Source organism: Pogoniulus pusillus, chromosome 34 (genome assembly GCF_015220805.1).
Source record: "Pogoniulus pusillus isolate bPogPus1 chromosome 34, bPogPus1.pri, whole genome shotgun sequence".
In the NCBI taxonomy this organism is placed as follows: domain Eukaryota; kingdom Metazoa; phylum Chordata; class Aves; order Piciformes; family Lybiidae; genus Pogoniulus; species Pogoniulus pusillus.
In genome coordinates this window covers 10,736,805-10,793,039 of record NC_087297.1, presented here as the reverse complement: position 1 = coordinate 10,793,039, position 56,235 = coordinate 10,736,805, and the positions used below count along the sequence as shown (strand labels likewise).

At 46.0% G+C, this 56,235-nt stretch overlaps 2 protein-coding genes across 2 annotated transcripts; both read left to right on the top strand.

The window, feature by feature from the left end:
* The first annotated feature begins 13,983 nt into the window (after positions 1-13,983).
* LOC135189889 (DGAT1/2-independent enzyme synthesizing storage lipids-like) lies at positions 13,984-28,477 on the top strand. Its single transcript, XM_064170657.1, has 7 exons — positions 13,984-13,997; positions 19,722-20,052; positions 21,241-21,405; positions 22,255-22,448; positions 22,849-22,909; positions 23,898-24,037; positions 26,869-28,477. Exons 2-7 carry the CDS (start codon positions 19,725-19,727, stop codon positions 26,971-26,973), a joined length of 993 nt encoding a protein of 330 aa, XP_064026727.1. The 5' UTR covers positions 13,984-13,997; positions 19,722-19,724; the 3' UTR covers positions 26,974-28,477.
* Positions 28,478-30,756: 2,279 nt separating this feature from the next.
* LOC135189952 (DGAT1/2-independent enzyme synthesizing storage lipids-like) lies at positions 30,757-51,274 on the top strand. The gene is made up of 7 exons (XM_064170755.1): positions 30,757-30,845; positions 35,147-35,477; positions 38,589-38,753; positions 44,127-44,320; positions 47,269-47,329; positions 48,880-49,019; positions 49,117-51,274. Exons 2-7 carry the CDS (start codon positions 35,150-35,152, stop codon positions 49,219-49,221), a joined length of 993 nt encoding a protein of 330 aa, XP_064026825.1. The 5' UTR covers positions 30,757-30,845; positions 35,147-35,149; the 3' UTR covers positions 49,222-51,274.
* Positions 51,275-56,235: the final 4,961 nt, after the last annotated feature.

Genomic DNA, 56,235 nt, shown 5'->3' with positions numbered 1-56,235 from the left:
AGAAATAGACAAGATAAAAAGGTAATACAGAAACACAACAGCCTTCCCAGGAACCAGAGTCCCCAGGAGGGGCTCCCAACCACCCTTCCACCTGCTTTCCACCCCTCTGCCTTATCCCAGACTTTGCCTTACGTTCAAGGTGAGTTTGGAGAATTTGCATGGGGGGTTAGGAAGCAGAAAGATTAGTTAGACAGCAAGTTAGGGAGAGAAGTGCATGCAGCCAGAGCCAGAGTGAGCAACTCTGTTATCTGTGTTTGTGTTCTTGTTCTTACCCATCTCAGCAAGCCTATGAGTGCAGCAGACATCACCATTGTTTCCTTTTCACAGCCTAGCATCTAATTCTTCTCACTAAAATATCCCAGCTACGCTCAAACTATCACACTGATACAGTTTAAGCCAGAGGAAACAGTTTGAAGATGTGCAGCTTTCATTCTTCCTTACCATAAAGCAGATTTCTCTTTGGAGTGGGTTAGTTTGCATAGGTAACAGCCTTCTGTGGTGTGCTGGTTGGAGACTGCTTGAAATATTTCACTGAGAGAAATTAAATCCATAGTTGTGAGAAGAAAGAGAACAATACGTACCTTATATCACTCATTCTTCTGCTGAGAAATGCAACTACTCAAAATATAGGTAAGACATTCACTTCTCACACACTGCTCAGCTCTCACTTCTGGCTGTACCTGCTTTCTGATGGTTTGGTCTCTGTGGCTTGCCTCTGCCTTAACTCTAATCTCATCTAACCCTTTTTCCTCTAACCTCCTGAGCTAGTTTGGAGGTGGAAGGGTGGTTGGGAGCCCCTCCTGGGAAGGGGCTGTTAAATTGGTACCAGTTGCATGTGTATTTCTTCCAAGGTACATTCCTATTACATGTGTTACATTTAGCTCTGCTGGGTTTCACCACCAGTAAAATTCATGGAGGGATACACTGTTCCTCTGGAACTAACCCCTGACTCATCTTGCTTCTCAGTTTGTATCTGAGGATCCAAAAGCTTTAGCTGCATTTTTCTTTTCCAAGTTTTATTACTGAACAGGAAACTTCTGTTTCATTCTGCTCATTCTGCACTCTCTTAGCTCAAGCATTTTTAACTTTCGCGCTTACAGCACATGGCTATGAGAAACTATAGACAATTATCTGAGAGGTATTTCCCCAGATTTAGCATCTCAGCTGCAGATAACACTGAAATGTGTGATTAGAGGCTACCTACTGAAATAGAATGTACAGATAAGGAAGTTCCTTTATTACAAGCTCTCATTAAAGAGTGACTGCATATAGATGCACCAAGCCAGCAGCTTTCTTTAAGCTGAAGACCAATATAATTAGTGAATCAGAAGAAGCTTGTTAGTTTTCAACTACATTTATGCTATCAACCATCAGAGTTAAAGAGCTATTCTAACTACACTGTGATTCAGGGGTACTTAAGCTAATTGTTTACTGTTGTTTTAATAGCATACAGATTTTTTTTCCACACAAGGGAGTGTGGCAGGGAGACCTGCTCTGCTTATGTAGTTTAACCCAAATTGGGCTCAAAGTGCTTTACTGATTTATTACTGACATGTAATTAGCCATCAGTCAATGAACTTCACCTTCTGGATCAATATCAGCAGAGTACAAACCATGTGCAAGAAGAGGCTTGACCTTGATGATCCCTCAGCTTGATCCTGAAGATGCTGTCCATGGGATGCAATCCCTCGTTGGGGAGTTGAGGGTCACCTGTCGGGTCCGCTCCTTTCCACAAGTGCCACTTCTGACCTACTGCACCCCAAGGTGGTGCACAAGCTGTGGCAGTGTCCTTGGTCTGCACAGGGACAAGTCTAAGCCAGAAACTTTCTGCTGTGCAGCCCTTGGCAGGAACTCTCCCCATCAGCTTTGCCCTGCTAGAAGCAGCCACAGACTGAGAAAATACACTGTTAACTTCAGAACGTGATGTTACTTAGAGACACTGAGCTGAAAATGATAATCAATGAAGAGAATTAGTTCTTTTATAACTCAGACCAGGCTAAACAAAAAAGTATGGTCACACTTTTTATCATTGGGACACTCTTGTGCTCAGCCATGGGATGAGTTCATATTCTAACTCAGACCAGGCTAAACGAAAAGTGTGATCACACTTTTTATCATTAGGACACTCTCTTGTGCTCAGTCATGGGATGATTTCATATTCATCTTTGTCAGTTTCCTAGCTTGAGAATAATTCTTCATGCACTCATTCACTTTGGTGCTATTTTTGTGCGTGAATGCGAGTTGCAAAAGCTAACACAGTACATCTATTCATGCACTCCTAACTTATACAGACTGGTGCTAAAAAAGCTGTTATTGAATTGGCTTGTAATAGCTACACGAGTGTCATAGAAGCAATATAATCACAACAAATGTTAGACCTCTGCAATCAAATGAACACTACACCAGCCAAACATGCCATATGCTCTGCTCTGGGTTTGTCTCGCAGTGTTTTGACCGTACTGGCATTCTGAAATGTTTGACTGCCAAGATTCAATGAGAATTGCTGAAATGTTTAATTCTTGACTGCTCACTGAATATTGACTAATGTGTGCTTTCATTTACTGCGTCCTCAGCATGTTGTAAGGAGTTACACCATAGGATGCCTTGCCTGGAGCTGTTATTGGAAGTGCTCCATCCTGAGCACCCGATGGGTTATGAGCAGCGTGATGCAGATGCCACACTGGAAGGACCTTTGCTTATTGCTTATTATCACAATGCTGTTCTTATGGATTACAGCTGATTTCTGCATTAACACAGGCTGGCTTTGCCACTCAGCAACTAATCACTTTATCAGCAGGATACCAGGTAAATACTTCTGTGGTAAATAAGAGGTTTAGAGCCTAAATTTGTAATCTAAATGCAGCCACCAGCCTCCATACCACCACGATACACAGAATGGATTTTCCATTTTACTGTTCAGTATTTCACGTGTGCTTGGCTCAGGCACAGCTACTGTCAGCTGGAGGAATTAATTACCTAATTATTTTTACAATCATTTGATATCAGAGTTGCAAGCAAAAGTATGAACCCTTTTAAATAACCTTTCACATCAGCATAACAAATGGATTTTATAGAGAGTAATTACATGGTGCCACACTGCTGTGTACAAGTAGAAAAGGCAAACACAGGTTTTAGGAAAGGGGGTAGAACATCTCTGGCAGAAGCAACAGGAGTCCATGGCAAGCTTCCTCCAAATGTGACCTAGAGGTCACTTCAGGACTTTGTGACCCAGAGCCCACTTTGGTGCATCACATCTGTGGCTTAGAACATTGAGAAGATAGTTTCTGAGCTGTGAGGCAGCACCTGAGCTATAGCCATATAGGAGAAGTAATAGCACAGTCAAAACACAATTCTTGAAGGGGTAAAACTGAAAGAGAGAAAACAGCAAGAGAGAAAATAAAGAGCTGGGGAGCAATGGTGAGCATACTAATGCTTAGTTTATTTGCATGTTAGTCCCAGATATGTATGCTTTGCCTTAGCCAATTTAGTCATTGCTAAGTGCTCTTGAGCTGCATATATACTGCTTGTAAAATCTCCCTGTGAATGAAGAAATACGACCAGACCTGTAGAGTGAGAGTTATTGAGGGTCTCTGTAATCAACTGTAGATATCTGAGACAGTCTGACATCCCCCCAAGTGGCTGGATCAGTTAGGAAGCTGTGTGGATTCTGTCTCCTGCCTTGTATTCCTTGAGAGAGCAAAGTAGGTCTTCTCTTTACCAGCATGAATATACATCTGTGTGACAAATACATCTGCCCTTTGGAAACAGCTGCCACCTTAGAACTGTGGCATGCTTCTTCATGAAATAACCTCTGAGTTTAAGATCCTGTGAGCCTACTTTTCTGTAGAATCACAGGCACATTATATTTTTTTGCAGGTGACTTTGCTAAAAGTCCTTTCATTTTTAACCCCACTGTTGTTATTCTAAAGCCTTATTGTTAAATAGGGGAATTTACAAACTTCTTTTGAGAAAAAGAACAAAACCCAAAAGCTCAGTCTGTGTCTAGACATATATAGTATAGATAAAGAAAAATATTGATGCACAGAAGACTCTATAGAATGTCAACTGTTATGCAACATCATTTACAGGCAGTGCTCTACCCAAGATTTCCACATCTGGGTGGTGTTAATGGAAGAATTAATTATTTGTTATAACTTTGATTAAACTGTTTACCAAGTATGACTTTATTATCAGCTTTATGACTTGAAGTGGTTTAGTAAATGACACTCCTATTGGTTTCAGATATTGGTTTCAGAGATGGTCTAGACCCAGAGATGTGAAATCAATTAATGGTTTGTTCTCTCACTTTTACTTTAATGATCCTGATAAGTTCTGACCGGGAGACAAAAGGAGCTTGAATCTTGAAGAAGTCCCTGACTTCAAACAGATTCTCATAGTGGTCACATCTATGATGGTCAGGAGATGCTTTTTCACTGAGGTATCATTGCAAGGAGCACATCACTGGGGCAAGAAAACAAAACTCTACTCCAATATTTACCTTCTAGTTTTTCTTAGTAGCTACACTCAGCTGCACATTTAGCAGAACTGTCTCAATGGGTGAATGATTCAGACAAAGACACTGTTCTGATGACCCTACAGGTATGGTTTGTTAGGGGTCTTTGGACTACATTACTATAAAGCAGAAGTGAAACTCCTATTGGCTGAGCAGACTATCTAGCAACCTACCTACATAGCCCATGATGATGTAGAAAACAGCATTCTAATGACAGCTGCCCTTAACTGTACACACTTCTTAGCAACTACATTATATTTTTAAGAGTATCTTAAGAAATATACATTAAGAATAGAAAGAAGATGAATAAAAGAAAACAAAAAATGTGCAGGAAAATTTATGTTGAGTGTATTTGCTCTGATTCAGGAAATTCAAAAAGGACATCTGTTTTTTTTTTCAGGTACTCTTTGGTTCATTCAATTCAGCTGCATGTTCTCAAATATAAACACTAAAAATGTCAGCAGCTTCCTGTCTGAGGATGACATAGATAAGGATGTCCTACCAGGAGCAATGGAATTTGGTATGCAGTTTCAGCTGTTAGGCTTGGAGCTATGTGGACAATCAGTAGCCTTGATAGCTGACAAGAAGAATGGTCTGAGTCATGGCCCTGAGCAGCAGCTGAAAGGGGACATTCATTCCAGATGGAATCTGGAATACCACGACCAGCTCATCAGGGTGTGCACTCTTTCACCTGACAATTACAGGTAATAACAGAGCACTTAAAAACATATCAATATTTTTATACTCTTCCACCAGAATTATTTAACTCCTTAGGGATTAACAAACTTCTCCTTGTCCATCCAAGGTAAGTCAGGGCTGTTTGTTGCATGAGACATTCCTGAGCCCGGGGGTCCTACATCGAAACTGCTACTGTGTGAAGTCCTAGCTGATTTAAGCCAACTGTTAGGTGCTCTCAGCAGCAAAGTAACTGGAGTCATGAAGGTCTGTAACCCATGTGCAGGTCTGCATGCTGGTGTGCCTGGTCTTTGTTTGAAGAGTTTTCATTCTTACAGTGAATATGTAGATCATGATCCCTCCTGCTCCCTTCATGCCCACCACAGGAATGTGTGAGACTGAAGAAGTCTGTCATCAACCAGACTCTCCTGGTCCCAAAATCCCAGAATCCGTGGGCTGCTCAGGGAGGTGGTGAAGTCTTCACCCCTGAAGGTGTTGAAGCAAAGCCTGGATGGGGCACTTAGTGCCATGGTCTGGTTGATTGGCTAGGGCTGGCTGCTAGACTGGACTGAATGAGCTTGGAAGTCTCTTCCAACCTGCTTGATTCTAAGATTCTATTTTCAACAGAGAATTCAGGAAGATTTTTCAAAAGTGGAGCAGATGGGAACATCCATGGACACATTCAACTGATAAACTGGTTTTGCCAGATATGTTTCATGGATCCATGTTTATAGTTAGTGAGCAGTTCCTTCACAAGGAAAGAACAGGCATTCTATGAATGTAGCTGCACAGCTGTTTGAGCATCCATGAGTTGGGATGGGAAAACACCACAGAGTTCTGTGCTAGTAATCCAGGGAGGAAAAGGCAGACTGCAATTTCTCATTTAAAAAGACAGTGAAGTTTCATAGGAAAACCACTTACATAATTCTTCTTCCTGTTTCAGCCAGAGTAAAACCTCTGGGAACATGCATGCTAAATTATCAAATGGAGCCTTAATCATGTCAGGCAAGAATGTATCAGCTTGACCAAGGCTCCATCCCTTTCTCAAAGGAAAGCTGCCAATCCATAATGAGAATACTTCTGGCCAGTATTTGTTATCTCTGTGGGGAGACACCAGAGATCATTGTCACTGCCCTTCTGTGGTTAAGGCCATCAGATGTGGTTGAATCCAGTTCTTTGCGTTATGAGGACTAGAGAAAGAAAAGTCTGACCTACCAATGCTGGTAAAACCTCATCTCAAGTACATGAACATGCAAAATAATCCAAATGGTTTGGCATTATTTGGAGACTTTCCAAACATGCTTGGATGCATTTATGTGATCCTGTTTTGGAAGGGGAGTTGGGCTTGATGATGTCTGGAGGTCCCTTCCAACCCCTAACACTGTGTGATGCTGTGATTATCACTGTGTGAGAGGCTGGCTTGCTGAACAAATGGTTCAAATGTCTTACTGACACTGCACCAAGCACATTATGCAGGCATCAATCTGTTGTGCTTTAATACCATACAAAAACCCTGACTAAGAAACTCGACTGCAGCTTCGGACTTTTCAGCAACCCTCAAGTGAGGTTTGCCACATTTCTGGCTCTAAGTAAGAGTGAAACACTCATACAATCTGAAATGAAGTGACACTCATTTTTCACTTGTCTTCAAATCAATCCCCTGATGAAAAGAAGTGTGTTCTCTAGCATCCAGGTGCTCAAAAAGCTCCACCAGGCTTTAGCTTTTCTGTCAGCTGGGGTTTCGTCAAGGTTATAATTCACACAGTTTTCTTCTTAATCATAGAATCATAGAAGAATCACAGAAGCAACTGGGTTGGAAGAGACCTCCAAGATCATCCAGTCCAACCTAGCACCCAGCCCTATCCAATCAACCAGACCATGGCACTAAGTGCCTCATCCAGGCTTTGCTTCAACACCTCCAGGGATGGCGACTCCACCACCTCCCTGGGCAGCCCATTCCAGTGCCAATCACTCTCTGTGGCAACAACTTCACAGTATTAATGATGCAGAAGAAAATACTTACAAATTTTCATTTTAGGCAGAGTGGTTTAAATTACACTTTCCTAAATGTCCAAATGAAAATTGCTTGATAATACACAAGAAGATGTTGGGGCTGTTCAGTCTGGAGGAGAGAAGGCTCCGAGATGACTTTCTTGTGACCTTCCACTATCTGAAGAGGGCTACAAAAAAGCTGGGGAGAGACTTTTTAGGCTATCAGGGAATGACAGGACTGGGGAGAATGGAGCAAAGCTGGAGATGGGGAGATTCAACCTGGACGTGAGGAGGAAGTTGTTGAGCATGAGAGTCATGAGAGGCTGGAATGGGTCGCTCAGGGAGGTAGTTGAGGCCCCATGGCTGGAGGTATTTAAGGCCAGGCTGGCTGAGGCTGTGTGCAGCCTGCTCTAGGGTAGGGTGTCCCTGGGCATGGCAGGGGATTGGAACTAGCTGATCCTTGTGGCCCCTTCCAACCCTGACTGATTCTACGATTCTATGTTAGGAAGAAAACTCTCAGCAAATCCAAAGAAGGTCTCGTTCAGCACTTTTCAATCCCTGAAGCATGAAACATCTTGGACAGATTAATTCTGCAGAACACATGCTCCTGTCAGGTTTGATGACCTTTCAGAGGGCTGCCTTGCTTGATGTATACATCCTGTGTGGGCAAGGTGAAAGGGTGTATAAAGGAGGCACTCCACCCACACTTGATATTACAGCTCATCTACTTCATTTTCATCTGTGCAAATTCTACCCACTTAGGCAGTTGCTCCATAGACACCCACTCATCTGCTTGCAATAGAAAGAATGCTGTTATTACAGTATTTACCTGTAATAGCTAGAGCAAGGCTGCCTGACCTCTTGATAATCAGGACCTGAATTATATTACACTGTTTATTTTGAGATTCCACGGTGACTTTGGTTCCTAACACTTGAAGTGCTGCAAAATCACTCAGAACCATCAGTTTGACTGCTCTGAAGTGGAGACCTCTGTCCTGATTGTAGTCCAGGCATGCTATGAGCTGTACAACTCTGTGTAAAGGAAGGTGTCTATTAGGGTAAGGTCATATTTTACTGTGGATGAGTTTAGCCATGTGTTAAGGCACACAGAACAGTTAATAGCCATGCAATTTGTATGTGTCTGTCAGTAACAGCACCACAGGGCAGGTAGATTAAATATACTTCAGTCCTGCTAGATGTACACTTATGATCATCACCAGTATTCAGACTGGTCACACCAGCACTGGGCTTGCTTCATTCTGCCCACAGTGGTGCTGAGAAAATGTGTGTGGTTTTGCTGGGGTATCACACAAAGGTTCCAAGCCACAAAACAGTGTGTAACTGTTCTAAATGTTTCCAAGGCTCTGTATGTGGAACTAATTGGGTTCTCCCTCCCTTTGTTTTGAACTTTCTGATCATCACACTCTAGAGGCAAAACTTAAGCACTTGGTGCCATGGTCTAGCCTTGAGCTCTGTGGTTGATGTTCAGAAAGTGTCTCCTTTGAGTCATAGAATCATAGAATCAGTCAGGGCTGGAAGGGACCACAAGGAGCAGCCAGTTCCAACGCCCCCTGCCATGCCCAGGGACACTCTACCCTAGAGCAGGCTGCACACAGCCTCAGCCAGCCTGGCCTGAAACACCTTCAGGGATGGAGCCTCAACCACATCCCTGGGCAACCCATTCCAGCCTCTCACCACTCTCAACACTGAACAACTTCCTCCTCACGTCCAGGTTGAATCTCCCCACCTCCAGCTTTGCTCCATTCCCCCCCAGTCCTGGCACTCCCTGACAGCCTAAAACGTCTCTCCCCAGCTTTTTTGTAGGCCCTCTTCAGATACAGAAAGGCCACAGTAAGGTCACCTGGGAGCCTCCTCTTCTCCAGACTGAACAGCCCCAACTCTTTCAGTCTGTGCTCACAGCAGAGCTGCTGCAGCCCTCTGCTCATCCTCATGGCACTTCTCTGATGTGCTCCAGCATCTCCACATCCTTCTTGTAATAGGGGCTCCAGAGCTGGATACAGTACTCCAGGTGGGTTCTCACCAGAATATCTAAATATACACTACAATCATAGAATCACAGGATAGTTTGGGTTGGAAAGGTCCTCCAGAGATCACTTAGTCTCACAATCCATAGGTGTCCTGGGTTTGGCTAGGATAAGGTTAAGGGTTTGGGTTGAATTTTTTTTTCCCTTTGCAAAAAGCTGGAATCAACTAAGCAGAACAACTCATCCAATTTTCCTTACCTCAAGGCACAAAAATAGTGCAAAGGTACCAGTGCAGGCAAATGGGATTTTATGGGAACTGCTAAATTCCAGGAGACTGGAAGAAGAGAGAAGTGCAAGGTAGAGGTTAAAAAAACAACCACAATCTTCTCTCTTATCCTCTTAATCCTCCCTAAACAAGCTTCTACATCTCTCTCATCCTTTGGACTCTTCTATTCTTGTTTCAGTCTGAATGAATCTGTGTTAATATAGAATTAAATACAATATCTCAAAGCAGATCTCACCAATGCCTTCTGCACCCACTGTAACACTTCACTAATCCGACCAGGAATTCTCATCAGATAAACCCTAAGGTTATACTTAGCCCTTCCGTAGCTTCATCCCAGTGGCAGGAGTTAGAAGTACAAAACAAACCGAGTTTACCACTTCTCCACACCTTGAACTACTGCTTTCTTAACATGTATTGGTCTGGAACACATTGTGCAGTGCGGGATATGGGAGGCTGCTGATTGCTTTTACTTTCTTAAAGCTAGGTGCTGAATTTGCTGGTTTCCTAGTTATCTGACAGTCTTAACTTCACAAAGTACTCAAAAGTCCTTCGTCCTGAGCCTGCCATTGCATCTGTCAGACTTTGCTCTTGCACAGAAGGAGAAAAATCACCTGTTCTACCTTTACAATTGCTGAGCCCAGATGTGCCATTCCAGCTTTGTCATTTCCGCTCCTTCATCTTCATTAGCAATCTGCCAAAACTTCATCTCATTGCCCTTACTCAAAATTAAAGCAAAAGACTTTTTCAGCCCAATCAATTTTGTTTTCTTGCTGTCTCCCCTTCACTGTTTTTTATTTGAAGGTAGGAAATCTTGACTGCTGTTTTCCCTCCATTTAACATATGCTCCTGATTCAGAAGACACAAAGTTTACTACACCCATCGGTGCCTCTGGCTCCATTGCTCACAGAATCTTTACACTGATGATCACACACATTGTACAAGAGGCATTTGCAAAGTTATTTTGGAACCTCTTTTCTAAAATGTCTGCCCATTATTTCACCTAAAAGCTCCAGACTTCTGAAGCTCTGCATCACCTTGATATCTTTTCCCTGCTCCATGAGATTCAAATGCCTCAACTCTGATTTCATGCAATGACATGAATTCTTCAGAGGACTTTTATCCATCATTGGAAAGCTCCCTTCATAACCAATTCTGCTGCTGCAAGCTCATGTTACATTCCTAAAAATACTCCGGAAAAGCCTCATAGAATCATAGAATCAACTAGGTTGGAAGAGACCTCTGAGATCATCCAGTACAACCTAGCACCCAGCCCTAGCCAGTCAACTAGACCATGACACTAAGTGCCCCAGCCAGGCTTTGCCTGAACACCTCCCTGGGCAGCCCATTCCAATGCCAATCACTCTCTCTGCCAACAACTTCCTCCTGACATCCAGCCTAGACCTCCTCTGGCTACAACCTCCCTTCAGGTAGTTGTAGACAACAATGAGGTCTGCCCTGAGCCTCCTCTGCTGCAGGCTGCACACCCCCAGCTCCCTCAGTCTCTCCTCACAGGGCTGTGCTCCAGGCCCCTCACCAGCCTTGCTGCTCTTCTCTAGGCACGTTCCAGTACCTCAACATCTCTCTTGAATTGAGGAGCCCAGAACTGGACACAGCACTCAAGGTGTGGCCTGAGCAGTGATGACTACAGGAGAAAAATAACCTCCCTTGTCCTGCTGGCCACACTGCTCCTGAGCCAGCCCAGGATGCCATTGGCTCTGCTGCCCACCTGGCACACTGCTGCCTCATCTTCAGCTACTCTCTACCAGCACCCCCAGGTCCCTCTCTGCCTGTCTGCTCTCAGCCACTCTGTCCCCAGCCTGCAGTGCTGCTTGGGGGTGTTGTGGCCAGAGTGCTGATCTTGGCCTTGTTCAGTCTCATCTCATTGGCCTCTGCCCACCTATCCAGCCTGTCCAGGTCCCTCTGCAGGGCTCTCCTATCCCCTAACAGATCAACACCTGCCCCCAGCTTGGTTTCATCTTACACTTCTTCAAGATTACTCTACAAAAAGAAACGAGAAGGCAATGCAAAGACAGCAGTGCAATTATTTTTTATCATAGGATGCTACTCAATACTCTTTATTCTGCTGATAGGAATTGTCATGACTGTTCTTTCATCCTAGATCTGTTCTTCAGCTCCAGTTTCAGTTCTTTCATTTCTATCCATATTCTTTACACTGCAGGACACCATCATGCAAAAACAAGCAAACAGAAGACATGCAAACAAGCCAAAATTCCTCACTTGGTATTGGGCAGCAAGCATTATGTACAGGCCCTTTTCTAAGCACACTGATAATCTAAAGCTACTCTTGCCACTCAAGGACTTTATAACTGCTTTCTATTGATCTCTCTACCAGCAAAACCACTTTTCCAGTTATTTTGCTGCTTCATGCTAGGCAAGGAATTCCCTAAATGCTTTCCCCCATGCTATTGGACAAGGCTGAATTGAGTCACAAAAGCATCACTGGTGGATGCTTCTTTGCAGGTTGGTGACTTCTTCATCTGAACTCCAGCTACAGCACAACCTATGTGTGGGAAGAAATGTGCCACAGCCATGCATTTTATTTCCTGGGAGCCAAACAAGTGCTGTAACAGGGATGAATGTGGATGTAAGAGATGCTTAAACTGGATCACTGTTTGTTGTCCTCTGTGTCTTTTGAAGAGAAGCTGGCAAAGTTGTGTGAGATCTCTCAAAACTTTCAAAGGGGTCAGACTCTTGAAGAATTCTCTTTAGGAATAAATTCACCTGGACAGTCCTTGCACATCCCCCTTACAGTGGTAACTGAATATGCTCACTTAGTCCTCTGAGCATGTTGGAGTTTGGGCAGATCTTTCTCAGAGCAGTGTCACACTGGGAACAGCAGCTGATGGACAATTCCACCTTCCTTCAGGACCTGAATCAGCACACTTTATCCTGGACAAGCAAACGTCAGGTTCTTTCTCAGAAGCCTTTTCATTCTGGAGAAGCTCATTCTAATCATATTTATATATATATATCTGCAAGTGCTCACCTAGATTCTAGGGCCCCTTCTTCTTCATATGCCCATCACTGTTATTCTTCAGTTTCCTGTTCTGTATCAAATCAATGAAATTCTATAGCCTGTCTTAGATCAGACAAATCCTTTTCTGAACTTCAAAATCAGTACTTATTGGTCTTATCAGTCTGGACATGACCTCTATCCCACTAGCCTTTGGGTGAACAACAGTACAACATAAGGATGTTACATTTCAGGTTTCCTCTGCTTAATTTAGCAATAATAACATGGTCTAGCTGCCTTCTATTTAATTACACCTCAAGTGTGTGACACCCAGCCCCACTGAGCTCTTGGAAGAGATTCTCTCCTTTGCAAAACTACTGCACATTCTCAGCTCAGAAGTCAGCACTGCTGTCTGAAAGCTTCCTTAATCAATGCACACACAAGTCGACTGAAGGCATGTCCTGGGGAGGCTTTTCTCTTCCAAGCAGAGAGCAGACTCCTGCCTTATGAGCAGTAAGTCTGTGTGGGAAGCTGTGCTGTCCTAGTTCCACCGGGACAGGCATATCTCAGGCCATAAATGTCATGCTTAGGATAAAGGGGGAAGTCTGTTGCCGAGGATGGAGTCTCCCTCTCTTCTATTCTCCTCATCCTTGGATAGGCTTGCTCCTGATGTTGCTCATGAGGACTTCTTTCCTGTCTGTTGTGATCACTGTACACTCACTGGCTTGCATATAATTTTCTATGTATTGGCATTAGTACTAATTTGGCTGTTTCACAGACTCACAGAATTATTGAGGCTGGAATAGACCTCTTGAGATCATCCCGTTCAGCCCATGACCTAACACCACCATATCGACCAGACTATGGCACTAACTGCCACAGCCAAGCTCCTTAAATCCATTTTCACTTCAACTCCTCTCCCCTCTCTGAACCCCCTGCGCCGCCGTCGGGCGATAGAGCGACCGCTGTAGCTTGGCCCCGGGTATGGGCTAAGCGTAGCCGCGTACCGAAACGCACCACCTGCAGCATCTCTCTGCAGGATCCACTGCCTGAGCAGCTCTCATCTGGTAGCTGGGTACCAGGCACCGCTTCGCCTGGTCAGGCTGAGCCGCAGGCTCTCACCCGCCCGCAGCCACGGCTGAAGCAGGCAGCTCGCCCTTGCTCGCTATTGCTCTGCCCGAGCCTCCTTCTCACAGCTCTGTTCGTGGGCAGTGCTCCCACGGTACCCACGGGCGAGCGAGAAGAGGCGTCCCGGCCCCCGCCACGGCGGGGAGACCTCGTGGGGAGCGGCTGCTCTGCCGCGGCGGGGGGAAGAGAGGGCAGCAGCCGGCGGGAGACTCGCTGCTGCCGGAGCTCCCGAGCCTCCCCTGCCCTTATCTGCGCCCCCTCCCGCGGACGCCGGGGCCCGTCCCGGGACGTGTTTTGCTCTTGAAGAATGAGATTCGGTTGCGGCACGCAGCCGGGGCTGCCAGGCCGGCCCCGCCTCCTCGGGCCCGCTGCGGGGGCGGCTGCTGCGCTTATCCCGGGAGCGGGCCCCGGCCGCGGGGTCCTTGGGGCGGCAGCCGCGGGCAGGTGAGCGGGGCCGGGGGCGCGGAGCCGAGCCGGTGGGGAAGGAGTGGGACACCGGGCGGAGGGCAGCGGCGGGGAGGGTGGCCGCGGCCGTTGGCGTGTGCCGGAGCGGCGGCTCTTGCTTAGCGCCCCAGGGGAGCTGGAGCTGAGCAAAGAAACACCCGAGTGTGAAAACGTTAGCGGCCGCTGCAGGGTGGTCACAGCGTGCCGAGGCAGCGGACGCTGCACAAACGAGGCACTCTGCAATGTGCGTGCAGTCAGGGAAGCAAACCATCGTGGGTGGTGACAGCTCTTTTCTAGGGAACTGCTACCCAACCCGACCCAAACCAAACCCAGAAACCTGGGAAGTGTGAAATTGGAGTTTCGTGAACACTGAAAGGCAAGTTGCAGGGTTGTAACTGGGGGATTGCACAGGGGCTGTGAGCCAGCAGTTGAGTTTGACAGAAGAGAAAGCAGAACCCTGCCAGAAGAAGGCAGGCATCAAAAAAACTCTGTGGAATAGTCTTTAGCTACTTGACCCTCACCTTCCCCCCGTGCTCGACAAAGCCTGCTGCCGAGAACAAGCTGGTGAGCAGTAAGACCACAGCTGTCTGCTCTTTAGCCAAGGCTGAAAGCCAGCTCTGAGGTTTTAATTTTGATGCCACGGGTCTCTGGTGACAGCTTTGCTGTCGTGCTTTGGTTTGCTGGGATTACAGTGCTGGTAAGATTATCCTGAGGAACAAATGATGCTTCAGTGAGGGCTCAGGATTGAGCCATTGGTCATACAGGAGGCTTTGGTTGGAGGGGCAGCTCCTGTTTAAGTGTTCTGTCTGACATCACCTGTAATTTTATGTTGTAGATAGAGCTATTACGCTGGAATTTGATATGCTTTATAGGTGGAGCCCAAACAAACATCTTGGTTGTCAACACAGATGTTGCTCTCTAGAAGAGGAATGAAAAAACTCAGTGATGGTTCAAATCCGTCACTACACGAGATGAGAATTACACAGGCAATTTAAAAAAGCATAGAATCATCTTGGTTGGAAGACACCTTTAAAATCATCAAATCCAACCATCAACCCAGCACTGCCAGGTCACCACTAAACTATGTCCCTCAGCACCACGTCTACAGGGCTTTTAAATCTCTCCAGGGATGGTGACTCCACCACTCTGTGGGCAGCCTCTTCCAAGGCTTGACAATCCTGGCAGTGAAGAATGTTTTCTTAATATCCAGTTTAAACTTCCCTGGTCTTCCAGGGAGAGATGAAGGAGGTACTCAAATAGCTGCATAGTAATTTCCTACATGGTGTGTCATAGAAAGGAGGCTTCAAAATTGTGGTGGTGGTCTCAACAAGAGAGAGAGTAGAACATGGCAAAAAGATAAGTTCTGCCCTGTAGTAGTCCCCTGATGTTGTACTGACAGCACAGAGGGCTGCATTTACCATGTTGGACTCATTTATTCTTTCCCTACTCTGGCTTAGAGTCCAATTCCAGATTCAGATGTGATGGGGAATTCGCTGGTATCCCACCCAGCTCCCTGGCATAAAGTGAACTCATTCTATGTGTACCCAACTGCTTTCAGATTTCCTGTCAAATCTTTGCTACTAATACCTGCTCTGGTGCTTTAAAACAAAATACTTTTGCACGTTTAAGTGTTTTGGTTTCCCTCTAATGTTTTTTTGGGTATCTTAATTGAATTTATAATCAGAAATGAGGAAGTTACTGTTAATTGAGAGCTAAGAAGGTTAAATGTGGTGGTTTCCCAGTCAGCAAATAGTTTTTGGTTGTATAAAAATTGGGATGGAGGAAGAGGAATCAGTGGGATGTTGGATTGTTTCTATTGATTAGTGTGAACATCCTGTTAGGAGAAAATGTTGCAGATGCTGACTAATATAGGATGTAAACTCAAGTCTTGTTTGACTGAGATTCTGTCACTGCTGGATACTTGTTGTGTCATGCCAGCTGATGACATCATTCCTTTCATGAGCTTTAGTTTTTTAATCAACGTGTCAAGCTGGGGTGGGACTTGGTGATCTCCAGAGGTCCCTTCCAACCCCTACCATTCAGTGATTCTAAGTAGTATTGGGAATATAGTTACAGGATCACAGGCTCAGGGGATGTTAGGGGTTGGAAGGGACCCAAGGAGATCATCCAGTCCAATCCCCCTGCCAGAGCAGGACAATCCTATTTAACACAGATCACAGAGGAACACATCCACACAGGCCTTGAAAGTCTCCAGAGAAGGAGACTTCACAACCTCTCTGGGAAGCCTGTGCCAGTGCTCTGGGACCCTCACAGTAAAGAAGTTCCCCCTTGTGGTGAGGCAGAACCTCCTTTGCTGCAACTTACACCCATTGCTCCTTGTCCTATCCCAGGGAGCAGTGAGCAGAGCCTGTCCCCCCACTCCTGGCCAGCCTTCAGATACTTATAAACGTTCATCAAATCCTCTCTCAGTCTTCTCTTCTCCAGACTAAAAAGCCCCAGGTCCCTCAGCCTCTCCTCACAAGCCATGCCCTCCTGTCCCCTCATCATCCTCGTAGCCCTCCACTGGACCCTCTCCAGCAGATCCCTGTCCCTCTTCAACTGGGGAGCCCAAAACTGAACACAGTATTCAAGATGAGGTCTCATCAGGGCAGAGTAGAAGGGGAGGAGAACCTCCTTTAATCTGCTGGACACACTCTTCCTAATACATGCCAGGACCCCATTGGCCTTCTTGGCCAGCAGGGCACATTGCTGTGCCATGGTTAACTTGCTATCCACCAGGACCCCCAGTCCCTCTCCACAGGGCTGCTCTCCAGCAGATCACCTCCCAACCTATACTTTCGTAGCCCACACAGCCCAACTTCCTTAATGTTTATGCCAGTATTTCCACAGTCTCCCTGTTAGCAGGGAGCCAGCTGATCCTGCCAGACACCAGGCTGGTGGTGAGAACACAGAACAAAGAGCAAGTTCCAAGCAGCTCATGTGTGGCTTGAAGGGAGTCTCCAACAAGCCCGTGGTGCACATGTATGTGTGACACCTGCACAAGCTGTTACACCTCTGATTTCCTCAGGGAGTGGAGGTGCATTTGTTTGCAAGGTGCATTTCCTACAAAGTCATGAGTGGCATCAGTTGTTACCTGGCAGCTTCTCAGTAATCTTGGCAGACATTTACCTGGCTGCTGAGTCTGCAGTTAGCTGGTTGGGGAATTTTTGGAGTAACCTGAAATCTCTTCCAGACTTCTGGATTTCCCCTACTCTTTCAAGAGTTCCTGGGAACAGCTATCAGGAGACTAGAGAGCATTTCAGGTGGTTTTATAAAGAATATTGGATGCAAGAAGATACCTGGACCTGTAGCCTTCAAATGCTGGTGGATTATACAATCTCTACATCACCAAGTTCCTGTCAGTGACCAAGATAGCCAAGTTTAACCCCAGGCTTTATTACTGGTACTTTTACTGTGGGGATTGCCATTGTTTTCTACAATTTTAAGCCAGTTTTGCTACTGGTTGTAGTATTCAGTGTCCCCAGTCTGAATGATGCAAAATCCACTCCCTTCACCCCATTTTGCAGGCTGAGTTATTCCAAGTACCACTCAGTATTTTTGATTCAGTAGCCTGAGGGAAGTCCTTAACGTGGCCTAGCATAGCCTGCTTTGTAGGCACTGAGCATCTGTAGTCCTTGGTAGGCACTGAGGGTTTGTAGTCCTTGCTCTTATCAGCAGCTTAAAACAGTTAGTAACTTCTTTACTCTAGAGCAACACCACATCATCAGCTCGAGCCTTCTTAAACACCTTCTAACCAGCGATGTTAATATCTGAATCCTTTTATTTCTTCCATATGATCTTTTTTTCAGTGACAGTTTCCAGGTCTTCCTGTGTCTGGCACTAGTCAGGAACCAATCATCTGGATATAAATAATTGTCTCTTAATTCTTGTGATGTGCTTCATCACTTTGGTGTTTTGTTTGTGTCATGCTGGGCATTGTTTACTACAGTGCCTGCCTCCTTTGAGCTCCTGGTTTACTCCCTGTCCAGTTTGTGCTCTGCCTTAAACTCTTTATCTCAACCCACGAGTTTCTGCACTTATACTCTCCCAATTCTCTCCCTATCCCACTGAAAGGGGAATGAGTGGCAGGGTGGGGATCTGCTACCTACTTGGGTTAAACCACAACAGTCTTTTTTTTGGTGCCCAATGTGGAGTTCAAAGGGTTTGAGACAAAGACAGACTTGACTGTAGTGTGCAAGACCAAATGTGTAGCTGCTACAGCTACTCATTGGCAAGGCTTGCCTTGGGGTTTTGCTTCCCTTCCTGCATGTTAGAGCGTAGTGCTTGTTCATGGCTGCTTTTTGCTTCTGCTCTGCTTCTTGTCATCTCTCTTTCTGAACAGAGCTGTGCCTTATTACACCAGTCCAGTGCTACACAGGGCTTCAGAGAAACAAAAATGGAGTGGGTAGTGTATGACAGGTTTGCTCATGTCAGCTCACAGCTGAAGGCAAAGTCAGAAAGGTCTGGATTTGCTGCACTTTGTGATCTTGGCACTGACTGGCAGTTAGGATTTGTTTCTTGTAGGTACTTGTTCTGGTGTTGGAGGAGGAAAATGGAATCCTTAAACATGTCCTGACCTGATGGGGACAAAAGCTGTATCCAGTTATGGATTAGCCAACATGGTGCAGTGTTTAAATCTGGCCGATGCTCAAGAATCTGAGTGTCAGGCAGTGATGCTGGAGTGCTCTTGCATTCCAGAGAAAGCCCTACCTGCAGTCAGGCTCAGCTGTAGAGCAGACTAATTAGGGAGCTGCACGTGCCAAGGAGATGCCTGGTGCCATGCAGCCCGCTTGGCCTTTGGCACAGCTGGAAAGTCTGACCGAAGGGTGTGTTGCATGGTTGTGGGGATGAGGGGCAGAGCTGCTTTTCTCAGAGCTACCAGCAGTACCAGTGTCCCAGGCACCCACAGCCCTCAGGAAGGAGACAGCTGATGAAATTTTGAGTGCTGGCTCTTGAGCTTCTCACTGCTGTTTGTTCCTCTCGCTGCCAAACTGAGAGTGACCAGAAACTCAGGCTTGACTCTGCAGAGGGCTGGACAAGTCCATACCTCTGGTATCAGTCTTCTTGGCTAATGCTGCTGAAAATACCTGTCACCCTTTTTTGAGGTTCTGAAAAGTAAGCCGTATGTGAGCAGAGGGATCATCTGATCAACCCTGTTGCACAGATCCTGAGGCTTCCTTGGATTCCAGCCCTTGTTCTTTCAACCTCTATCATCTGGCTGTCTAAAAAGGATCCATAGATCCAGAGATAATCTCCCCACCCTTTTCAGGCCAGCACTGGATGGCAATTGCCAGCAGCTATTTTAGCATGGTGGAAACAAAATGTTTTCACTCTTCTTGGCTAATGCTGCTGAAAATACCTATCACCCTTTTTTGAGGTTCTAAAATGTAAGCCATACATAAGCAGAGGAATCATCTGATCAACCCTGTTGCGCGGATCCTGAGGCTTCCTTGGATTCCAGCCCTTGTTCTTTCAACCTGTATCATCTGGCTGAAGGATCCATAGATCCAGAGATAATCTCCCCACCCTTTTCAGGCAGCTCTGGATGGCAATTGCCAGCAGCTACCTTAGCTTGGTGGAGGCAAAATGTTTTCACTCAGTGCTATATTGAAATAGGCATCAAGTATACCCACAGAAAACCTTTTTCCTACATTAAGAAACTTCCATGATGAGAGAAATTAGAGCTTTTGTTTGTTTGTCTGTTTGCTTTTACACTCCATGCAGGACATGCTAGGTAGAAGAGAATCCTGCTCTTCAGGACAGATCCTGATGACTGACCTAAGCTGCCTTGCCTATGTGCTGGAAGAATGGACTGCTGTGGAGTACTTGAAGAAATACTTTTTTCATCTGGTCATCATCTCACTGACAATTATTGCCATATTAATGCTTTTTATAGTTCCTTTAACAATTGTCTTTTTCATTTACCTTAGCAACATTTTGCTTTTAATCTATCAGGGGAGTGGCGAGCTAAGAGCCGATCCCTTGAGCCATGTTTGGGATAGTGCAAGGAAAACTATAGCAAGCTTTTGGGATATACATGCAAGAGTATGGCATGGTAAGTATGGCATAGCTTGTCTGAAGCTTTGAATTACAGTCAACAGGAAATGCAACTAAGGTTTAATGATGTATTGTTTCATTTCTTCCAAGTGGATGCAAATCAGTGCCACTTCTTACAGTTTGTGTGGCAGCTAACCCAAAAGTTTTAAGAGCTGGGTGGGCAAAGAGATAATTAGATAGCACACTGCAGTTTGTACTGTGGCAGAATTTAAAAGTAACCTGATGGCTCAGATTAATTTCTTTCAACACACCCTGTTTCCTAGGAACATCCTCAGCCATGTGCTGGGCTCTTGTTTTTCTCACAGGTGTAGTATAAGGCTGCCAGCAAGACTTTGCTGCCCTAAAGATGAAGAACAGGTGGTTATCTGTGTTGCTGTCCTCCCTCATGGGTTCTTCTCTTAATCTTTGAACACCCTGCAGTACAAAACTTTCTCCACTTCTTCCTAGAACTCTGCCTATTCCTTTCATCCTTCTCATAGTAGGAGCTGTAGCAAGGATGGAGATAAGGTAGACAAAGTGGAACAGAGTTCTTAGCTGGCAGCTATGGCTTTCCAAAGCCTTTGTGTACATGAGGCTCTACCTAAACCCTAAACCAAACACAGGAAGAGCCAGGAGGGGGTGTACAGATGTCTATGTCTGTGAGGAAATTCTCTTCCACTGTGAAGTGAATGCACTTAACTCCTGTGGAGAGAGCTTCTTTGAGATTCTTACAGATTCTGACTTGGACTGGAACCAGAGAGATTTTAGTATGTAACATCCCAAACCTTTCACTGAATGAAAGCTCACACTTCCATATTTCAGGGAAGCATCCTGACTGCTTGTTTGGCTCTCACTCTGCTGATGAAGGGCTTCATACCCGTATAGTAATTTAACTTAATTACTGTACTAAGACTGGGAAAAGTTCCTAATGGGAAATGATTAATTTAGGGCCCTCACTGGGAAAAATGTTGGGTTCAGGTCTGGTCTAGTGACTAAACTGACCACAGATTTGTCCTCCTGTAGTGTCTGAAGGGCTTTTTCTCTACTGTTGGCCAAAAGTTCCATCCAAACTTAGCTCATTTAAAGGCTACTGCAGAGGATTTCACAATTCCTTGAAAGTCACTTAACAAAGGACAGTCATCAGTTTTCTTATCTATAAATGACTTGCAACTATCATCATCAGTGTATTGCTTTTCCTCCCAAACAGGTTATGAGCTTCATGGTGTGGAAAACCTACCAGAAGGACCAGGAATTGTGGTGTATTACCATGGAGCTATTCCTATAGACTACCTTTACTTCTTGTCTAGGCTGTTTCTTTGGAAGAAAAGAGTTTGCCTGTCAGTAGCTGATCATTTTGTCTTTCGTTTACCAGGTAAGAACATACCCTCTTGTGTATAAATGTCCTGGATTCACTCAACCTGTTGCTGGTTTTAGTTACACTTTCAAGAGAGCTTTTAAATGAAAAGGATTCTTTCAGGCATTTAGACTGAAAGCTGGTTGATTCTATGGTAGATGCAGAGGGGAAAACAAGGTAAAATATGCTTTCTCATAAGGAAAAGGTCATAAAAACACTGGCAGACTTTCCAATACCAACAAGCAGACATTATATATTGGGATGAAATGTCATGGCTCAGTATAAAGTGTTGGGTAGAAGTAGGTTGTTGACCTAGTGCTGGTTGGTAGCAGTAAGTGCAGAAATGCCCAGTAAATGGTGGGATATCAATACCCTACTTGTCCCCTACACTAGCTAGTTAGTGCAGTGGGCCATGACATCAAATCTGTCTTTTGATCAAAGCCTGGAGCAGGACAGATTGGATGTTAGGAAGAAGTTGTTTACCTGACATCCCAACAAGTGCCTCCCCATCTTTCTCCTAGGCCCCATTCAGATAGTGAAAGGCCACAATAAGGTCTCCTTGGAGCCTTCTCTTCTCCAGGCTGAACAACCCCAACTCTCTGTCTTTGTGGGAGAGATGCTCCAGCCCTCTGATCATCCTTGTGGCCCTTCTCTGGGCACGTTCCAGTATGTCCATATCTTTCATCTAATAGGGGCTCCAGAACTGGATGCAGTACTCAAGGTGAGGTCTCACCAGAGTGGAGCAGAGAGGGAGTATCACTGTATACAGATATGTATATAAATATCTAGCTATTAGATTTCCTTGTTCCTACATGCAAGCAGTGTTTGTGATGTATTATTATGCCACATATTTCTTATTTATTGCAGGGCTTAAATTGTTATTGAGTGTGATAGGAGTCATGCCAGGTACAAGGGAGGAGTGCCTTGTTGCACTGAAGAGTGGCTACTTGGTGTCCATCTCACCAGGTGGAGTTAGAGAAGCGCTGTTCAGTGATGAAAGTTACCAGCTCATGTGGGGGAATCGAAAAGGCTTTGCTGAGGTTGCTTTAGAAGCAAAAGTGGTGAGTATTTTATGTTAGCGGTCCCAGTCTGTGCTTATTGCATACATGCTTCACCATAAAACACAGCTTAGCAATGTTTGCTGGAAAATCTTCCAGGCAGAAGAGGATAAGCAGTAAAGATTTGCTTAGGGCTATGGTTTAAGGTGAATCTTGTTGAGTAGGGATACAGTTTGGACTTGGTGATCCTAAGGGGCTCTTCCAGCCTGGATGTTTCTGTGATCCTGTGATTTGTTTTCCTTTCCCCACCACTTCCCTCCACTACATTAATCCATAAGCAGCAACTTAACTGACTGATCGTTATCCTCTGTAGTCAAGTGATTTTCTTAGCTGCTTTAACTAACAGATAGCTTCAAACCTGCTATAACATTTCCACCTTTTTGTTTTTTTTGTGATTTCTTAGCCCATCATTCCAATGTATACTCAAAATGTCCGGGAAGGATATAGGATGTTTAAAGAAAGAAGTAAGAACTTTAAAGCATTTTTAAAAGCAGTTGAAAGCTTTTCTCCACTTGTCTCTCAGATTTCTCTCTTTTGTGTCTCTCAGATTTCTCTCTTTTGTCTCTCTCAGATTTCTCTCTTTTGTCTCTCTCAGATTTCTCTCTTTTGTCTCTCTCAGATTTCTCTCTTTTGTCTCTCTCAGATTTCTCTCTTTTGTCTCTCTCAGATTTCTCTCTTTTGTCTCTCTCAGATTTCTCTCTTTTGTCTCTCTCAGATTTCTCTCTTTTGTCTCTCTCAGATTTCTCTCTTTTGTCTCTCTCAGATTTCTCTCTTTTGTCTCTCTCAGATTTCTCTCTTTTGTCTCTCTCAGATTTCTCTCTTTTGTCTCTCTCAGATTTCTCTCTTTTGTCTCTCTCAGATTTCTCTCTTTTGTCTCTCTCAGATTTCTCTCTTTTGTCTCTCTCAGATTTCTCTCTTTTGTCTCTCTCAGATTTCTCTCTTTTGTCTCTCTCAGATTTCTCTCTTTTGTCTCTCTCAGATTTCTCTCTTTTGTCTCTCTCAGATTTCTCTCTTTTGTCTCTCTCAGATTTCTCTCTTTTGTCTCTCTCTGATTTCTCTCTTTTGTCTCTCTCTGATTTCTCTCTTTTGTCTCTCTCTGATTTCTCTCTTTTGTCTCTCTCTGATTTCTCTCTTTTGTCTCTCTCTGATTTCTCTCTTTTGTCTCTCAGATTTTGCTTTGCAGAGCTTACTCTGGATTCTCTAACACACTTGCTATGGGTCAGAGGTATCTTGGATATGGATATGTGTAACTGGTTTGTGACTTGGCTTCTTTAATGCAGTCTTACTGCAGCGATCTATTAACTCTGAGCTTCGATCTGGTGGCCAGTTACCTAAATCCTGTACTTTCTTCCTGACTCTCAGGTAAAGCCACCCATTTTTAAGAAGTCTTCCACCCTAATCAGATGTCAAGTTTTCTATAATCTCACTTCTTCCTCCCTTAACCTGTTCCAGGGTTTTTAAGGCAGCTGTATGAAAGCACTCGGCTGCCCCTGATGCCACCCTATGGGGGGCTCCCAGTTAAATTTCGCACGTACATTGGGGAGCCAATCCCATATGATCCCAACCTAACTACTGAGGAACTGGTGGAGAAGGTAAGGCAGCTCTCCTTCCAGTTTTGAGCTACATGTTTTGTCCTTTATTATATATGCATTTGCCAGTTGTGGTATGGTTAGAAAAAGACAAGCAAGCTTTTGCCAGCTTTTTGAAGAGCCAGGCAGTTCAGCTCCAGGATTAGTTGATGTATGGATGCCTACAAATAAGTGTGGACACATGGTAATGGTTAGGGTGCCTTCATCCTTTCAGAATGTCTGAGCTCTGCCTTCTTGGGCTGCTAACTTTGTTTCTCCCACGCCTTTGATAACTAAACTAGAGCAGGGTAGATTTAGGTTAGACATAAGGAGGGAGTTTTTCACAGTGAGAGTGGTGAAATACTGGAACACGTTGCTCAGAGATGTGGTTGAGGTCTCATCCCTGGAGGCATTCAAGTTCGAACTTGATGGGGCCCTGAGCTTTAGGTTAGACTGGATGACCTATAGAGCTGGGTGATAGGTTGGACTGGATGATCTTGGAGGTCTCTTCCAGCCTGGTTGATTCTGTGATTCTACGATCTTGGAGGTCTCTTCCAGCCTGGTTGATTCTATGATTCTATGGTCTTGGAGGTCTCTTCCAGCCTGGTTGATTTTGTGATTCTATGATCTTGGAGGTCTCTTCTGTGATTCTGTCTGATCTAGTTGGAGCTGTCCCTGCTCACTGCAGGGGGTTTGGACAAAATGGCCTAAGAGGGTCCCTTCTAACCCAATGCATGCTGTGATTCTGTGAAATGATGTCAACTGTGGTTTAAAGTTCTATTTTCAGTAACTGGGAAAATACATTTCATATGTAACAAATAACTTTGAAAGTATTCCCTAAATAACACAGGACCCTTGAAACAAAAGTTGCACAGGAGCTTCAGTCTCGCTGACAAAAGGGAAGTGTTAAAAATTATTTGCATCCAAAGTATGAAAGTATTTTGAGTCCCTACAGCTTGGTGACATCAGTGATGCTCAGGTGCATAAAGATATTTCTAGATCCAGGGTTTAGGCACTTTTCAAATTGAATCTGTGAAAAATTTCAAGTGCATTTCCTGTGTAGAAGATGAAAGGAGAGAGCTTTGTGCAAATAGGCTGCTGTGGCCTAGGAATACACAGATCAAAACACTTGTTAGGAGCCAGTGTTGTAAAAACTACCTTGGTATCCTCAAAGAGATGAAAGTTAGATTTTATTTCTCCTCTTTTCACTTTTAAGGCTCTCTTGGCAGACTGAGCTTCACAGCAGTGAAATCAGAAAGAGTGGTCTGGTAGAAAACTGTCTCAGACAACTTAGTTTTAGCAGGTTTAGGAGGCTGGAGGTATTCTTGTATTTTAGGGGAACAGTATTTAGTGTACCTGAAGAACTGAAATAGAAATTTCTTATGGCATTGGTTTGCTTTCTTACGTCAAACCTTTGTCCATCCACCTCAGTGGGAAAGGTCAGTGGGAGTGCATTTAGGTCTTCTGTGGCTCATATTTGATAAAGCCCCACAATTTAAATGGGGTTTGAGATGAGCAATAGCTTGGCTGACCTCTATCTGATCCTGCCCTGGAAAGAACTCAGGGCATGAATCTGTCAGCAATGGTTTGGCTACTCTTTCCTTATCTTCCCAGTGATATTCTACCATCACTGGAGTATGTAGCTATCCTTATTTCAAGTTTAAATACACAAGGGAAAGCTAAGGGAAGTATTTCTTATCCTCAGTGGAAATACTGTAAGCGTTCTCTTCCCAAACTTGCATTTGAATCTCACATGTGAATGAATGAGGAGATTTCAGATGTGAAAGCTATTCTGTGCCTGCTACATGTGATACAATTACAGAGGAGCTCGTGCTGGGATGGACAGATGGTGGTCCTGACTCCAAATCCCTGGCCTCAGCAAGGTCAGCTTTATGCAGCACTGTTGATTAAAACCTTCAGGGATGGCAATCGCATGAACTTAATGTCTGCATGTGTTAAAGATTACTCTGATTTAGTAGTGTCCAGGTTTGATAAATCTCAATCATTTGAGCCTATCCAAACTGCAGTAATTGTTTTTTATTACTTAGGACCAGTGGCAAATATAAAAGTGAACTTTTTTCTGATCTTAGGTCTCACATGTGAATTTCCCAATACTTAATGGGAGATTGACCATGGGTCAGCAATGTGCACTGGAGGCCAGGAGGGCCAATGCCATTCTGGGGTGTATTAAAAGGGCTGTGGCTAGTAGGTCAAGAGAGGTTCTCCTGCCTCTCTGCTCTGCCCTGGTTAGGCCACATCTGGAGTACAGTTCTGGGCCTCCCAGTTCAAGAGGGACACAGAACTGCTTGAGAGTATCCAATGCAGAGCCACAAGGATGATTAAGGGAATGGAACGTCTTTCTTACAAGGAGAGCCAGAGGAAGCTTGGGCTCTTTAGCTTGGAGAGGAGGAGGCTGAGAGATGACCTCATCAATGTTCACAAATATGTGCAGGGTGAGTGGCAGGAGGCTGGAGCCAGGCTCTGCTGGGGGATGCCTGATGACAGGACAAGGGGCAGTGGGTGGAAGCTGAGGCATAGGAAGTTTCATTTAAACATGAGAAGGAATTTTTTTTCCCTGTGAGGGTGACAGAGCACTGGAAGAGGCTGCTTAGGGAGGTTGTGGAGTCACCCTCTCTGGAGATATTCAAGAGCTGCCTGGATGTGTTCCTGTGTGATCTGGTATAGGAGATCCATATAGGATCATAGGAGAGCTTTCCCTCCCATCCCCTGACATTCTGTGATTCTATGATTCCATGATTCTGTGATTCTTGAACCTTTGAGAAGAAGTCAGTGGTTCTGCTCTTCTTCCTTGCATAAGCAGGTCTAGTGAAGGCAACTTTCTCCTCTCTTTTCAGACCAAGACTGCTGTCCAGGCTCTCATAAGCAAGCACCAAAGAATCCCAGGGAGCATACGGAAGGCTTTATTGGAGCGATTTGATAAACGTCGTAAAAGTGATTAGAATGCTTCTGCTCTTTCATTGTTTTCACAGCATACAGTAAAAAAACAGTGTCCTACAGCACTGCTGGCTACTAATTGGTGTGCATCCAGTTTAATTTACAAGTTTCTACAGATATGACAGAAGAAAACAATTAACCTCTTGAAGGTTCCCTGTGTCTTTGAGGATGTTCTGGAAGTAGAAAGACTGGTGGAGAGAACTGGTAGCAACGCAGCAGCTAGAATTCTCAAAGGAAATCATGTGGCCAGGATTTGCCTGGTTCCCCCAAAAAAGTATGTACATACACCTGGCAGCCTCAGCTTGGTTTAAATCTGTGAGTTTTGAGCTCTTCAAGGTCCAGATTCTGAGCAGAATCTCAAGAGCTGGTGTTGTCCCACCAGAAGGACAGCTCACCTGTTTGGTCCCATACAAGACAGTGTCAGAAGAGAAACTGTGTCCCTTTAGCTAAGGATCTGCTGCTCAGACCATTGTTCTAGAGGGAAACAATGCCATGAAACCAGATATTAGCCTCCTACAAACACATCAGTGTAGTGGTTTGGTATGCTGGAAAGAAGGAATGCTGCATCCCCGTCAGGAAAAAAAGGCTTTCCAAGAGGGGGGAAAAAAAAGAGAAAAGCTTAAATGTAGCACTAAGCACATCCGTGTAGAAAGTAGTTTCAGTTCCAGACTGGTCCACTCAGGCACTGTTGCACCATCAGCACTGGTTTAGTGGCCGAGGCTGCCCCCAGGCTGGCGATCCCTGTGTCTGCAACGGGATGCGCTGTGCTCGCCCTGATTCCTGAGAGCAGGCTGGGGAGAGTTTACTTCTGTAACGCAACCCTGGGGCTGTCACCACTGGTGGTTTGCCTAAAAACGCAGTACCGCGACACTGCTGTCCCGGCATGGACTCAAGTGCCTGTTAGGAAAGGGGCACACGAGCAGTGTTGTCTGCCTAATAGAGCCTGCAGAGCACTGGAACTTGCCACAGAGCAGAGTGTGTCTTTACAAGCTGTGGGACGTTGCTCCTGGTGGGGGTGGGAGAACTGTGTGTAACCTATCCAATATACCATTAAATGCATCAAGTCTGTTAACTTCAAACACCAAGAAAGATAACTTTTGTGCCTCGTTTTTCCTTCTTGTACTTTTAATACCTCGGCAATCTTTGCCCTCAGCATCCTAAACCTTTTTGTAACATCTTAAAGAAATACATAACTAGCTTTTTTTTTTTCAATAGAGACCTAAGCCTAGAGGGTTTAATCCAAATAAAAACTTTGTCTTCCCATACTGCTTCTCTACAAACATTTCTTGAACATCTGAAGAAGGGAGCAGGATAGACAGATGACTTATTTCTCTGGAGCAAAAAGACATGAATCCTGTCCTGGAAAAAAGAAAATAGCTCAAATTTGTCCCAAGACACAGAAATGTTTCTTTGAACATCATAATTACAAATAAACAGGCAAAAAGGTTGTTTTTTTTCCAGCAGACTTCATCATGCATGGGTGATGATAAACTGAAGCAAACCAGGATGCTGACTGATATGCCTGGAGAGGAACAGGAATTCAAATCATGAAGCTTTACCTAGTGTGCTCCAACAGTATCAGCTAAAACTCAAAGCCTGGCTTAGGTCAAGTGAGAAGAGGAACCAGGAGAAAGGGCTGTCAAGTGCTGAAATGGGCACAGATGAAGAAGCAGAGGAATTGAGGGTAACCAGAATCTAGCAATGTTCCTTCTATTAGAGAAGCTATGCAGAAGGAGTAGACAGGACTCTGACTATTCTATTTTTCAAGCACATTAGCAGCATTGTGCCCAAGGAACAAGGCTGGTGAAGGATCTGGAGCACAAGCCTTGTGAGGAGCAGCTAAGGGAACTGGAGCTGTTCAATCTGGAGAAAAGGAGGCTGAGGGAAGATCTCCTCACTCTCTATTACTCCCTGAAAGAAAGTTGGAATGAGGTGGGTGCTGGTCTCCTTTCCCAAGTAATGAGCAATATGACAAGAGGCAATGGCCTCAAGTTGTGCCAGGGAAGATGTAGGTTGGACATGAGGAACAGTTTCTCCCCCAAAAGGATTAGCAAACCCTGAAACAGGCTGCAATGAAGCAGTGGAGTCCCCATCCCTGAAGGGGTGTCAAGGCTGTGTAGATGTGGTGCTGAGAGACTTGATTTGGTGGTGATGTGGCAGTGCTGGGTTAAGTTAGACTTGGTGATCTTAAAGGTCTTTTCCAACTGAAACCATTGCATGATCAGTTAAAACACTTTAGTCACCTGAATTTGTACAACCTTTCTAACTCCAAGACCCAGTGCAAGGGGCTGTGCTGCAGCAGCCCCTTGTAGCTGTGTGAGCTGGTGTGTCTGGTGTAACTGGGATGCCCCTCATCTCTTAGATGGATGCTTCTTTTTCCTTTGTAGGCAGACCCAGGAATCCCCCCAGGCTGGCCGTCAGCCAGAGGTACCTGAAGTGCCGCAAAACCTCACATCAGCTGCGGGGAGGAGCTGCACTGACGCTTACTGGGCGAGCTGGGCAAGTGGGATTGCAGCCGGGGGGCCATGCCGGCTGCCCGGGGAGACGGCTTAGAACCACCCCGGGCACAGGAGCAGCGCCGAAGCCGTTTCTGCCGAGTGGAATGGCTGCACAGCGGGAGAGCGGCCGTGGAACATGCTGCTGGAGCAGACCAGTCCTGCAGCAGCAGAAGGCTTAGGGGCTGGACACGAGGGACGCTCCAGAGCACTCCAGTCCTGCAGCAGCAGAAGGCTTAGGGGCTGGACACAAGGGACGCTCCACAGCACTCCAGTCCTGCAGCAGCGGCAGAAGGCTTAGGGGCTGCACACAAGGGACGCTCCAGAGCACTCCAGTCCTGCAGCAGCAGCAGAAGGCTTAGGGGCTGCACACAAGAGACACGCCACAGCACTCCAGTCCTGCAGCAGAAGCAGAAGGCTTAGGGGCTGCACACAAGGGACGCTCCAGAGCACTCCAGTCCTGCAGCAGCAGCAGAAGGCTTAGGGGCTGCACACAAGAGACACGCCACAGCACTCCAGTCCTGCAGCAGCAGCAGAAGGCTTAGGGGCTGCACACAAGGGACGCTCCAGAGCACTCCAGTCCTGCAGCAGCAGCAGAAGGCTTAGGGGCTGCACACAAGGGACGCTCCAGAGCACTCCAGTCCTGCAGCAGCAGCAGAAGGCTTAGGGGCTGCACACAAGAGACACGCCACTGCACTCCAGTCCTGCAGCAGCAGCAGAAGGCTTAGGGGCTGCACACAAGGGACGCTCCAGAGCACTCCAGTCCTGCAGCAGCAGCAGAAGGCTTAGGGGCTGCACACAAGGGACGCTCCAGAGCACTCCAGTCCTGCAGCAGCAGCAGAAGGCTTAGGGGCTGCACACAAGGGACGCTCTAGAGCACTCCAGTCATGCAGCAGCAGCAGAAGGCTTAGGGGCTGGACACAAGGGACGCTCCACCGCACTCCAGTCCTGCAGCAGCAGCAGGTTTAGAAGGGGATAGCCACGGCACTCCCGTCCCCGCCAGCTGCCGCTACCCGGCCCCGCCGCGGGGGGGCGCCACCCGGCGGCGCCTGCTCCTCTCCTGCCGGAAGTACCGGGCGGTGCGTGGCGGACACGGTCCGGGCGGCTTCCGTGCCCCCGGCGCCGTGAAGTTCCACCCTCACCTCCCCTCCGCCGCCTCTGCCGCCCTCGGTCTTCCCGCGTCCCCCGCGCCGCCTCTCGCCTTTCCCGTGGCCGCCTGCTGGCGGCACGGTACTCTGCCGCCTCCACCCCGCTGCGGGGAGCCGCCCTAGCCTGGCCGCCCCGCGGGCACCCGGCCTCCGCGGGGGCGGCGGGCGGAGAAGTAAAACCAGGCCCCGTGAGGGCCGCGGGGCTGGAGCCGGAGCCGCCGCCGCCACGGGAAGGTGAGCAGGCGCTGGCGGGTCGGGTGAAGAGAGTGTCTGTCCGGTCTGGGGCTGGAGCCTGGGCCGCCGCCGAGCCCGGGGCCCGGCTGTAGTTACACGGTCGGGGCGGCAGGGACTGCGGCCGCAGCGCGGTGCGGGAGAGCGGCGGCGGAGCTGGGGAGCCCGGCGGGGGCTCAGCTGCGGCAGCCGGGCTGGGGCCGTGTCCTTGTCGGAAGAAACTCGACCCCTGTGCAGCCTGCTGCAGAGGAGCCGCGGTCTCGCTGTCTCAGGGGCAAGGAGCAGGCCAGGGCTCGCTTCAGAGCCGGGGCACAGCCGCCTCTGGCTGCCAGCCCCGCTCCAGCTGCGGATGCCCTTAGCAGGGTTATCAGGGTCCGCTGGGCGTGTGTGCGAGCGGCGGCACTGCTAATTCTGATGCTTTGCAGCGCTTCTGTAGCTTGGAGGTACCGAAACGTTCTGCAGAGGTTCCACTTAGACGTTTCTTGTGCTGAAATTGCCTGCTTTGAAGCATTAGATGCTGCTTGCCGTAGCTGGTGCTTCTAGAGTCATCAGCAGGGGCTCAGCTATCCCCCAGGGTCTGCTGGCCGAAGCTGGAGACCACTGTTGTAATTTGGGTCAGGATTTTTCTGGGTCATCTGCTAGAAGTTAGTGGATGGAGTTATCTGATAGCTTTGTTTGCACTTTACTGTCAGAGTAGAGCCTTCAGCCTAAGTCAGCATGTGCTGTAATTAGCCAAATGAGGAGTTCCATCTTTTTCATCTAAGCAAAATAAATACAAGCTGCTCTGCTAGGAAGCTGAGCTTAAAGGAGGAGATGTTTCATTGGAGCTGCACGACAGAAAACGTGTGAGTGATGGCTGTTAACATAAGTCCTTTAAGGGTATGCTCGTGTTACAGAGGGGTTCTGCCTGTAAGCTGGCTAAGGGCTGCTGCTGCACCCCAATATAGGTTTGAGTTTTGGCAGATGGCAGAAAACCTCTGACAAGGATGGAGGGGATAGCCTGGCCTTGCTGGGATGAGGTTCTCATCACAGGGACATTGCTGATGTTTCTAGAAGACACTGTGCTTGTAATTTTAGCTGCTCTGGCAGTCAGAGTAGACAGCTGCAAAGTTGGAACAGGCCAAAAAGATGTTGTCTTTTAGTAGCATGTAAGAATTGTGGTGGACCTTTATTCAGTTTGGAGGTGTTCGAGACCAGTTTGGATGATGTTCATGCCTTGAGCAACCTGGTCGAGGGGAAGGTGTCCCTGCCCATGGCAGGGGGATTGGAACTAGATGGTCTCGGAGCTGCCTTCCAACCCAAACCATTCTGTGAATCTGTGAAAAGCATTTTCACCATGAGAGTGGTCAGGCACTGGATTAAGGCCTCAGAGTAGCAGTGGGATCTCCATCCATGCTGATACTGCAAACTAAACTGGCTCTGTTCACGAGCAACCTGATCTGACTCCTTAGTTAGCAAGAGGTTGGACAAGTGCTGTGCAGTGAGTCCTTCCAATATATGTTGTAGCCAGGTGGGGTTGGTCTCTTCTGCCAGGCAAGCAGCAACAGAACAAGGGGACACAGGCTCCAGTTGTGCTGGGGGAGGTCTAGGCTGGATGTTAGGAGGAAGTTGTTGGCAGAGAGAGTGATTGGCATTGGAATGGGCTGCCCAGGGAGATGTTGAAGCAAAGCCTGGCTGGGGCACTTAGTGCCATGGTCTGGTTGCTTGGCTAGGGCTGGGTGCTAGGTTGGTCTGGATGATTTTGGAGGTCTCTTCCAACCTGGCTGATTCTATGCTTCTGTGTTATTCTATGATTCTCTTCAAATTGAGGAAGCTCTGTTGTTCAGAGGAGGGTTGACTATCCTCCAGAGAAGACAGGACTTTAGCTGTTCCCTGTGTTTGGCAGCAAAGATGTCAGATTTTAGTTCCTATTACAGATCAGATGTGCAAGTAAAGTTATAAAACTGTGATGATTGCATTTGAGGTATTGCATCTACCACTGCAGGCAAAGGGCAAGTAATATTTTGCAAGGGCTGACGTGTGTGGACAGGACTTTAAATTTACTTGATGAGGATTTTGTGTTTGGAGAAATCCATAAACAATTTAACAGGCAGTGGGCAGGAGAGTATCATTTTAAGTAATCTTTAAAGCTACATAATCACCTCTGAGCTTTGAAAAATGCTTCTGTGCCATAACCCCTGCTCCATATTGTTCTCCAGCTAGTAGGTGGAACCGTTGGAGAAGTCCAGATACAACAGTCTGATAAATACTGTAGTGTACTTGGTCTCACAAGCTGTCTTTCTTGTCCTTGCTGTGGGTGTTTGCTGCCTGACAGGTTCTGGAGTTCGGCTCTGGCAACTGGAATGAGAAGGAGCTTCCTTTTGCTCTCCCACAGGTCTCTCTCTCTCCTCTCCTTCTCCCCCACTAATTCACACCCCCAAACACACATGCATGAAATCAGTGAAGTGCATGTCACTAATGCTATGTGCTTGGACAGCACTGAAGGTAGTCAGCTGCTCCTCACTTTGTCCACAAGAACACGCTGAGGAGCAAAGTGTTGTAAGCCTGAATTAGTGGAAGAGGCATGGATTGTGAGAGCAAAGTCCTTGTCACAGCATTGGCTTTCTTCTTTCAATAGGAGTTAGCTTGAGCAATGTGGGTAGAGGCCAATTTCAAACAGAAAGAAAAGGAGCATCCTTGCTCTGTCAAAATGAGAGGGAAAATGGTGAGAGAGTGAACGAGTTCTGCTCTAGTACATGTTTCAGTATCTCACAGCAGTGGTGGAGTAAAACTGGTCTCCTTCCTGATTCTTGTCATCGAGGTTCTGATGGTGTCAGCAAAACCACCTCCTGAATTTCAGTCACTTGGTTGCCCACAAGAACAGGGCAAGAGTAAAGGAGGAGTAGACTGCAATCATTAGTGCTGTAAATCATGTTTTAATCAAAACCCAAACCCTAACAACCCCAAGCTTGGGTTCTTAAAGAAATTACAGTTCTTATATCCATTTTTCTCTACAAGCCTATGTTAGTGTAGTTGGAACATGTTTTTCTTCCTGCTTCTAAGAGTTACTTCAAATCTTGACCAAAAGTTTATTCTAGACTAGGATCACTTTTTTCCTAGACTAGCATCACTTTTTTTTTCTAGACTAGGATCACTTTTTTCTAGTCTAGGAAAACTTTGTTTCCCCCCAAAATACCATTTCCTTTGGTTTGGAACTGTAGATAGCCATGTGTACAGGTTGTGTCAGGTTTGGAAGATGAAGGGAACAGCAGATTTTCCTCTAAATCTTCCAAAGCTAAGACAAAAGTGTTGCTCCAGGGCTGCAGAAATCCTCAGGAGGGCTAATCTAGACTGGAGATCAGGAAGAAATTGTTTACAGTGAGGGTGGTGAGACACTGGAACAGATTGCCCAGAAAGGTTATCAATGCCTCCTCCCTGGAGCTGTTCAAGGCTAGATTGGATGAGGCCTTGAGCAACCTGGGCTAGTGGAAGGTGTCCCTGCCTGCGGTGAGGCAGGGACTAAATGATCTTTAAGGTCCTTTCCAATCCAGCCCATTCTGTGAATCTATCCTATAAGTCTGTGAAATAGCAGCTCAGAGAGGTCTAGCCCTGAAACTTAGGAGTTGGTGCTGGAAATATTCTTAAAGACAGAAAAGGTAAAGCCAAAGCAGAGCTGTTGAAACTTCTGGAGGATTTTCTGTGATCTTTTTCCTTGCTGTTTCTGCTGCCTCTCTGTGTTGTGCTCTTGGGACTTGGTGTTTCACTTTCTGTAAACTTCTAGGTCGAGTTAAAGGTCTCTACAAGAGTGAGGTTTGCTTATTTAAGACCTCCTGAGTCATCCTATGCTTGTGGATAGTGAAAGTGTCCAGTAGATATTTTATAGCACTGGATTTGAGATTGTAATAAGTGCTTGGGAGAAGGTTCAGAGCATGCTGTGTGAACCAACAGATGAACCTAATCAATACAGCCCTCTGAAAATAGAAAGTGCAGTGGAAATAGGTGTTGGTGACATCAGACATCTTCTGCATCTGCATAAATTGAGCAGCTTGAGATTAAAATCTTAGCCTGAGATGAAGCAATTGCATTCCTTTTCTCAATTAGAGTTGTCAGCATTTGCATTGCACAAAAGAAAAGGACTGAAGAAAACAAAGCAGAAGTTTTGCTGCAGGACCCATTCCGTTTCTAATAGGTGCTGCTGGGGCGTGGGGTGAACGGGATGAGGATAAAATGCATCAGAGAGGAGTTTTCTATGATGAAAGAGTCCAGGCAGGTCTGTCTGTTTTGAGGATTTATTAATCTGCTGGCTTTTGTTTTTAATTAACCAGGAGATGATAGGTGGAAATGCATCCTGTACTGCAGGACCAATGCCTATGTCCTACTTGACCTGCCTGACTTACATCCTGGGAGAATGGACTGGCGTGGAGCATATTGAAGATTATCTGAGTTATGCAGTCTACCTTTTGTGGGTGCTTTTGCCACTGGCAGTAGTTTTTGTACTGCCAGGAAGTATTGTCGTCCTCTTTTATACTTCTATTCTCCTCCTTCATATTTATAAAAGGAAGAATGAACTAAAGGAAGCTTATTCCCATGATTTTTGGGCTGGTGGAAAACAAATGTTGGCAACCCTATGGGATGGACATGGAAGAATATGGCATGGTAAGCAAGATATGACATTAAAACCTGGTGAAGCTCCTATTCCTGGTTTACCTTTCAGGGTTAACAATGTCTACCTGATTATTGGTGCTGAAATTGAAAACCCAGGCCAGTTTTTTTCCTTTCCTTTTCTCAAAGACTGTCAGTGGTGCTTTGGGAGGAGAAAAGCCACTGAGACATCTTTTTTTTTGGATGTGTTGTGGTTGAACCCCATCTTGCCAGCTCAGCTTGTTCCTCCTGATGGGATGGGGGAGAGGATCAGAAAGGGAGAAGACTTGTGGATTGGGAAAAAGATAGTTGAATAGATAAAGCAAAAGCCATGCACTGCAGGAGAGCAAACCAAGGGACTCATTGACTGCTTCCCATCAGCTGGCAGTTCAGCCAGCTCCAGGAAAGCAGAGCTCCATCATGCATCAGATATGTGGGAAGACAAATGCCATAACTTGTAATGTTCCCCCTGTTTCCTTCATCTTCTCCTCAGCCTCATATGCTGACTCTGATGTCATCTGGTCTGGAACATCCCTTTGGTCAGCTGGGATCAGGTCCCCTCGCTGTGTCCCTTCTTCTCATACACTCCCTTTCCTAACTCCTCATGCACCCCCAGCCTACTCACTGGTGGTGTGAGGAACAGCAAAAGCCTTAACTCTGTCCAAGCACTGCTCAGCAGCAGCTAAACCATCCCTGTGCTATCAACACTGTTCCCAGCACAAACCCAAACCATCACCTCATACCAGTCACTGTGGAGCAGAAAATCACCTTTACCCCAGCCAAACCCAGTACAGGGTGTAAAATGTTTTGTCTGAGCCATTTATTCCTTTGCTGCTGCAAGATGAGGTCTTTCATCCAGTTGCCTATTTATGCATTTTTTAATTGCTGAATTAATTTCCCCCCCTTTTTACCACTAGATTTCCTCCTTCCAAAAAGACCTGCAGTGTTTGCTCTGTTAAAAACTGGATCCATTATTTCAGAGCCAACATAGGAACACTGATGGTTAATGCCAGTTCCTTGGTAGCCAGCATGTCAGCATCATTTAATTGCACTTAGGCAGTCATCTGCATACAGTGCCAAGGAGCACTTAGTTCATGCACTGCTTGCTACTTAGAGCCCAGAACTGTTACAGGTCCCTACTTTTTTCTTTTCTTTCTAGGTGTTTTTGACAACTGCTTTCAAAACTGAGGGCTCTCTTCCTTGTCCTTCTGCTATTATTTCTTACAGAAAGACAGACTTAATAAGTGATTTGGCTTCTCCTTTCTAAGGAAATCATAAGCCTCTTTCAGAACCATTCAGTCTAGATGCAGCTAAAGGTGAAAGAGATGTTTAAGAGCAATTTACATAAAGAACAAATCCTTCTTGAAAATCATCTCTATTTGTTCTCTAGTCAAAGGGAAGAGGGTTTTCAAGGCATTGATAACCAGATGGTGCAGAGGCTGTATCAGATAGGCTTTGTAAGGCTAAGATGTAACTTTCAAATCTGGCAAAGTACACTAGACCAAAATCAACAGCTACATCAAAGAGCTTAAAATGCTCACTTCACAAGGAAAAGCTATTGACTTTATTTTTCTTTCCCATAAGAAAATGATTTTTAAGGCCTTGGCTCTTTTCATTCTCTGTAACTTTTTCTTTTTTATAAGGTCTAACTTTTTATTTGCAGAGGTAAAATTCTTATCCAATCTCTCATTGACAGTTGTGGCTTTCTTCTGCCCTGCCAACTGCTTCCACATTCTCTATACAATTCTCTTCCTAAAGGATGAAATGGTTTGTGATGATATTTTTTCCCCTGCTTTGTTAATCAGTATATCATAAGAGGAACTTTTCACCCTGAGTCTCACAGCATTGCAAAAAATAAACCTGACCAAAAATAACCTCACACTCGGCCCCAAACTGGTGTGTGATGCCTTTGAGTTTACATACATCATACAAGTGCTAGATGTAGGTATCATTCTGGTTATGGAGCACCATTAGTGATCACCTGGGATGGTACAGATGAGATGTTTGCAGTGTATTCTAGCACCATGGGTCTAGAAAGTAAAACAGATCCATAGAATGGTTTGGGTTGGAAGGGGCCTTAAAGATCATCTAGTTCCAACCCCTAGGCAGGGACACCTTCCACTAGCCCAGGTTCATCAAGACCTCATCCAACTTGGCCATGAGCACCTCCAGGGAGGGGGCATCAACAGCCTCTCTGGGCAGCCTATTCCAGTGTCTCACCACCCTCACTGTAAACAATTTCTTCCTGATATCCAGTCTTAAGTTTGCCCTCCTCAAGAGGAAGAAGGACTTCATAGTTAAAGAAGAGTAATGATGGAATGGTAATTGCAGACCTGATGAACTTTGGAAGAAGTGGCAGGCTTTGGGAATGGGATTTTTGTTGTTGTTGTTGTTGTTGTTTTCCTTATTTAAAAGCCCCACAAACGAGGTGCTGCAAGAATACTGCTCGCTGTTAACTGAATACATTTCCTACTGATGTATTTGGCTGTTTTGTGTTAACTGCAAATATTCTGCACTGTTAACTTCATTGGTTCAGTGGGAAACTGGTGTGTTTGGGTTTTTTTGTATGTTGTAATTAAACATGTGAAGCCCCAAATAGCTTTTAGCACTTTGTGCTGGAAAAATGGAGCAAGGGTAACTCTGAGAGAAATAACAAAGCATCACACCCCTGATTAGAAGGAGACATGTAAATGGATGTTGGCACATCAGATCTTCTTTACCAGGTACTGGTGGCAATGAGCTTTCAGTAAATACTAGCTTGAAATGTTGTGTTTCACCACTGCAATCCTCACTTTGATTTCTCTGGAGTGATTGATCCAGAGGGCTCTGCAGCCTTGAAGATAGGGAACCTCAGGAGAAATGATACAGTTTAAGGCAGTGAGACACTGGTTTGATCTCAGAGATTTTTTTGTTCTTTCTTTAAATGTGACTCTTCTGCTTTAAAACTTGAATTCACTGTGAAAGCAACTCAGCAAATGCCACAAGTCACCTCTTGACTTTTTAGTGGTGGCTTTGCTCTTACTATCAATTGCTAACATTGTCACTCTGCCAGCTTGCCCTGGTTTAGTTTCTGTGGGATAGAACTGTACCAAACTTGACATCCTTTGTGCCTTTAACTCTTACCAGGTTATGAGCTTCACGGGACTGAAAATATTCCTGAAGGACCAGGACTTATTGTGTTCTACCATGGAGCTACTCCTGCTGACTGTATCTATTTCATGGCTAGACTTCTGATAGAGAAGAAGAGATCCTGCTATGTAGTAGCTGATCATTTTGTCTTTAGATTACCAGGTAACTTACTTCATTATCAACAATCGGTTTGGGAACTCTACTTAGTTATTTTTACAGTGTAATTGATAAAAGCTGTGCCACGGGAGCACAGCTCTCAGCAGGCATTCAGCCAAATACAGTGGAAGTGCTGGAGTACAGCTCTTTCTAACTTGTTCTCTACAAATAACAGGGAGTTTACAGACTGGACCATGCAAGGATGAGTCATGCTTCTGGCTGAGCAGCACCTTCCTTGTTTGAAGGCAAAGAGAAGGTTGCAGGAGAAACCGATGTCTCTGTATTGGTTGCTAGCAATGACTTCAGTAAGATCATAGAACCACAGGATGGTTTGGGTTAGAAGGGACCTTAAAGATCATCCAGTTCCTACTCCCCTGCCATGGGCAGAGACAATTTCCCCTAGCCCAAGTTGCTCAAGGCCTCATCCAACCTGGCCTTTAACACCTCCAGCGAGGGAACATCCACAGCCTCCCTGGGCAGCCTGTTCCAGTGTCTCCCAACCCTCACTGCAAAGAATTTCTTCCTAACATCCAGTCTAATTCTGCCCTCTTCCAGCTCAAAGCCATTGCCTCTTATCCTGTCACTACAGGTCTTGTAAAAGGTCCCTGGCCAGCTTTCTTGTAGGCCCCCTTTAGGTACTGGAGGGATGGTACTGGGAGATGGTTCTTTATTTTTATTGAAACAGGCAGAATTAGTGATGTTAACTGATAGAGAAACACATTTTTTGCAAGTAGTGCCCTTGAAGCTGACAGTATCAGCCTGGAGACACAATGCATTTTTGTAGTCCACCCAGCTGAGTATGGTGGGCAGTGGAACCTGTCCCCAGGAAGACTGTTTCAAGTAGAATCCTTTTTGGAGGAAAGCTGTAGAAATAACCCAACTTTGTGTAAAAAATGAAGCATGAAAAAAATTGTCTGGACAGCCCAGTGAAGAACACTGTTGATTGGAGTGATTAATGATGTGAGGGGTTTGGGTTTTGTGTGGGTGAGATATTGCTGGAGTGTGTCCTCTGGGTTGATCAGTGGGCTGGAGCACCCTTCCTATGAGGACAGACAGAGGGAGTTCAGTCTGGAGAAGAGGAGGCTCCAAGGTGACCTTCTTGTGGCCTTCCAGGATCTGAAGGGGGCCTACAAAACAGCTGGGGAGGGACTTTTCAGGGTATCAGGGAGTGACAGGACTGGGGGGAATGGAGCAAAGCTGGAAGTGGGGAGACTCAGCCTGGATGTGAGGAGGAAGTTGTTCAATGTTGAGAGTGGTGAGAGGCTGGAATGGGTTGCCCAGGGAGATGTTTGAGGCTCCATGGCTGGAGATGTTTAAGGCCAGGCTGGATGTGGCTCTGGCCAGCCTGCTTTAGGGTAGGGTGTCCCTGGGCATGGCAGGGGGCTGGAACTGGCTGCTCCTTGTGGTCCCTTCCAACCCTGACTGATTCTATGATTCTACAGTAGTACTCAGTTCTATTCCTGAGTTCAATTTGTGACTAAAAGCCTTGTAATTACTTTCATGAGTTTACAGGAGTCTTCTGTAGTGTGCTGATGCTTTTAGTAGGAACAGTCTTATCAGAAACCTGGCCTTTTGCCACTGTGGTTTTATTGCAGCCTTATCCCTGAAAACTGAACTTTTTCAGGCTGATGACAGCATGGCGTTGCCTCTGCAGCTGATTTTGCCAACAGACCAGAGTTTGTTACTTGATTATCACATCTTTTGCATACAGCTGACTAACAGAGCCTATTTGATCACTTAGATTTGGCTCCATGTTATAGCTGTTAATACTTGTGCACAGTTGTTTATCAAACGGGAGGTTACTTTGGTTTTCTCTATTTCTGATTGAAAATAAAGTTCTAGGTGTGAGTATACTTAGGAGTCCCCTAAATGGTGCTCAGGAGCATTGCAGAGGCATCTGGCTGAAAGGCTGATCTGGAAGGATTGGGTTCAGCAGTGAAGTGTCTGACTAACAGCTGATTTCTACGAGCATTCTTCAGGGTTGTTATTGGGACTGGAGCTGATTGATGTTTTCACTGCATGCCTGGGTGAGAGGAAATTCACTGATGATACCAGACTGGGAGAGCAGTTGATATGGTGAGGGTTAGATCTGGGATTCAGAGTGACTTTGCAGAAATGAACTGGCACAGCAAAAGCAAGTGTGAATTTGGGCAGTTGAGATGGAACAATCCCAAGTGACAGTAGCTTGGGTAGAAGGTGGCTTTGCAGGAAAGGACTGTGACAGTCTAGAACAACAAGCTGAGTGAGTCAGCAGCTTGCCCTTGCAGCAGAGAAGCTGATCTGCATGTTGAGCTTTTTTTAGCATGAGTGTAGCTTGCAGGCTGAGTGAAGAAGTTTTTCTTTTCCCCTTGGCTTGGCACCTGTGCAAGCACATCTCACTGTGTGGGGTTCAGTTTTGGACTGCCCAGCACAAGACAGATATTGACACACCAGGGTGTGTTCAGTGGATGATGAAAGGCTGGAGCACACAATGCATGAGAGGCTGTGGGCCTGCATTTGTGTGGTCTGCACCAGCTAAAGGTGGGGAAAGGTGTCACTGGTGTCCTGATGGGATGGAGAAGGGGAGAGAGAGGCTCTTTCACGGGTGTGCAGCAATAGGATGAGAAGCACCATCAACAAGTTGCAACATGGGCAACTTTTATTAGTTGTGTGGAAAGACCTTTAAGCATGGGGGTGATCAGACACCCGAGCAGATTGGCCAGACAAGTTGGGGAATCTCCATTGCTGGAGACTTTCAAAACGCTGCTGGGTGAGGCCCTGAGCAGCCTGATCGAGTTGGACCCGCTTTGAGTGGGAGGTTGGACTAGATGACCTTCAGAGGTCCCTTCCAACCTACATAGTTCTCTGGTGCTGTGGGTGAATTTAGTCTATTCAGGGAAGACAAACCCAAATAGTCCAGATTATCTGAGGGATAATCTATAACTGGCAACCCAGGCTTGGGTCTCGGTGACTTGAGTTGCTGCTTCTCTTGTGACCAGACCAGCAAGACTGCCTTAAGTTTGTCCTGGGACAAAGGCTGCCCTGTCCTGAGCAAGTCTTCCTGATCAAGTCTTTGACCCCATCTGCAAGGGGTCAAACATCTTTCCAGTGCTTAGTCTTGGAAGATACAGCTTGAGAACTTATGGAAGGGAATCTAACCTAAGAGGAGACCTATTGAAACCTGCTGAGCGTTGTCTTCCTTTTGTGTCCACACAAAGGAAGTGATTTCTTCTCTCAGTTTATGCTTAGCAATACTCTGTGTGGCTCTGTTGCTTGCATTTTGGGCCAGAGGGGTATGAGATAGCTCCTGTGGCTTTTTTCCCTTTTTTCTTTGAGATACTGGAGTTTACTCACAGAAAGAAACTCCACATTCCAGTGGTTTCTAGTTCTTCTACAGAATCATCATAGAATCAATCAGATTGGAAGAGACCTCCAAGATCATCCAGTCTGGGTGCCACTTAGGGATACATGGAATTCTTTGAGGCTGAATTAAAAGAATCTCTTTTCCCAAGGAATTCACTGAGGACTTGGACTGCACTTGTGTATGGGCCTTGTTTGCTTCCTAGGGCCATCTGGGAGGCCCCTTTAGAAGGTTACCTGCCAATCCTTTCCCTGCAGTTTCCCAGAGGAGAGGAGCTGTCTGTTACACACACAATGTATTGCAGTGTGTCCTGTGGACTGGGTGTTCTGCAGAACCATACGTGGTTGCCTGCAGTCATGGAAGGTTGGATTCAGTGCCCTAAGTGATCTCCTCTCTGTGGTCTTAAAGGTCCACCAGAGAAAACTGATGACATCCTTGCCATCACCAGGTAGCTGACAGAGTATGAGACAGGTGTAATACAGCTTGTGCTCTGCTCTCATGTTTATGAACAGACCTTAATTGTGTGTAGATTAAATCAGGAGTAGTCATACCCACACCAATTACAAGGACTAGTTAGAGATCAGAGTTTAGTTAAGAACAAGCTAATGATATGTAGCCTCCTGTTCTCCTTCCCAAGCCTGTAAGAGAAGGCTGTTAAGAGAAGAGAGATTTCTGTCTTCTTTTTTTTTAGCTGTACTTTGGATTTTTCTTCAGTGGATGTGTGTATGACAAACATGTGGCTACTGGGTTAACAAAATATTCATTGGTTAACTTCTGGTTAAAAAATGAAGGTCAAACTCTGCTAGGTCACTTCTGTGTCCTCCTCTGTGGCTGATAAGATTGGTTGCTTCAGTGAAAATCTTCTAGAAGGAGAAGCCATAGAATGGTCTGGGTTGGAAGGGACCTCCAAAGGTCATCTAGGCCAACCCTCTCTGCAGTAAGCAGGGACATCCTCAACTAGCTCAGGTTGCCCAGAGACATCTTTCCCACACTGCTCAGTCATCCAATGTTCCCATTTTTGTATGCAGCACATTTAGAGTTTCTTGAGTGAAGTGAATTGGTTTCCTGGGCACAGCTTTCAGACAGTTCCCTTCTTGCACCTTAGACTACTTGTCTAAGTTGATCAAGTAAGTGTCATAGAATCATAGAGTGGTTTAGGTTGGAAGGCACCTCAAAGCTCATCCAGTTCCAACCCCCTGCCATAGGCAGGGACACCTCCCACTAGAACAGGTTGCTCAAGGCCTCATTCAACCTAGCCTTGAACAGCTCCAGGGAGGGAGCAGCCACAACCTCCCTGGGCAGCCTGTGCCAGTGTCTCACCACCCTCACTGGAAAGAGCTTCTTCCTAACATCCAGTTTGAATCTCCCCTCTTCAAGTTTAAACCCATTCCCCCTTGTCCTGTCCTTACAAGACATTGTCAATAGTCCCTCCCCAGCCTTCCTGTTGGTCCCCTTCAGATATTGGAAGGCCACTATAAGGTCTTCTCAAAGCCTTTTCTTCTCCAGGCTGAAGAGCCCCAATTCTTGTTGCTTGTCCTCATAGCAGAGCTGCTGCAGCCCTCTGAGCATCTTTGTGGCCCCCCTCTGGACTCATTCTAACAGTCCCATGTCCTTTTTGTTTTGGGAGGCTCCAGAACTGCACACAGTACTCCAGATGGGCTCTAGTGAGAGCAGAGTAAAGTGTAAAAGAGTCAAAGTGTCCTTCCTAATCGCCAACCTAAACCTCCCCTGGCACAATTTCAGGCCTTTTCCTCTTACTCTGTCACCCGATAGAAGAAGGAAGAGTCCAACCCCCACCTCACTCCAACCTCCTTTCAGGGAGTTGTAGGGAGCAATGAAGTCTCCTCTCAGTCTCCTCTTCCCCAGTTCCCTCAGTCACTCCTCAGAGAACCTGCCCCCTAGACCCTTCTCCAGCTTTGCTGCCTTTCTCTGGGCACACTCCAGCAGCTCAGTGTAGGTTTGTTGCGCTCCGAGATGGGAATCTGCACTCAGTGGTACTATGAATTAACCTGTCCTTATTTGTTATCTTAACCCTCCAGGTTTTAAAATATTACTTGATGCACATGGGGTTATGCATGGACCAAAAGAGGAGTGTGTCAGAGCCCTGAAGAAGGGCTGCCTGTTGGCCATTGCCCCAGGAGGCGTTCGGGAAGCGCTCTTCAGTGACGAGATGTACACAATCATCTGGGGCGATCGGAAGGGCTTTGCTCAGGTGGCCATCGATGCAAAAGTGGTAAGTGGGAGAGGTCAAGGGGTACAAGCAAAGAGTGCTGTTTTAGGAGTGTGGCTCCTAGGGAAAGCTGGTGTTTGTCATGCAGTTGATGTTACATTGCTGAATGGCATGAGTGTGGTCTGCTTGCTTTCACAGCTGCTTCTCAAGACTCTTACTGTTGCTTACAGTGAGGTGGTTTTGGAGTCAGCTTAGAATAATGTGGTCAGGAGAGGCAGAGTTTAAAAGAGGGAGAGGTAAAACAGGACTTAGAGGCAGTGCTTGAAAGCCTGATAAGGTCCTTCCTCTTTTATATTGCTTCAGCTTTGTTTCACTCTAAGAGGAACTCTTCCATTTTACACCCTTCAGACCCCCAGTGGAGGTGTTTAAGGCCAGATTGGATGAGGCCTGGGACAACCAAGCCTAGTTGAGAGGCATCTCTGCCCCATAGCAGGGGGGTTGAAGTAGATCATCTCTGAGATCCCTTCCAGCCTAAGCCATTCTATGATACATTAGAATCTTGTGCTGTTTTACACAGGGTGAGGATTGTGCTGGCTCAACCCCTGGCTAGAATGCTTGGGAAGCAACCAGAGAGCAACATTTCTGCTTCCCCTACTGCTGAAGCACAGTGACCCAGCAAGCCCAGACTCACTGGCACTATGTCTTGGCATTTTGTGGTGCTGAGTGTTGTCTTATTCAATAACAGCAGGAGATGCTGTTCAGTAGTGTGAGGTGTCTGTTCATTTCCAATCTACAGCACTGTGCTTGGTCAGCAGGCAGATAATTATTCATATGGGACCAACCATGGAGGGTGTAGAAGTGCCTGATACATTTAAATTGAAACTGTTTTAGCAACCATATCAGAGTCCCTCTCCCTCTGTAATTGTGCTTGAAAGATGTGTGCATGTGTCCATAGATCTGCATGTACCTAATGGAAAAGTAAGTCTCATACCAAGAGTTTTCCATTTAAGTACTGTCAAAGAGTAGTTGCATCTCTGATCTTTGTCCAGAAATAGACTCAGTTTGTTAAGACCCAGTTTTAAGTGTGTCTCACTTTTCTCAGGAGGAAAAGAAGACTTATTTAAAGCAGGATGTTTTTAACAGATTTAGGTTTTACTTGTGTCTTGTAGTAGCACATGAAAGGCCATAGCTCAGATTCAGTCATGTTTATTTGTTTTAATGTATTTTCAGTTCCCTTTATGCACTCACAAAGGCTTTACAGCTTTACCTGCCCCTGAAAAGCCCCTGAGAGGTGCAGTAGAATAAGAACAGTGTCAAAGGCAGGCTGAAAGTGGGGAAAATATCTTTATTTAGATTAAAGATTATCTTCAACTCACCTTTAATCCTGAGCAGTTTGTTACCATCCACTTCAGGCAACTGCAGTTTTAATCTCTGTGGTTGCATTGCATTATTTACAGGCTCCCCACTTGCCTCCCTCCAACCCCAACTTCATACCTGTCTGAGAAGTTTCATTTGCTGGAAATAATCCAAGTGTTTGAAAACCCCACTAAGAATTCTGTGTTTCTGAAGTGCAGTGTGTACATGACATGGCACTAAAAATCTTCCTCTAGTAGTTGCCCCCCTTCTGGTTCTTTTAAGTCTTGACAGCTGTTTGCAATTTCAAAACCAGCAATAGAAACTTGAACTGTTCAATGCCACTGCAAATCTTCATCAGCAGAGTGAATGGTGGCACATGTATTGGCTGTGGCACATCCTGTGTGTCAGCTCAGCAAAGATGCATCAGACAGGGTTGAGGTCCCAGTCCTGTTAGATCAAAGAATTACACAGTATTAACTAGGTTGGAAAAGACCTTTTGAGGTTATCAAGTTCAACCTATTACCTAACACCATCTAATCAACTAAACCATGACACCAAGTGCCACATCCAGTCTTTCAAACACTTCCTGGGAGGGTAACTCCACTACCTCCCTGGGCAGCCCATTCCAGTAGCCAGTCGTTCTTTCTGTGAAGACTTCTTCCTAACATCCAGCCTAAACCTCCCTGGGCACTGTGTGAAACTGCATCCATAACTACAGGTCAGGTGAGAGTTTATGTGGCCAAGAGAGCCAATGGCAGCCTGGGCTGGCTCAGGAGCAGTGTGGCCAGCAGGACAAGGGAGGTTCTTGTGCCCCTGTACACAGCACTGCTCAGGCCACACCTTGAGTGCTGTGTCCAGTTCAATTCAAGAGAGATGCTGAGGTACTGGAACATGTCCAGAGAAGGGCAGCAAGGCTGCTGAGGGGCCTGGAGCACAGCCCTGTGAGAAGAGGCTGAGGGAGCTGGGAGTGTGCAGCTTGCAGAAGAGGAGGCTCAGGGCAGAGCTCATTGCTGTCTACAACTACCTGAAGGGAGGTTGTAGCCAGGTGGGTTTGGGCTCTGCTGCCAGGCACCCAGGGACAGAATGAAGGGACACAGCCTCAAGTTGTGTCAGGGGAGGTCTAGGCTGGATATTAGGAGGAAGTTCTTCCCAGGTTGAGTGATTGGCATTGGAATGGGCTGCCCAGGGAGGTGGTGGAGTCACCGTGCCTGGAACTGTTCAAGCAAAGCCTGGCTGGGGCACTTAGTGCCATGGTCTGGTTGCTTGGCCAGGGCTGGGTGCTAGGTTGCACTAGATGAGCTTGGAGGTCTCTTCAGCCTGTCTGACTCTGATTCTATTCTATGATTCTGTTTAAATCACACCTCTGCAAACTGCTCTTAGGCAAGGGGAGACCTAAATGCTCCATAGGTTCTAAAATCTTGGCCTGCTTTAGGATTATGGACTTGCTGAAACAGGCACTCCCTGTAATCTCATCATCTTCTCCAGCTTGAAACCTCACAGCAGAAGCTTGCAGGAGAACTTCAGAACACGTTGCTCTCTAGATGTCCTTGTCTGAGGAACACTTCTGAAATAAATTTGCTCGTTGCCTTTAAATGAGATAGAAGTTTTTAGTGCTCTCTTTGTTACATTCTTAATCACTTTTTTTTCCCTCCTAGCCCATCATTCCTATGTTTACACAAAATGTCCGAGAAGGCGTTAGGACATTAGGAGGAATAAGTAAGATATTTGTTCTTTTACTTGCTGTCTGTAGTTTATCTTTCCCTATGTGTTTAGCTTATCTCTCTAGAAGTAATCCCCACACTAATTGCTCTCTGGTAGCGTTCAGAGATGTTACTAGGATCTAACATCAGCATTAGATGTGGCGTGGGCTGATCTCAGCTGTTCTCCACAGAGCAGTCTGCCTTCACAGATGCTGTAGAAGAGGGGGAAAAAGGAGCCAGAAAAAGAGGCAAATAGGTTTAGAGCACTTTTATTCTCTGCCTCTATCTGCTCGGCCAGCTTTGGGTTTTCTGCCCTGCTAAGAGGCAAGCAGGAGTTTGCAGCTGACCTGTAATCTCTTTAACTGTCCTCCCAAAGCTCTGTGCTTGCACCTCTATCTGCTCTTAAATGTTGATTGGTTTGAAATGTATTTAATCTGTACTTGGTTTTCTATTCAGCACTAAAACTGTGGCTCCTCAGAGAGCCTTGCATTTGCCTAATCTCTTTCCTCAGCTCTTTGACACTTCCAACACAGGAGTAGATGGGTGTGTATCTGAAGGGTTCAACTCTGGGCTGATTAGATGCCCATACCTCTGCTGATCTGCTGGTGATTTATATTCCCCAGCTTACTAACTAGCAGAAAGGGCCTAAACAGTCCCCTCCATGCCACATGTCCTGCCACCTTCCACTAGCCCAGGCTGCTCAAGGCCTCATCCAGCCTGGCTTTGAACACCTGCAGGGAGGAGACATCCACAGCCTCCCTGAGCAACCTGTTCCAGTGCCTTGCTACCCTCACTACAAAGAATTCCATTCTAATATCCTGGCTATTTCTGATCCCCTCAGTGGAGGGCTGAACAGAGCACTCTTCCAGCCCACTTCTTATGCCAACCTGTAAAATCAGCTGAACTGTAACCTGTTCTGCATAGCTTTGCCTTCCTCTCCAGAGATGCAGTTACTGGGTTTTTCTCCTTTCTTCTTTTGCATCTGTTGTTTGGAGGAGAGATTTCACACCGAGTTAGGGTGGAAACAAGTCTGGAGTTAGCTTCAGGAGGCCTGCAAGAAAACCAAGAAGGGGCTTTTTTTCAAGGGCTTGTGAGAAGCAATGGGTTAAAGCTGACAGAGGGGAGATTTAGACTGGAGATTAGGAAGAAATTCTTTACAGAGGGTGGTGAAACACTGGAACAGGTTGCCCAAGGAGGTTGTGGATGCTCCAGGGCCAGGTTGGATGAGGCCTTGAGCGACCTGTTCTAGTGGGAGGTGTCCCTGGCTATGGCAAGGGGCTTGGAAATAGATGATCTTTAAGATCCTTTCCAACTCATCCCATTCTATGCATCTGTGATTAACACAGTTTTGAGGAAATGAAAGCCAAGGGTAGAACAGCACTGGAGATGTTCTTTCAGAGCCCTGGTTGGGAGCTCCATCGCTTGAGAAGTCAGCTGCAGTTTTAAGACGTAGAGAGAAAAAAAGGTTACAGAATAATCTCAGTCTCTTTGTTTTGTTTTGTTTCTTTGTTTGTTTGTCTCCATTTTCCTTTGTCTGCTTTGCCCCTGATTGTTTTTGCTCCTCAGAAATCCTCAGGACACTCTATGAACGCATCAGACTGCCTATAGTTCCTCTGTATGGTGGCTTTCCAGTCAAGCTTCGGACATTTATTGGAGAGCCCATCCCATATGAACCAAATGTAACTGCTGAGGAACTAACTGCAAAGGTAAGCTGGGTGTGCACGTGGAGATAGAAACTGTCTTACTCTCTGAGCAGTGCAGAGATGACTTCATATGACCTCAAACTTTTCTCTTTCCCTACAGACAAAAGCAGCACTCCAAGCTCTAATAGAAAGACGTCAGAAAATACCAGGAAATATATTTAGGGCTTTGATGGAACGATTTCAAAGACAAAAGAAAGATGATTAAGATCTTCTGAGCAAACAAACTACTGTTTAACTATAATGTTCTTAAAGTCATATTTGTAACTTATTCATTCTTCTAATGGTAGGTTTGAAATATTGTCCTCATGATACTGCTGTGTAACTGAAGATCTAAAACACTTGCCCCTGCCCTTCCCCCCCTGTCCAGTGTCAAGCTCAGGAACCCGAACTTCAAATCATTCAAGAGCTTAGTTTTCAATCAGTGCATTCCTACCTTGGAAGTGTGTTTTTAAGAAGTGACACTGCAAGTCTTTTTCTACATGATCTCTTGTCTTTTGATTTTGTTTCCCCCACGTGTGGTTGTTTTTTAACCTGAGTGTCAGACCTGCTGTAGAGCTAGAATCTTACTGTCGTGATCAACGTTGCTGTCCCCAGGTTTTGCAGACCACATGAATGCTCTCCAGCGTTTATAAAAGCCTTCTTTAGGTTGTTACTCTCGAGCTGTTGGGAAACTGGTTCTGTGGCCTGCAGAACCCCTAGAAACACCAGCAAAACCCAGTTACAGTGTTCAGTTTTACTGGGGGAGCACAGAAGGAGCTTGGAGGAGTGAAAATTGGTCTGAGAACTGCTGTGAACTCAGGAAGTTTGTTAGGGAAACAGCCTCGCTGCTGTGAATGAGAAGCCGACAGCAGAGCTGCTGTTCCAAGCTGACCTGTGTTGGAGATCTGCCCTTCAGCTGAGAGCTGTCCTGTGTTCTTCTCAGTCAACCTACAATTCCTCCTTTCAGAGAGTGAGGCAAGCATTTAAACTTGAAGTAGTGGAAAGGAGAGCACCGCTTAGTAACGTCAGTCCTAAAGCTTTGTTGTGAAGGAAAGACCAACATTAGCACAGCGCTCCTTTTAAGAGCAGTAGTCCTTTTGAAAGCACAGAGAGCCATTCCCAAGTAACCTGGAGCTAACTGTGAGCTGTTCAGTGCCCATAGCCTTCAAACAGCTATTTGGCTAAGTTATTAAAGCAGGGGTGAGAGGGAAGTCCTTTACACTTAAGTGAAAAGAAAGGAATGAGCAGGAGAGAGCTGCAGGGTTGGGCTTTTGTGCACTCAGAGTAAATGATACTACTCTGGGGTGTTTTTTTTCTGAACCAAAGCCAAATAGGAAATACCTGAAATATTTCTTCTGATTGCCAGCAAGTTTGATTTGCAGTTCATAAATTAACATCTGGGAACTCTTTAGTTTTGGGATGAAGACAGATTCCTTCAGGAAAGACACAAGAGGGTTTTGCTTTATTACATGAGCTTCTTTCAACAACCAGCCAGATAAAACCCCAACGACCCAGCTTTGTGTTCTATTTAGTATCCATCCCTCTCCCCATGTAAGGGTATAATTGCTTTATACCCTTTTAAATGTGTAAATTAGTGATGATAAAAGTGCATGTGGGTGATGTCTTCTGTTAGAAAAACATCACTTTCTGGGCAAGAGTTTATAAATGATAGTTTACGACAGGACCAAGCTTACTTCTGTGATGTTATTTTCTGTCAGGGGCATTTTGTGTGGCGTTGAATTAAATTTCCTGGAGGTTGAAGAAGAATCATGTTAGATTAAAGCCCAGATCTGAAGTGATTTCAGTGGCTTCAAGGTAATTTGAAGGCCAAGTTGTGTTCTTCCAATTGATCAGGATGTTTTAAAGAGCTATTAGGTTAACAAAGTGTGACTTTAAAAGTGATGATGCCTAATCCCTACATTCCTATATCAGAGCAGAACTTCAGTATGACTTTGTTGTCCATCCTGAGGAAAATGCACATCAGTCTCTAGTGTGAAATCCTCAAAGGCAGCTGCATGTATTCCATATAGGTAAAAAAAATCCAACTCTGAGGTTCTGTGAAACAGCCATTTGGGATCTGAGGTTTTGTAGAATGTATTTTACTAGCTCTGTGGGCTGTTGGATGAGGTTTTGTCCCTTTCAGTATTGAATGATGATTCTAGAATCTGAAAGGCAGTATTGTTGATATTTGTATAGGCCTTTCATATTTATTTCTATATATATATATATAAAAAGATGTAAAGAAGAAGACACCTTTCGAATAAAAGCGACAACTGGAACAGGCTTTGGAGGTTTTCTGTTGGGGTTGAACCACAAGAGGTGATCCATGGCCAGTCCTGATGAATCCTCAGTGCTTTTGAGCATACCCTTGAGAGGTATGATGTAGAGAATCATAGAATGGTCTGGCTTGGAAGGGACCTCCAAAGGTCATCCAGTCCAACCCCGTCTGCAGTCAGCAGGGGCATCTAAGAGCCTTGTTGAGCCTCACATCTCCAGGGATGTGGCTTCAACTGACTCCCTGGGCAACCTGTTCCAATGTTCCACCACCCTCATAGCAAAGAAGATCCTATGACCCAGGTTCCTCTTGCCTAGTGACTGTAAAGGGATGGAAGAATCAAAGCCTCAGAAGGAATGAGTCAAAGGAACAAAAATTCAGACAACAGTGGGTAAAGGACAAAAGTCACATTAAGAGTGAGACCTGAGGTTCAGTAGTTGGAAGCAGTGCTGCAGGAGGCTTCTGGAGCAGGCTCTGCAGTACCACTTCAGAGATTCCACAACAGAAAGCATCACAAGCACTGACTGGTGAGGTTTGTGTATACACACTTGGGGTATGAATGACTGCTTGAGCTGATGGAAAAATGAGGCAGCCCTGGAGAGAGACAAGGTTATAAACAAGGCTTCCTTGTACTGGCTGTTGGGCAGAAGGAATTGAATGGAAATTTTAGCTGCATTAGGCTAGACCTGGTTAACCTCTGGATAACTAAGGCCATTCCAGGTGTCTCCATGCAGGCAGCAGATGGAGGATACACCTTTGAGAGTTGGAAGTAGAAGCAGACTGACTGCTGTACTGACAGCTCTCTGTCGTTATCGCTCAGCAAGACCCAGATCTCCTGCTGACCAACTTACTGTCCTGTTGTGTAATAGCAGAGCTGAGTTTGAACAGCTATTATTAGGATGCTTTGCTATGAAATTAATCACTGCAAGCGCAAGGCAGTGCAGTTAATCAGCATTGTCAACACAGTGGTGTGGCTCATCCGGTGCTGGGTTTGCTGTACCATTACGTTGCTTCATCCGATTACTCTGGAGAAGGATACAGATGTGGGGACACTTTGGTGTGTTAGCTGCATGTAGTTTAATCCCTGTTAAGCCCATCAGAGATGCTAGGCTGCTTTCCTGGTGTTATTTTTGCACCTGAAAGTTAGCAGGACCAAAGAGTAAACATGGAAGGGCATGGCATCACTCCATCGGTGTGGTAGCGCAGAAATCGCTGTTAAGTAAGACAGTTCTCCAAACATGTCTGCTGAAACTTCATGAGGCAATCTGATGTCACTCACTGGCTCAGATTGGGTCACTTCACCTCTGTAAAGGTCCTTGCCAGCAGGAAAGAGAATCACAGAGTGGTGTGGATTGGAAGGGGCCTCTGAAGATCATCCAGTCCAAAGAGGTGGGGTTGGGCTCTTCTCCCAGGCAACCAGCAACAGAACAAGGGGACACAGTCTCAAGTTATGGCAGGGGAAGTCTAGGCTGGATGTTAGGAGGAATTTCTTGCCAGAGAGAGTGATTGGCATTGGAATGGGCTGTCCAGGGAGGTGGTGGAGTCACCATCCCTGGAGGTGTTGAAACCAAGCCTGTATGAGGCACTTAGTGCCATGATCTAGTTGACTGGCTAGGGCTAGGTGCTAGGTTGGACTGGATGAGCTTGGAGGTCTCTTCCAACCTGATTGGTTCTATGAATCCCCCTGTTAAAGCAGCATGACCTGGAATGAATCACCCAGGAACATGTCCAGGTGAGTTTTGAAAATGTCTCCAGAGAAGGAGGCTCCACAACCTACCTCTCTCAGCAGCCTCTTCCAGTGCTCTGCCACCCTCAAAGTGATTTTTTTTCCTTGTGTTTATGTGTAACTTCCTGCACTCCAGTTTGTGCTCTTTGCCCCTTGTCCTGTCACTGGACACCACTGAGAAGAGTCTGCCCCCATCCTCCTGACACTCTCCAGAATGTATTTCTACAACAAATTAATGATGTGAATGCCTTTTTGGATAGATGTACTTCAAATTCAGAACCAGCCAAACCAAACAGCAGTCTCCACACATATGTCTCATCCTGGGTTATTTGCAGTATCTGCTTGTTTGCTTTTTTATTCTGGGGGGGGGGGGGGGGGGGGGTGGTTGTTTTTACTGTATTTTGAGTGGTTTTGTTTTGCACAGACACTTGCAAATTCACCACTTGCTGCCTTGGATTCTGTCACAGCCACAGACTGAGTGCACACCATATGTCGCTTCCCAAGATGTTTCTAAGTTGTTAGGATGAGCTCTTCGTGTCAGAAAATTGGTCACAGAAGTGTAATAAACTTTGGAACTCCAGGGAGAATGTCATTAATTTTTTCTTCTCCAGCAGAAGTGTTTGCCTGCATTTCTCACTTTGGAGTGTGTGTGCATCTGAAACGTTACAGGGAGGCAAGATGCTATTTGGAATTAACATCAGGCTGCCTGCACAAGGCTGACCCAGTGGTTTATTATACTCCCACCATGGAGCTGAGTTGGCTGTTGCAGAGACAGCTCTGCAGACATCATAGAATCAACCAGGTTGGAAGAGACCTCCAAGCTCAGCCAGTCCAACCTAGCACCCAGCCCTGCCCAATCAACCAGACCATGGCACCAAGGGCCCCAGCCAGGCTTTGCTTGAACACCTCCAGGGACAGCAACTCCACCACCTCCCTGGGCAGCCCATTCCAATGCCAATCACTCTCTGCCAACAACTTCCTCCTAACATCCAGCCTAGACCTGCCCTGGCACAACTTGTTATTGTGTCCTCTTGTCCTGTTGCTGGTTGCCTGGCAGAAGAGCCCAACCTCACCTGGCTACAGCCTCCCTTCAGGTAGTTGTAGCCAGCAATGAGGTCTGCCCTGAGCCTCCTCTTCTCAAGCCTTCTTCCATCAGAACTTCTTACCATTGTCCTGCTGTCCCCCCACTCACCACAACACAGATTCTTTTGGAAAGTCAGGGGAAGATGAAATTGTATTTCTTATAGCTTAAATCTAACAGTATAAGGAGAAATAAACTCCAAGAGAAATAGAATAACCTTAAGGAAGATGGGGAAGGGGTCAAGCAGTGGTGAAGCAGCAGCAGCCAAAACAGCAGCAGGGGAAGAGAGCAGCAGGCACAGCTGAAGCGGCAGAAGGCAGCAAGGGGAAGGTCCAAGCTGTGCTTCTAGACATAAACCTCTTGATGCTCCAGTGAAATGAAGTTAACTTATCCATTGCTGCCATTCTCTGGCCTACCCCTAGAATGGTCACCTATGGCTCAAACGGCCACAGCCATCTAAAACCCACTCCCCTGACATCCAGCAAAGCTTTCGAAGCCTCCTGTCCCTTCAGAAATGGATTCGTTTCCTTCTGCTCACCAGGCAGTGGGTTAATTTTTTTACCTAGCAGGCAGAGCAGTTGCAGGCTTGCTTGGTTAATATTTCTACTGTAGATTTTCACATTCCAGACAGAATTTTTGGTATTTTGGTCTTGCTTTGTGAGAATGAGCTTGGGAGAAAAGTTTGACTGCAGCTTGGCTCAGTCCCTGAAGATGTCAATGAAAATAGGAGCCAAGTTCCACAAGTGAAGCAAACACACCCACAACCCTGAATAGTTTTGGAATCCTAATTCTGGATAATCTTGGGTTGCATTTGTAGAAGTGAATCCAGGCTGCCTTTCCTCTTTGCAAAACCTGGCACTGGTGTGGAAGCAGCTCTGATGGTTTTTTTCAGGGCCAAAGTTGCCATCTCAGTAGAGCAGTGTTTGGGAGGGGCAGCCTCAGGAGAAGGCTTCAGCAGCCCTCAGGGCTTGTCTGGAGTGAGCTGTAAGCCAGTAGACTAGTGGAAGGTATTCAGCAGTCAAGCTTGCTCCCAGGCAGCAGCAGCACATCAAGCGTTGCTCTTTTCCCTCAGAAGCAAGCCAGCAGTCGTGCTTGCTGCCCAGTTCCTCTCCTTCTCACCAGTCTTGGGCTAGGTTCTTTCCTGGCTGCATTCTCGTGGGCTGCCCACCATGCTGCTTGGGAATCACTCAGGACAAGGTTTGGATCACTGTACAGCTTTTCCTCTGCGGGGGAGCAAAGCAAGTTCCAGCACCTGCAGCCACCATGCTGCTGTTTTCCTTGCAGCAGGGGAAGGGGTAGCAGCCCAGCTGGTCCAACCACCCTGATTTCATTGCCTCCTGGCCACTAAATGTACTCCCCAGTTCAGGGCTGGCTTAGGTGTGGCCAGACACTAGAAGTTAGAGCTGAGGAGCTAACCTGCTTAAGTTCTGGTCTTTGTGCATGTCCCACCACTACCTTTAAAGTCCCCAGAGAGAGCAAACCTTGTAAGGGAAGACTTCTAAGAGGTGAGAAAGCTTTACAGAGGCCCCTCTGGTATTCTGTCACGCATGCAGTGTGAACAGACCCCGTTTCTGGGAGGCAGTAAGCTTTCTGCAGAGCAGCTGTAAGAAGTGGACCAACTGATGCTCTTGTACTGTGCCATTTAGCCCACCTTCTGGTGCAGCAACAGGGCTGTACATGGAGCTGCAGTGGTGCTGAACGCACCGCTTTCAAGTTGCTTTGGTTACTCCATGCCTCATGGCAAAGCTCTCCTCTTGAGTCAGTAGATTTACCATTTCACAACCATTTCAAACTGGAAGATGGCTTTTGTTGCTGTCCCCAGCAAGGAGAGCCAGGAAACCGTGGCACAGGGGCAGCTAAGCACCCACCAGCACCCAAAAATCACACTTCAGGAAGCAATGGGAGTAGAGTGCTGACCTGAAAAGGCAGCTAGAAAATCTCAGCTGGCAGCATGCATGAATCTGCCTTTGTTTAGTTTCTTCTTAACAACTTCTGACCATCAGTAGCTACAGAAGCAGGCACAGGCTGACTTCATCATTCACACAGCAGCACAGGCCTGTGCGTGCCTGGTGCCCTGCTGCTTTGGTATAAACAGGAGCAGGGAACCTACTTCAGCTGCTGTTGCAAGGCAAAGAGCAGACAGCATCATCAGCCAGTC

Excerpts from the sequence above, each read along its gene's own strand:
- LOC135189952 (XM_064170755.1), top strand. The coding sequence starts at position 35,150 with ATGATAGGTGGAAATGCATCCTGTACTGCAGGACCAATGCCTATGTCC. Across the intron at positions 44,321-47,268 it reads TGGCCATCGATGCAAAAGTG|CCCATCATTCCTATGTTTAC; the intron begins GTAAGTGGGAGA and ends TTTCCCTCCTAG. Across the intron at positions 47,330-48,879 it reads TAGGACATTAGGAGGAATAA|AAATCCTCAGGACACTCTAT; the intron begins GTAAGATATTTG and ends TTTGCTCCTCAG.
- LOC135189889 (XM_064170657.1), top strand. The coding sequence starts at position 19,725 with ATGCTAGGTAGAAGAGAATCCTGCTCTTCAGGACAGATCCTGATGACT. Across the intron at positions 20,053-21,240 it reads ACATGCAAGAGTATGGCATG|GTTATGAGCTTCATGGTGTG; the intron begins GTAAGTATGGCA and ends CCTCCCAAACAG. Across the intron at positions 21,406-22,254 it reads TTTTGTCTTTCGTTTACCAG|GGCTTAAATTGTTATTGAGT; the intron begins GTAAGAACATAC and ends TATTTATTGCAG.